Source organism: Octopus sinensis, linkage group LG22 (assembly GCF_006345805.1).
Source record: "Octopus sinensis linkage group LG22, ASM634580v1, whole genome shotgun sequence".
NCBI lineage: Eukaryota > Metazoa > Mollusca > Cephalopoda > Octopoda > Octopodidae > Octopus > Octopus sinensis.
Genome location: NC_043018.1, coordinates 24398141 through 24458140, shown reverse-complemented (window position 1 = coordinate 24458140; position 60000 = coordinate 24398141). Strand labels below are relative to the sequence as shown.

At 39.2% G+C, this 60000-nt stretch overlaps 2 protein-coding genes and 1 long non-coding RNA gene across 3 annotated transcripts in view; 2 read left to right on the top strand and 1 right to left on the bottom strand.

Annotated features, from left to right (window-relative positions):
- Window positions 1-9206, top strand: part of LOC115223275 (band 7 protein AGAP004871-like) — a 111014-nt gene extending 101808 nt beyond the window's left edge. Inside the window, exons 4-8 of the mRNA XM_036512141.1 lie at window positions 300-382; window positions 545-748; window positions 4096-4151; window positions 6021-6099; window positions 8568-9206. Of these exons, the coding sequence (XP_036368034.1) occupies window positions 300-382; window positions 545-748; window positions 4096-4151; window positions 6021-6099; window positions 8568-8753 (608 nt within the window). The 3' untranslated portion in view covers window positions 8754-9206. The remainder of the gene's footprint in view (window positions 1-299; window positions 383-544; window positions 749-4095; window positions 4152-6020; window positions 6100-8567) is intronic.
- A 1107-nt stretch (window positions 9207-10313) lies between these two features.
- Window positions 10314-32414, top strand: LOC118767490. Its single transcript, XR_005003410.1, has 3 exons — window positions 10314-10791; window positions 16761-16762; window positions 32365-32414. It is a non-coding gene; the product is annotated as an uncharacterized LOC118767490 (long non-coding RNA).
- LOC115223259 (protein O-mannosyl-transferase 1-like) lies at window positions 19097-58380 on the bottom strand. Its single transcript, XM_036512139.1, has 20 exons — window positions 57833-58380; window positions 53587-53732; window positions 51273-51376; window positions 49394-49444; window positions 47277-47423; window positions 46992-47100; window positions 45972-46037; window positions 45733-45826; window positions 44992-45147; window positions 42104-42336; window positions 40324-40416; window positions 37437-37533; window positions 36114-36206; window positions 35432-35546; window positions 34175-34275; window positions 32581-32697; window positions 31306-31432; window positions 29349-29526; window positions 21925-22469; window positions 19097-21437 (listed from the first exon to the last, which is right to left on the bottom strand). Exons 1-19 carry the CDS (start codon window positions 57923-57925, stop codon window positions 22286-22288), a joined length of 2304 nt encoding a protein of 767 aa, XP_036368032.1. The 5' UTR covers window positions 57926-58380; the 3' UTR covers window positions 19097-21437; window positions 21925-22285.
- Window positions 58381-60000: the final 1620 nt, after the last annotated feature.

The window sequence follows — 60000 nt, the reverse complement described above, 5'->3', positions numbered from 1 at the left end:
CCCAGACCGGGCGTTGTGAGTGTTTATTGAGTGAAACCACCTGAGGCTCCTGCAGGGGGTGGTTGCGATCCCAGTTGTATTCTTTTGTCATTAGGAAGGGCATCCAGCTGTAGAAACCAAGCCAAAACAGATTATGGAGCCTGGTGTGGTCCCTGACCCTGCCAAGCTGTCCAACCCATACCCACATGGAAAACAGACATTAAATGTTATTCATGATGATGTTGATTAAACGATGTATATATTGTCTTTTCTCCTCTCTCTCTGTGCTTTGATATCTTCCAATTTTTGTTTCCTTCTAGGAATCTTCTTTGTGTTACCTTGTGTTGAGAGTTACACCAAAGTTGACCTGCGTACGTTGTCATTTGATGTGCCACCCCAAGAGGTGAGTTTGTATAAAGTACCACACCTTCATGTGTGTGTGTCTGTGTTGTGTGTGCATTTATATTCAATTTCCTTTAACTAATCAATATATATATATAATGTGTAACATGTATGTAATAATACATATAAGTATGTATTACAATGTGTATTTTATATGTTGTAGGTGTTGAGTCGTGATAGTGTGACAGTGTCCGTCGATGCAGTTGTCTACTATCGGGTCTCAAATCCCACTATATCTGTCGCTAATGTCGAGAATGCTCACCACTCTACCCGACTTCTCGCCCAGACAACCCTGCGAAATATGCTGGGCACTAAAAATCTATCAGAAATCCTAACAGACAGAGAGGCAGTAAGTCAAGGAATGCAGGTCAGTTATGTTTTGTTTTTTGGAGCATTCTTTTTATGTGAGGTAGAATTTCAAGAAATGACCTTTAACAAACTTTCTATTTTGAAAAATAACTCCTTACAAACACCCTACTGTTTTTAAAATCTCAATCAGCAATTTCCCTATCCTTTCTATAATCTCTCTCAGCAATCTCCTTACCCTCTTCAAAGGTTTTGGTGCTCCAGCATGATCACAGTCAAATGACTGAAACAAGTAATAGAACCTCCGTTACCTTAAAATCTCCCTGAACAGCTTCTCATCTTTAACCCTTTGGCATTCAGATTATTCTGTCAAATGTAATCCTTATTCACATTGTTTTGAGTTAATCATGGATTATCTCATAGCTTTGAGACTTCAATGATGTGGTTGCTTATTTTTAAAATTGTATTGTAGGGTAGGTGTAAAGGGCCAGATCTGGTCAGTTTGAACATAAAATGGGTAGAATGTTTGGGCTGCATATGGTTACTTTAACCTTTTACAATTCATATTATTCTGTCAAATGTAATGTTTATTTATTCACATTGTTTTAAATTAATCAGGCATTATCTCATAACTCTGAGAATTTAATGGAAGGCAGATTGTATGATGCCTGTGTATGTACAGCTATGCTACATGGCAGTGAAACATGGGCCTTGACTACAGAGGACTTGCGAAGACTTGAAAGGAATGAAGCTGGGTGCTCTGCTGGATGCAAGACAGGGTGTAAATGATTTAAGAGGAAAACTAGGGATAAGAGGCATCAGACGTTGTGTGCAAGAGAGAAGACTTCACTGGTTTGGTCATGTGATGCATATGGATGAGAACAGCTGCATAAAGAAGTACTGAGCTCTAATTGTGGAGGAAACCTGTGGGATGAAAGGATGAGAAAGAATCTTCAGATACCTGGCCTCAATGATGAAATGATAAGGTGACCAGGAGTTGTGGCGACTTTCTGTACTTGACAAGACGAGTCAAGATAAGTAAAATCACTGTCATCCCTTCATACTGCCTTGTCCTTTACGGTGCTGATGCAACATAAAAGGCACTCATGCCGGTGGCACATAAAAAGCACCCAGTAAAGTGGTTGGTATTAGGAAGGTCATCGAGCTGTAGAAACAATGCCACAACAGACAACTGGAATCTGGCCAGCTCCTGTCAAACCATTCAACTCATGCCAGCATGGAAAACGGATATCAAATGATGATGATGATGATTGTTTATTTTTTGAATGACACTGTAGGATAGGTGTGAAAGGCCAGATCTGTTTGAACGTAAAATGGGGTAGAATATTCAGAGCTGATATGGTTGGTTTAAATGTTGAAGGGCTAAATGGTGGAAAGACCTGATCTTGCAGCACCCAGCATTTTTTTCATGGAACCCACTTTGAAAAACACCATCTCCTCTTCAAGTTACTCCAGTGCACTCAGCTTTTAGTTAAGTGGACAGGAGTAACACAAAGAGGAGACAATGTGCTGCTCAACTCAGGAATCAAACAAACGACTTTATTATCTTGAGAGCAACTTTAGCACACCGGGCGTAATGCTTAGCAGTATTTCATCTGCCATTACATTCTGAGTTCAAATTCCACCGAGGTCGACTTTGCCTTTCATCCTTTCGGGGTCAATTAAATAAGTACCAGTTATGCACTGGGGTCGATATAATCAACTTAAGCCATTTGTCTGTCCTTGTTTGTCCCTTCTGTGTTTAGCCCTTTGTGGATAGTAAAGAAATAGGTATTTCGTCTGCCGCTATGTTCTGAGTTCAAATTCTGCCAAGATCGACTTTGCCTTTCATCTTTTCAGGGTCAATAAAATAAGTACCAGTTATACACTGGGGTCGATGTAATCGACTATCCCCTCCCTCAAATTTTCAGGCCTTGTGCCTACAGTAGAAAGGATTATCTTCAGAACAACATCCTAACCAGTACGCCACACACCTCAGCATATGCGTGTGTGTGTGTGTGTGTGTGTGTGTGTGTGTGTGTATGTACTTGTGTGCTTGTCCATGTCTTTGTGTGGACACCAATGATGATGTTTACCAAGCATAAATTTTGCCATGTCTATGCATTTGACAGCACTGCATATCTTGTCAAATTTACATATCTGTGCTTTTGACAGCTTGTCATTACTGAAACGATTTTTTGACAGCTTGTTATTAACGAGACAAACAATATCTATTTTATGCAAACTGCTGTGCAAGCATGAAAACTTTAATCTGATAAAACCTCACATTGAGTGAAATAAGCATATGAATACATTCCATTTGTGCTATTTTCTTCAGCACAATAACTGCATGTATATGCGTGTGTGTGTGTGTGTGGTGTGTGTGTGTGTGTATGTACTTGTGTGCTTGTCCATGTCTTTGTGTGGACACCAATGATGATGTTTACCAAGCATAAATTTTGCCATGTCTATGCATTTGACAGCACTGCATATCTTGTCAAATTTACATATCTGTGCTTTTGACAGCTTGTCATTACTGAAACGATTTTTTGACAGCTTGTTATTAACGAGACAAACAATATCTATTTTATGCAAACTGCTGTGCAAGCATGAAAACTTTAAATCTGATAAAACCTCACATTGAGTGAAATAAGCATATGAATACATTCCATTTGTGCTATTTTCTTCAGCACAATAACTGCATGTATATGCGTGTGTGTGTGTGTGTGGTGTGTGTGTGTGTGTGTGTGTGTAATACATGTTTTATGTATATGCGAATGTTTTATATACTGGCTTGGCTGTGTGGTAAGTAGCATGCTTCCCAACCACATGGTTCTGGGTTCAGTCCCACTGAGTGGCACCTTGGGAAAATGTTTTCTACTATAGATAAATACACACACACGTGTGTGTGTGTGTCTTTGTGTCTGTTTGTCACCCCTCTACTGCTTGACAACCAGTGTTGGTGTGTTTACATCCCTGTAACTTAGCAGTTCAGCAAAAAAGACCAATAGAATAAGTATTAGGCTTTAAAAAAATAAGTCCTAGGATTGATTTGTTCAGCTAAAAAAAAAGAAAAAAAAACTTCAAGAAGGTGCTCCAGCATGGCCATAGTCAAATGACTGAAACAAGTAAAGAATGAATGGTAAAGATATTCTTTTCTACTCTGGGCACAAGGCCCGAAATGTTGGGGGAGGGGACCAGTTAATTTGATCAACTCCAGTATGCAGCTGGTACTTAATTTATCAACCCCGAAAGGATGAAAGGCAAAGTTGACCTTGGCAGAATTTGAACTCAGAATGTAATGGCAGATGAAATACCGTTAAGCATTTCACCTGGTGTGCTAATGTTTCTGCCAGCTCGTCGCCTTCTAAGGGTAACTATATTAAATATTGTTTTTCTCTCTTTCAGTCAGCTCTAGATGATGCAACAGAGAACTGGGGAATCCACGTGGAGAGAGTTGCTATGTAAGTGTTTATCGATTGCATCTCTTGTGTTAATTATGTCCTTGGGTTTCCTATTTGCTTCCCCTTAGAAAGCATGAAAAATGACTAATACTTCCTTCAAACTTTGCTTTTGTTATGATATTTATTCAAACCCTAAACAACCCCTCTCAACACATGGCTATGATGTTCCCTGACTACACTCACTCATGTTCAGAGATGCACATATTTTCAGCCACCAAGAGACATGCTCAAGGGGTTAAGGTTGAGCAACTGACAAGCAAATCTGTGGTATTCAGCAGAATATTTGCTGATATTTCTGTTTCAGTAACTCAGAGCTGAATCTTTCTGAAATGTAATGGAAAATAGGTTGGCTTCAAAACATTGATGTCCAGGTCACAAAAGCAAAGGTTGAAGGGAATAGTAGTCACTTCCTTTGATTTCTAGATAGAAACAAACAGGAGATAACACCTACTGGCCAAAGACAATAAGCAAATCTGTGGCATTGAGCAGAATATTTGCTATAATGATATTTCTGCTTCAGCAACTCGGAGCTGAATCTGTCTGAAATGTAATGGAAAATAAATCGGCTTCAAAACATTGATGTTCAGGTCACAAAAGCAAAGGTTGAAGGGAATAGTAGTCACTTCCTTTGATTTCTAGATAGAAACAAACAGGAGACAACCCTTACTAGACAAAGAACAAAAGGAAAAAACATTTTGTTCCACAGTATTATCAGTCTGATAATATAATGAATTTCCTTCACATAATGTGTGTGTGTTTAGGACACATGCATGTAAATATATTATTATTCTTAATCTAAGCCAAGAAAACTAATTATCTTCTATGTTAAGTTGATAAACTCAGATATCTGTTATATATAATTTTATAATTTTTTCCATGTATTTTTGTATACTTGTTGTCTTCTCTTGATACTATAAACATGTCTCATGGTCCCAACCATTTGTTATTGTCCTGTTATTCCTAAAGGAAGTTTTCTTTAAATCTATTGGCATACTGAAGCCAGTCACTCTATTGTTAAACATGCCGAAATCATAGAACTTTAGACAACAGATGGTAAAGGTGTGTTTTGAAACAGCAAAAACACTGGTAGGATTGGGATGTCCTTAACCCTTAGCCCAAACATTTCCATAAATCTGTCCTAAACGTCCATGCTTGTTTCAGACTAGTTATCCCTTGTTTCATACATTCTGAGTAATATAAAGCTTTCCTAAATCCCAAATTACTCTGGTGGTTGGAAAAAATTGGGAACATGTGTCATATATGATGTATGGATGCCAGGGAAATATATCCTGGGTAACACATGTGATAGATTGGACAAGCATGTGTGTGTAATTTAAATTGGGTGTGAAGTGAAACAATTGTTAGCAATGTTAATTAATTAATTAATTAATTAATTTATATCCATTGATTCTCCCCATTTTCAAACTTTATTATAATATTCGATGTTTTATAAAATATTTATTGAAGAAATATCTCTTCAAAATACAATATATTAAACCAGAATATCTTGGATGAAGCTATCCTTATAAGAGGTTTAAATATCCTCATAGTGAATATATCCGTTCTTTCAACATGTGACCTCGTGAGCACCGCCAGCAATTTTTTTCCTCTGTCTTCCCTTCTCGGGATCTTTCCTTCTCCTTTGTTTCCGACGAAGAGCTCCGCTCGAAACGTTAAACCCTCCTTCTTCCCTGAGCGTCCAATAATACTTTATTTGTTCCACGTCCTCGCGTTGCTGTGTTTTTTTGTGTTTTCTTGTTTGGATTAACTTTATATATATATATATTATATATATATATATATATATATACATACACACACACACACATACATTTTCATCGTCTCTCTCTCTCTCCTCTCTCTCCACAGAAAAGATGTCAGATTACCAGTCCAGTTACAAAGAGCAATGGCTGCAGAGGCTGAAGCATCTAGAGAAGCAAAAGCTAAGGTCAGTGACTAACTATTATTTCCTAGTTCTGTGTGTGACTGTGTCTCTATGATTCTGTCTGTATGTGTGTGTGTGTGTGTGTCAATATGTTCACAGGTATGCAACTATTATGGGTACCTGTGAAGATATGTATGCATGTGTATAAATCAGGATTTTTTTTGCATTTTGCATTAATGCAGGTATGTAAGTAATTTATTTGTTAATAAATATAATAATATAAATTACTTACATGTTTTTAAGTTACGAAACAATCTGTTGTGATATTAGAAATTTCTTATTGTTAAATAAAATCTCATAAAATATTTCTCTGTCATTTATGACTAGCGGACGTTAAATGATGATGATGATATATTGCGTGTGTGTGTGTTTGTGCTGATGCGTGTGTATGCAAGTATGTCATGTTCATATTTGTGTGTGCATGTGGGTATGCAAATCTCTGCATATATCAGTGTGTATATATGTACACATCATTGTATGTGTATGCATGTATATATGAGTGTGTCTATATCTGCTTATGTATGTATATGTGTGTGTGTATTTATGTATATATGTGTGTACATTTATGTGAAATGTGCATATGTATGTTTATATGTGTATATATATGTGTATATATATATATATATATATACGTGTGTGTGTGTATGTTGTCTCCTCGTCTTGACATCACAATTTTACTATTGTTATGGAGTCATGTCCACTTGCTTTACTGCTCCAGTTTGGCCTGCGCAAAAACCAAGTTCAATCCCTCTTTTCTGTTGGGTACCACTATGAGGTTGCACAACATATTAGAGATAGCAGTCAAATCATAAATCTTTACCATTTTAAAGACGGACATATTGGATGATATAATCCAACGTACACTATTCCTGAAATAAAGGCAGGATGGTCATGCCTGGAACACCTTTAGTCATATCTACTGGATGAAGCCTAACCTGGGGCTAATCAATAACTTCACAGTCAAATAGTTAATAGTAAGGAGAGGCTGGTATCCAACTATAGAACTAAATTCCTTTAGTCCCTCCTAGATGATTGCTTAATTAGTGAGATGTGGGGGCATTCATCCAGCTGTGAAAATGATTAAAATAATTACTGATCAATAATTACTTTTGCTCAAAGTTGATGTCAAAAAATCAATTCATTCTTCAATATCTTTATATCTGTTGCTACATCTCTCTTTATATGTCTCGCCTTCTCTCTCTATGTCTCTCCCTCCCTTTATTCATCTCTCCTCTTTCTACACCTCTACCTCCCTTTGTACATCTCTTTACATCTCTCTCTCTCTCTCTTTACACATATTTCTCTTTCTACATATCTCTCATTCTTTCTACATATCTCTCATTCTTTCTACATCTCTTTCACTTTTTCAACGTTTCTCTCACTCTTTCTACATCTCTCTCTCTCTCTCTTTTATTTCTATGTGTGTCTCTCTCCTTTGCTCTCTTTCATTTCTGGTTCTCTCCTTTTTCTTTTTTCCACTCTTAGTATTTCTCCCCCACCCCTTACATTTTGTCATACAATAACAGAATAATAATAATAATAATAATAATAATAATAATAATGCAGATAGATTTTCTCTTCAATTTCTTTCCATAGTTAAGATTGTATACTTCTTGACATAAAGTGAAAAATAGAAGAAAACAACTCACAAGACAGAAGAGCTAACAAGGGTACATAACAAGGACTAAAGCTTTCAGGGATGTTGTCTTCAAGGACAACATATTCTGTTCAGTGCTTTGTGAACTTTTATACCAACTAAAAAATCAAATATATCCAAGAAAAAAAGCACCATTCGAGTGTTAGGCCTCATTGAGGCAGTGAAAAGTGACCAACACCTTTGGCAATGCACCATCCTTGTAAGGCAGTGAACTGGCAGAATTGTTAGCACGCTGGGCAAAGTGCTTAGCAGTATTTCGTCTGTCTTTACGTTCTGAGTTCAAATTCCACTGAGGTCGACTTTGCCTTTCATCCTTTCAGGGTTGATAAATTAAGTACTAGTTGCATACTGGGGTTGATCTAATTAACAGCCCCACCTCCCCCAAAATTTCAGGCCTTGTGCCTACAGTAGAAAAGAATACACCGTGGTTGTGTAGACCTCTCAAGCCGAGTGAAACCGTAGTCGTGGCTGATGTTGGTGTCGGGTCAATGGCACCCATGCCAGTGGTATGTAAAAACTACCCAACCACACTCTCGGAGTGATTGGCATTAGGAGGGGCTTCCAGCCGTAGAAACCTTGCCAAATCAGATTGGAATCTGGTGCAGCTCCCTGGCTTACCAGTTTTCAGTCAAACCATTCAACCCATGCCAGCATGGAAAGCAGACATTAAAGGATGATGATATATATATAAAATAGATGTCTGTTTGTGTGTGTATGGTCATTATGCATTTCCACAGTTTTCAACTGATTTCACTCAGACTTTATATATATATATATATATATATTTTTTTTTTTTCCTTTTCATTCTTTCCAGGTAATTGCTGCTGAAGGCGAACATCAAGCTTCTCGTGCCCTTAAGGAAGCAGCTGACGTCATCAATGAGTCCCCGTCAGCTTTGCAGCTCCGTTATCTCCAGACGCTAAGTACAATCTCGGCCGAGAAGAATTCCACAATCGTATTCCCCTTACCGATTGACATGTTACAACAGTTTTTACGGTAACAACACCAAACACAAACACAAAAACACACTAAAAAAAAAAAACACCAACTTTCTCTTAAATACCCCAACCAAACTCACCCCCACTCCACAAAAGTAGATAAAAATCAAAGCCCTCCACCCTGGCCACTCCCCAATACTGCTTGGAGGAATTCCTGCTCCCTTCACTGCTTCATCCTCCTCTAACAGCAACAACAACAAAATTTAGCCGGGGGGGGGGGCCTCTATGTAGTTGTTGATCCTGCAAGAAATAGTAGTCAAATTCTCCCTCAAATCACACCCTACTGTCCTAGATGAAGAAAGGATATACATTTGATAACGTAGTCATATATATGTGTATATATATAAGACGGGGTGGCCATGGATGGAACACATTTCATCATAAATTTACTCAGCAACAATACAACAAAAGGAAGTGAAAACCCCCTACCCCACTGTCACCCCCCCACCCTCTGGACAATGAGATTCGAGATGATTAACTTAAAATCATGTTTGTTATTGTTTTTATTTCTGAATAATTTATTCAAATAAATTATTGTTTCGGTAGTCTTATGATGACAATACAGCCTGTTAGAAATAGCAGCCAAACGTCCCTCTAATCACACCCTGCTTCAGTGATTCTCAAACAATGTGCCACGAGATGTGACAAGGTGTTCTACGTGATGTAGCTAGATGCATCACAAGAGGAAGCTAGATGCACTGATATAGCTAAGTGCATTGCAAGGTGCAGCTGGACACACCAATACATGCAGCTAGCTGTGCTATGAGATGTAGCTAGTTATTCTCCGAGATGCATGTAGATGCACTGTAAGATGCAGCTAGTCAGGCTGCACAATGTGAGATGTGACTAGGCCTGTGGCAAGAGATGGCAAAGCATGCAGCAAGATGCAGCTAGGCCTGTTGCGAGACATGGTTATGCATACTGTGAGCTGTAGGCAGGCACATCGCAAGATGCAACAAGGCATGCTATAAGATGCAACTAGGCATGCTGCAAAATGTAAGATGCAGCTAGGCTTGCTACAAGACATAGCAAGGCCATGCTGCGAGAAGATGCAAGGTACAATGCATAATATGGCTTGGCCTGTTGCAAGATGTGGCTAAGCATTTTGCAAGATGCAGCTTGGCTTGCTGCAAGATATGGCTACAACCAAAGAAGGATGTTGCTGGACACAGTGCAAGGTGCAGCCAGGTACGCTGCGAGATATAGCAAGTGTAGAGATGAGGTTAGGTGCAATGCAAGATATAGATTGGTGTATCATCACAAAAATAAAATTATATTTTAGAAATGTTCAAAATATAAATTGAAGTTTCAAGCATTGTTTATTGACTAAAGAATTACGGAGTTCATCAATTATCTATAACAGTGGTTTTCAACCAGGGTTCCGCCAGTACAGTCCAGGGGTTCCGCAAGAAGTTACAAAGCTGCTAAAATCGGCAGTAATTTTTAATTCTCCTGTGCAGATATGTGTGCATAAGACTATTAAATTATTGCACAGGGGTTCCTCGAGCCAGTGGAATGTTTCCTTGGGGTTCCGCTCCAGCAAAAAGATTGAAAAGCACTGATCTATAACTTAGAGAATGTAGATTTATTTATTGGCTAAAATATATATAAGGGACATAATTTAGTTTAATGCACAGCAAAATATTTTATTTATTCTAAAGTATTTCTCAAGTAAAATTGTTTGGGAATTTCTGTTTTCACATTGAGATATTTATGAATGTATATTTGCATGTGTCTCTGTGTGTGTATATATATATATAACATGGGATAGTCATGGCTGGAATACCTTTAATCATAGGTTTGTTCAATCAGGGCTGACCTGGGGGTAAATACCTTCCTACATTATTTGACACCAATACGTAGGTGTGTGTATATGTGAGCATGAGTGTGTATTTATATGTATGTATGTATGTTTGTGGAAGGCACCTGATTTAATGATGACAGTATTTGGCACACGATCGTGAAGCCATGGATCCTATTCCGGTGATACATTGTATCCTTAAGCAAGACATTTCATTTTTCTTTGCTCCAGTTTACTCAGTTCAAAAGGGCCAGTTTTTATCACATTCTGTGTCACACTGAATCTCCCTGAGAATTACGTTAAGAGTATGCATGTTTGTGGAATACTCAGCCACTTAGATGTTAGTTTCCCGAGCAGGCTGTTCTGGTGATCGTATCAACTGGAACCTTTGCCATCATACCTGACAGAGAGCCAGGTATATATATATATCTGTGTGTGTGTATATATCTAGAAATATGCCTGTTTATAATAAACATTGTTAACAAATAATTAACCCTTTAAGTTTGGGAGTTGTTAATTAAGCAATTTATGACCCTGTATGAACACTTGCAGACATAATTGAGCAGGAATATTTAATTAACCAGTAGCTGCAAATTAATGAAGCTGGGTCTTGATTAATTTTGCATTTACATTTTTGTTGAAGCTGTAACTTATCATTGTTGCTCATATTGTTATTATTATTATTGTTATTATTGTTGTTATTATTATTATTAAGGGTGTTGGATCGGTAGAATTGCTAAAGCGTCAGCCTCGAGGGTTTTTGTTCTGCTTCTTTATGTTTTGAGCTCAAATCCCACCAAGGTTGACTTTGCCTTTAATCCCTTGCAGCAGGGAGGAGGGGGTGGGGTTTTGATATAATTAAGTACCGGTCAAGTACTAGGGTTAATGTACTCAACTATCCTTCTAAAAACTGCTGGCCTTGTTTAACGAGAAACAATTATCATTATTAGAACAGTGGAAGGCAGTGAGCTGGCAGAATCGTTAGCACGCCGGGCGAAATGCTTAGTGGTATTTCGTCTGCCATTACGTTCTGAGTTCAAATTCCGCCGTGGTCGACTTTGCCTTTCATCCTTTCGGGGTCGATAAATTAAGTACCAGTTATGCACTGGGGTCGATGTAATCGACTTAATGTCCTTGTTTGTCCCCTCTGTGTTTAGCCCCTTGTGGGCAATAAAGAAATAAGAATCGTTAGCATATCAGGCAAACGGCTTAGCAGCATTTTGTCCATCTTTACATTCTGAGCTCAAATGCTGCTGAGGTTGACTTTGCCTTTCATCCTTTGGGGGTCAATAAAATAAGTACTATCCCCCTCCCAACAAATTTCAGGCCTTATACCTTTAGGAGAAAGAATTATTATTATTATTATTATTATTAAGGCAGCAAGCTGGTAGAATCGTTAGCACACAGGACAAAATGCTTAGTGGCATTTCGTCTGTCTTTACGTTCTGAGTTCAAATTCCGCTGAGGTCGACTTTGCCTTTCATCCGTTCAGGGTTGATAAATTAAGTACCCGTTGGGTACTGGGGTTCAATGTAATCGATTAGTCCCCTCCCCACAAATTTCAGGTCTTGTGCCCTACAGTAGAAAGGATTGTTTTTATTAAAGTCGTGAACTGACAGAAATCTTAGCCTACAGAACAAAGTGCTTAGCAAGATTTCTTCCAGCTTAACATTCCAAGTTCAACTTCCACCGAGGTTGACTTTGCCTTTCGTCTCAGCGTGGTCAATTAAATAAGGTGCCGGACAAGTAATTGACTGACCCTTCCCCTCAAAATTGGTGGCCTTTTGTCAAAAATTAGAAAGAGTTATTATTATCATTATTATTATCGTTACAGCTGTTGTTTTGTTATAAACTCATTATTATGCATATAACGATTGTGGTGGAGGGTTAGTGTGGCACATGTGGCAGGTTAGTGTGGCACATGTTGCGCTGTGTCCTTCAGCTCGTTTTGACCTCCACTTGGAACCTCTTCACTGATCCGCTTGTGGAAAGGGATATGCATTACAACATCTCCCCCTCATTCCCACCCACCCCCACTCCCAAATAGTAAAATTTAAAAAAAAACAAAAACAAAAAATAAACCTCAGGTTTCACACCTACAAAGAAGAAAAAAAATAATTACAGGTGTGGGGGAGGTGCAATTAATATAATTGTTGTTGATGTTATTGTTGAAACTTTTTTCTTTTTTTCTTTTTTTTTCACCTTTATTTATTTATTTATTAATTTCGATATTTCCAAAAAAAAAATATATTCATTTCATGGCTTCATTTAAAGCCATGAATTAAAACTGAAGAAAAGAAAACAATTAAATCATAGAAGATTCCTTTTAGCCATTTAACGTCGCACAAAGTCTAAAAAAAAAGGAAAAACTAAGTTGTTATGCTCCTTTCCATGCAATGGAAGCTGCCTCGGCTGGAAACCATGTCACAGGGGTCTCAGAGGTGTACTGAGTATACAGTATTATTAAGAAATAAAACGGGGTGTAACCATAACAACCTTTCGTGTATTCTTAAATGGTTAAAGTAACTCTTCCATGATAGAATTGTTTATTTATTTTATATATTTAGTAAAAAAAAAAATTATAAATCATAAAACCATAACTTATTGACATCATATCGTTTTTGGCATCTTCTCCTAGTTTTGTAATCTCATACTAAATTCAGGGGTTTTTGTATGTGTGTGTGTACACGTGCAGCAGACAGAAAGGGCCTTTTTAAAAGTTTATTTACCCTAGTGATAGATAAAGATCCTAGTTGATATTTCATGTTGGAACCTAGGAACACATTTTATTATGTCCGTTATTGAGAAGGTGAGAATCTGGCAGAATTGTTAACGCATTGGATGAAATGCTTAATAGTATTCCGCCCATTGCTACATTCTGAGTTCAAATTCCACCGAGGTCGACTTTGCCTTTCATCCTTTCGGGTTAATAAATTAAATACCAGTGAAACACTGGGGTTGATATAATTGACTAGTCCCCTCCCCACAAATTTCAGGCCTTGTGCCTTAAGTAGAAAGGATTATTATTATTATAATTATTCAAGGCGGCAAGCTGGCAGAGTCATTAGCACGCCGGGCAAAATACTTTCGTCCATCACTACGTTCTAAGTTCAAATTCCGCCAAGCTCGACTTTGCCTTTTATCCTTTTGAGGTCAATAACTTAAGTACCAGTGAATCTCTGGGGTTGATGTAATCAACTAGTCTCTTCCCCTCAAATTTCAGGCCTTGTGCCTATTGTAGAAAGGATTATTATTGGTGAGCTGGTAGAATGATTAAAGCATTAGAAAAAAGCACTTTGCAATATTTTGTTTTGATGCTTTATGTTCTTAGTTCAAACCCCACCAAGATCAACTTTGCCCTTCATCCTTTCAAGGTTGATAAAATGAAGTAGCAATTAACTCCTGAGGTCAATTATACTGACTATTCTCCAAACTTGTTGGCCATGTACCAAAATTTGAAACAATTATTATGAAGACAGAAGAACCATTAGCACATCGGACAAAATGTTGACTCCTTAGGTTCCAAGTTCAAATTTCACTAAGCTGACTTTGCCTTTTATCTTTTCAGGGTTGATAAAATAACTTTAATTTTTTTTTTTTTTTTTTTTGATAAAATACCTTGTGTGGTGTTTGTCTTACCCAAGTTGCACAGATAATCCCTTGCCACTTTTGCCATCATAAATATAGTAAGGTTTGGTCTGGCTGAAGTCAATAACACTATTCTTCACCAAATACAATATATATATATATTATATATATATATATATACACACACACATACATACATACGTATATACACACACCCTTTCAATAACGTAAGTCCGACTAAACATTTCCCCACTCATTAGACTGCGGCCATGCTACAGCACCACCTTGAGGTATTTTAGTTGAACACATTGACTCTTGTTGTTATTTTCTTTTAAAGCCTGGTACTTGTTCTATCAGTTACATTTGCTGAACTACTAAGTTACAGGGACATAAACACACCACTGTGTTGTCAAGCAGTGGTGGAGGACCAAGACACACACACACGACAACCTTCTTTAATCCTTTTGATATCAACCCGGCTGAAACTACCCCTGGCTCTGTAGTACAAATGTCTTGTTCCTGTAAGTTCTGAATTAAAATCTTCCACTAAACTTTAGTCATAATTTACGTTCCTAACACTCAGTTAATGACATTTTACTAAATTCTTTGTTATATTATTTAACACTTTTGATAACAACCCGGTTGAAACCACTTTTGGTTCTGTAGTACGTCTTGTCAAAAGTTCTGAATTAAAATCTTCTACTAAACCTTAGTCATAATTTATGTTCCTAACACTAGCTTAATGGTAACTAAGTTATTTTACTAAATTCTTTGTTATATTTAAAGGTGTGTGTAGAAAATGAAAAAAAACTAACAATGCAGGAAGTTTTATAAAAAAGAAATCTATATTTCAGGCATAAAGGCCAATCTTCAGAAAGAAACAGTTCAAGAAATGTGTAGTTAAATTGATGTAACCAGACATTTCTTGGACTGCTTCCTTCTGAGAATGGGCATTTGGACCTAAAACAAAGGTTTTTGTAAAACTTTCTACATTGTTAGAAGCTTTTTTTCATTTTCCTTTTCTACTTCGGTACCACAATGCTCTTTTATATATATGTATATATATATGTGTGTGTGTGTACTTACATATTTTAATAGTAAAGTACAAAACTGAATCTCATACACAGAATGTGGAACAATTAAAGTTAGTGTTTTTAACGTAAGTTTGTAGTGTATGGGGTGGGGAAAGTGTGTATAGGTGTGGCTGTGTGGTTAAGAAACCAGCTTTGCAATCATATGGGTTGTTTCGTTGTGCAGCACCCTGAGCAAATGTCTTCTATTATAATAACCCCTCCAGGCCCCATTCAATGCCATGTTGGTGAATTTGGTAGATGGAAACTGTGTAGAAACCCATAGATATGTGTGGGGAGGTGTCCCCTCCACCACTTGATGACTGGTGTTGGTTTGTTTACACCCCTCCCCCATATCTTAATAGTTCAGCAATAGAGACTGACAGAATAAGTATCAGACTTAGAAAAAACAGAAAGAAATAACTCCTGGTATTGATTTGTTTCACTAAAACCCCTTTAAGGCAGTGCTCCAGCATGGCTGCAGTCCAGTGACTGAAACCAGTAAAAGAGATTATTTTTATATACATATATATGTTAAAATGCACAATATTTGTCACATTAGGTCAAGCAGGATTAAGATTATATACATAATCGTTAGTAACAAACTGAAAGAAGGAGTACTCAATACTGGTTAAATTGTTAATTCTCTGCTACCATAGGTTTCTTGCAGATCAAAATCCATCATATTGTTTTTTTCTTCAACCGTATTTCAAAACACAAATGGTGAGATTCAATGGCAGAGTAGTTATTTGTATTTCAAATTATGGTTGAAAAAAAAAAAAGCTATTTAGGTTTTTTTAATCAATATTGAATCTATGGTAAGGCGGCAAGCTGGCAGAAACATTAGCACGCCAGGCGAAATGCTTAGCGGTATTTCATCTGCCACTATGTTCTGAGTTTAAATTCCACCGACGTCGACTTTGCCTTTCATCCTTTCAGGGTTGATTAAATAAGTACCAGTTACGCACTGGGGTCGATATAACCGACTTAATCCGTTTGTCTGTCCTCTCTGTGTTTAGCTCCTTGTGGGTAGTAAAGAAATAGGTATTTCATCTACCACTACATTCTGAGGTCGACTTTGCCTTTCATCCTTTCAGGGTCAATAAATTAAGTACAAATTGCACACTGGGGTCAATCTAATCAATGGCCCCCTCCTCAAAAATTTCGGGCCTTGTGCCTAGAGTAGAAAAGAATATTAAATCTATGGTAACAGAGAAATTACAAAAAGAGAAAAAATATATATATAATATATTTATATATATATATATAAAAATATAATTTCTCATGCTGTATCCTATCTTATGCAGATTAACTAGGGGAAGAATAACTAACACAAAAACACATCCTCTCAAGTAAATCTCCCCCCTTAATGCAAGTTTTACATAGATATATATATATATATATAAGAAATAATTAAGATTCAGTTGTATAAGGTATATAGTTGATGCACCAGGGCAGTCCAGTGTTATCTGCAAGGCTCAGAGTAAGGTGAATAAAGATCAAATAAGTAACAAAGATGTCCCAGTATTAGTACAATGCAGCGGTTTCAGGCGTCTCCATTTAATCAAACAATGCAAGCATTACATCAATTTGAAATACAGCGCCATCTTCAGTGCCACATTAGTAACAGCATGGAATTCTTTCCTTTTCTCGCTCCGATGAAATACTTGCTAAAAATTATAATAGTATATCCTGACTGTTAAAATGTAATGCATTAATACCTTGATAGCCTTGTTACCTATTTGCTATATATATACACACAAAGTGAGAATAATTTACCAAAACTATGGCATTATTAGCTAACTACTCCATGTGTAACAGCAATGATTACAAAATGATATAACACAGTGGTTTTCAACCAGGGTTCCAAGGAACCTTAGGGTTCCGCCAGTACAGTCCATGGGTTCTGCAAGAAGTTACAAAGCTGCAAAAATTGGCAGTAATTTTTAATTCTCCTGTGCAGATATTTGTGCATAAGACTATTAAATTATTGCACAGGGGTTCCTCGAGCCAGTGGAATGTTTCCTTGGGGTTCCGCTCCAGCAAAAAGTTTGAAAAGCACTGCTATAACATAACAGCTATAATTTAGTTATACTAAGTGAATGTTTTTAGTAGTAATTACCGTATAATTTAACTCTTAAATCCTGCCAAGGCTAAGTTTACCTCTGGTTGATTAAATAAAGTACCAGCCATATATTGGGGGGGGGGGTTAGGATGTAATCGACTAACTTCCCCCACCTCAAATTTGCTCGCCTCATGCGTAAATTTGTAACCATTCTGATTTAAGTGTTATAAACGCCTTTTTTTTTCTTCTAAAGGCACAAGCCCTAAAATTTTGTGAGGAGAGGGTTGAGTCGATTATATCGACACCCCACCACAACCATTGCTCAACTGGCACTTATTTTATCGACCCCCCACCCCCACTGAAAGGAGGAGAGGTCGTCCGTTCAGGGTGGATAAAATAAGTACCAGTTATGCACTGGGGTTGATGTAATCAACTTACACATTAGCCTAAGACTGCTGACCTTGTCCCAAAATTTGAAACCATTAAACTATATAAATACAACATACATAACACAATATCAATATATACATATATATACAATATAAAACTCCTAAATATTACAATATACATATAATAATAACTCTTATAAATACTATTTACAACATACACATAACAACAATATGATGTCAATATTATAATAACTCAATGTCAATATGAAACTCTTATAAATATTACTATAACAATATGGTGTTAATATTGTAACAACTCATAAATACTATTAATAACATGCATATAACAAATATAAAAAAATATCATTTGTTCCAGTTTTTTAATAGAATTTATTATAAATAAAGCTTTAAAATATGTTTCTGTTAAGTTTGACTTCATGGAGTTTTTTCTTTTCTTTTTTTTTAAGTTTCTTCTGATAATGTTTATTTTTTAAAAATTCATTTTTTAATGTTTCAGCAGTAAATGTCTTGATGTTTGTTAAACATAACAGCCAATGTACAGAGCTCACAGGAGAGAGACATTTGAATGTTTGTTAAACATACAGATATTATGGAACTAGCAACAAATAACCTGTATGCTTATATAGCATAACAGCCATTTTAAGACATCTGTATGTATGTATGTATATATATATATATATATATATATCTACACGACAGCCAGTCTCTTGAGTTAAGAGTAGAAGACTGCCTGTTTATTAAACATAAAGATGTTAGAGTTAACAGAGAGGTCTGTATGTTTATAAAACATAACAGCTATTATAGAGAGCTTATTATATAGATCTTTGTATGGACATGACAGTAAGTATCTTGAGCTAAGAGTAGAGGCCTGTCTGTTTATCAAACAAAGATGTTACATAGTTAACAGCAGAGGTCTGTATGTTAAATAACATAGATATTATGGATCTAGCAGCAGCTATCTCTTTCTATTTTTCTTTCTACTTGTTTCAGTCATTTTGACTGCGGCCATGCTGGAGCACCGCCTTTAATCGAGGAACTCGACCCCGGGACTTATTCTATCGGTCTCTTTTGCCGAACCGCTAAGTGATGGGGACATAAACACACCAGCATCGGTTGTCAAGCAATGCTAGGGGGACAAACACAGACACACAAACATACACGCACATACATATATATACATATATACGACGGGCTTCTTTCAGTTTCCGTCTACCAAATCCACTCACAAAGCCTTGGTCGGCCCGAGGCTATAGTAGAAGACACTTGCCCAAGGTGCCACGCAGTGGGACTGAACCCGGAACCATGTGGTTGGTAAACAAGCTACTTACCACACAGCCACTCCTGCGCCTACATATCTGTATGTTTATAAAACATAACAGCCATTATAGAGAACTTATATAGATATTTTTTCTTCCATTCATATTATTTTGAATCAATCATCTTATAGCTTTGAGATTTCAATGATGTGATTGTTTAGTTTTTAGAATGACATCGAAAGATTGAGGTGAGAGGCTGGATCTGGCCGGTTTCAACATAAAACGAGTTTAATAATTTGGCCAGATATGACCATTCTGAATGCTAGAGGGTTAAACATAACAGCCATTGTTATATAGAGATAACAGCAGACATCAGGATGCATGTATGGTTGGCAGTATGTTGAGATAACAGCACGCGATATCTGTATGTTTATGTAATATTCGTTGTGTAGAGGTACCACCACCACCTTGGGCAAGTTTAGCAGTCTACAGTGTTACAATCATTGAGACCCAGCTGTAAAAACCATGCCAAAACTGACCTCACCTGTGCAGGTGCTACGTAAAAAGCACTCAGCCCACTCTGCAGGGTGGTCGGTGTTAGGAAGGGCATCCAGCCATAATAAAAAACTATACCAAACACAGAGAAGCATGGTGCAGGCTTCTGCTTGGCCCGCTGGAAGGAGAATGTTAAACGATAATGATGGTTATGAGTTCAAACCTGACTGCTACAGTCAATGTTGTGTAACGTGCGTTCGTGTGTGTGAGACATTGACCAAGGAAAGAGAAGACACTGATCTTGCTGGAGAACAAAAGTAGGTACCTGAGCCATGAACAACAGAAAGTTGGATGTAAAATAATTAAAGAGGGTGGGTAGGAGCAGTTACCATTTAGCCCAAACTTGTGATCAAAAGGTATTCCAAATATGACCAACCAGCTATTTTTGCATATCAAGGACAAAATTATCAAGTGTGTCCCATTCCCTGCTTAAGATTGTATGGTGAGAGGTTTGAGAGAGATTTGACTACTCTTTCTAACAGGTCAAGCAACCACGTAGGTGCTTGCTTCTCCACTGACTGATGGAGGTGGAGGCAGTGGTGATGGTTCCATGGGGTAGTTGAGGGGGTGGGAGAAGTCTCTAGTATGATGTATTATATGTAATGATGTTGACTTTAAAATGTCGGCAGGTATAAAAAAGGCAATTTATTGCATTTTATACAACAAAAATATATGTGACAGTGATAGAGAATGAACTCTTGTCAGCATGTCTCCGTGTTATAGGCAAGTGTCTCGCCAGAATGTAAACAACTGTGCTTCCATAGTATGTAAATGACTAGATTGTAAAAATGAGAGAATGATTGGTTACATGATGTCGATATTAGGCCACCATACACTTTTGTCGCTATTAGGCCACCATACACTTTTATGTCGCTATTAGGCCACCATACACTTTTATGTCGCCATTAGGCCACCATACACTTTTATGTCACCATTAGGCCATCATACACATTTGTGTCACCATTAGGCCATCATACACATTTGTGTCACCATTAGGCCATCGTACACAGACACCGTTCAACTCGCCTCCAAGACACTAGATTATAACGACAGTCAAGTTGTTCTTGGTGCTTCTGATGAACTAGGATAAGAGTTGAGTTTCCACCCTATAAATTAATTTTAGTTAATCTCTAAGGATTCAAGATTTGGCTAATCTTTGTCGATTAAGCCTTACTCCACCACAAGTTCCTTGAATTGAAACTGTTGAGATCTGCTGGATGTAGGGAGACTATATCGTCCTTCGTAAATAGTTTTATAATACGACAGCAAGGTTTTAAAGAGAAAAGTAAAACCTCAACAAGTCAAACATGACTTTCAGCAATGCTGTCAATCCTACCAACAAATAAAATGTTTAAAAATGACTAAAGAAAATTTTAAATGCTTTAGTCAATCAAAAGAAATCATTAAAAACACAAATTAAACTAGATTTATATGATTGTAATTAATCAGGTGATTAACCTCGTCTTTGGAAATGGAAAATATTTTAATTTGGGATAAATCCTTAAAAATGTTTTAGCCCGAAGGCCGCGGCCATGCTGGGGCACCGCCACTGGATGTTTAATAAATTTAAATATTTTAATAAATTTTAAAAAAGCATCATGCAATTAGTACTTTGAATAATTAAATCATATTCATAATTCTTCTTAGGCAATTAAAATTTGAGATTTGTTTTTACTCGAAAGAAATGGAATTATTAATTTCAAAGTAACAAACTATAACAGTCACTCGTTACTGTGGAGAGAAATATTTTATGTTAATTTTAACTTAATTTATGTTAATGAAATAACAAATATGTTAATGAGTTAAAATAGATATATCTTTAACTGGGGATTTACATTATGGTCAAACAGCACATATATTATGCATTTAATGTAGTAGAATTCCTAGACAAACTAGAGCCAGGAAGTGTTGCAAGAAGCTCAGTTGGTCAAACAGTCTTTGCTCATGTAGTGGACACAGTTTTGTTTAAAACCTAGAGCCTTTTAGCTACAGGCACTACAACATTTTCCAGCCATGAGCACAATAGGCCTTTCCACTCCTACTAGCGAGCCACACATGGGCACATGTAGAGAAGTAAACAAACATGTACTCATCTGTGGAGTATAATGTAGTAATATACACTCCATAACATGGTGAGACTGTTTTATCATGTTTAAAGGGAACACTTACACCCCAAACACAGAACATTATGATTTTATGAATTCCACAGGCAAAAAATAGAAAGATAAATACTTCCAGTAGCATCAAATGGATTTTTGGGAGCTGCATTTAGCTCCAGTCACATGGTGTATCTTTTGTTGTTTCAGTGATTTGGTACCTATTCTCACCAGCTAGGTGGACATAGGCTATAGAATTAATAACAAAATACTACAATCGATTAAAACTGGAGACCTATGAACTGGAAGTCAAACATCTTAATCCATTCAACCAACCTTCAGCTTATTGTTTTTAGAGTCAGAATATTTTCCAATATTTTCCTTACCTTACAATTTCTAAAACAAAGTAAACATTATTTTCTGAAGATGAGATTCTGTTAGACTAGATCGAAAAGACATGGAAACCAGAAAATTAGTACACTAAAATATCAACTGACAATCTTGTGGTTGTTACTTTGTTCATATTAAAAACTCGTTGCATGGAGATTAAAGTTTTAAGTGACCAGAACATCAAGACATCATCAACTTATCTTCTCATTATTACCTATGGAAACACAGGTGATGTAACAATTGTGAGGTGGGGAGAAAAGTGATGAAGATGAAGTGGGGGATATCTGAAGAAAATAAATGTTTTTATCTTAATTTAACACGCACCAGAAAATCCCAACTGTCTTTCCACGACATCTGTTGAATGTCTGCGGCTGTTAGGGGAATATTACCATAGGAGAATGCAGAGAAATAAAGAAAAACACCCAGGGCTATAAGTACCAAGAGGACGATAAGATATTTCACAAAACTGCTCAGGTAAGGAACAAACCTGGAAGAAGAAAAAACAAATAAATAAATAAAGCAAAAAATGTAATTTAAACATTTCAATCAAAAAGGCCATCATGGAAATAATATTCAATTGATGGAAATAGGAAAAAAATTCTTTCATTCTAATTTACACTTTACAAGCTGGTCAGCCATTGTGGAACTGGTTTTTGAGTCTTCCTTCAGACCAGGGGTTCTCAACCATATTTATCTATGGACCCCTTTTTATTACTATTCTATTCTGCTGGACTCCCATAGCCATTCGATGTTTAAAAACTAGTTTTATAGGAACTTTCAAAATTCCTATTATTTTTCACACTTATGTAGGTTGAACTATATAAAATGTCAGAGAAAGAAACCCAGCTGTTTCTTGCAATACATACCAATATGAGATACATCTAAAGCAAAATATTTTTCAGGGGCCCTTAAAATACTATTATGGACCCCAATTAAGAACCATTGTTTTAGGCCATTCACAAGTAAATTGTAGCCCTTGAATTTTTTTTAGTAGTGTAGCCTGTTTGATGATGAGCAATGTCTCATGTGACCTGTTTCTCATAAAAGGTAGCCAATATACACTTTAGGCCACTCTACCTAATTTATTTGTGAAGACCGGTTGAGGCAAGTGAAAATCAAATCAAATCAAAATAGACAAAATAGATGAACATCAATGGAATTTGTATCCTGTGGCACACAAGAAATCCATCAGTGCCGTAGTCAGTGCGGTGGGCACATGACAAACACCATCCGATTGTGGCCGTTCGCCAGCCTCATCTAGCACCTGTGTTGGTGGCACATAAAAACAACATCCGAGCGTGGCCGTCTGCCAGCCTCGTCTGGCACCTGTGTCGGTGGCACATAAAAACACCATCCGAGCGTGGCCGTCTGCCAGCCTCGTCTGGCACCTGTGTCGGTGGCACATAAAAAACACCATCCGAGCGTGGCCGTCTGCCAGCCTCGTCTGGCACCTGTGTCGGTGGCACATAAAAAACACCATCCGAGCGTGGCCGTTTGCCAGCCTCGTCTGGCACCTGTGTCGGTGGCACATAAAATCACCCACTACACTCTCGGAGTGGTTGGCGTTAGGAAGGGCATCCAGCTGTAGAAACACTGCCAGATCTGACTGGACTGGTGCAGCTTTCGGGCTCCCCAGACCCCAGTTGAACCGTCCAACCCATGCTAGCATGGAAAGCGGACGTTAAATGATGATGATTTGAGAAAGGCATAAAAGACACATTGACCTCATATCTCCCTTCGACTTTACATATCAGATCTTATTTGTCTAAATGTAAAAACAACATAGATATTAGCTATGGAAGCATTATCAATACCAAAAGGTAATCTTCTTATGTTACTAAAAATGGCTGCATTGCTAGAGTACTGAACACAACGGTATTCACCTCGAGAGATCCTTTTATAAAGACATACAGTGCTAAAAACACAGACATATATCATAACAGATGAGAATCATCTGGTACAGGCACCAGAACTTTCAGATCCCATAATCTCAGCATGCACTTCCTCAGTGGCAGGCATCCAGCCTCACATACCAACCAAATCACACTGCCAACGATATATAGAATAACAGTGGTTTTTCAATTACTGATAGTCAGCAGGTTTATTAAAAATAATAAATATTGGAGATGGAAGCAATCTGTTTCCGATACCAGTGCCTGAAAAGCCACTGTTGTTCTATATAGTGTTGCCACAGTTATTCTACATATCACTAGCAGTAAGATTTGGCTGGTATATGAAGCTACCACTGAAGAAGTGCAGTACACCGAAATTATGTGATCCTGCAGTTCTGGTACCCATATCAGATGATTCTTGTCTACTATGGTGTATCTCTATGCTTTTAGCACCATACATCTTTATGAGAGGGCCTCTTCAGGTTGATACTGCAGTATTCAGTGCCCAAAAAATACATTTAGTAAAATGTAAACGTTGCCTTTTGGTACAAAATATATTTAACAAATCTCTTCATACTGTCCATCTTCCTTCATACGGATTTTTAAAAAATTGATATTGCTTAGTCAGAGAAAGCCAGCATCCTTGACTCTTTAAAAAGTCTCCAAGACTAGAAAAAGAGATAAGAGGGAAGAAGAAAGCACACAACAGCACAGCAATGAATCGAGAACACCTCAGAGCAAAGAAATGGCTTGAATGCTTATAACAGGAAAGACTTTCTGCTAAATACCAACCAATGAACCATAAAACAAATAGATAACTCCTATATCTTTATATATATATATATATATATATATATATATATAGGAAGGGCATCCAGCTGTAGAAACACTGCCAGATCAGACTGGGCCTGGTGCAACCTCCTGGCTTCCAAGACCCCGGTCAAACCGTCCAACCCATGCTAACATGGGAAGTGGACGTTAAACGATGATATATATATATATACGCACACGACAAGCTCTTTCAGCTTCCATCTACCAAATCTACTCAAAAGGCTCAGATCAATCTGAAGCTATAGCAAAAGACATTTGCCCAAAGTGCCACGCAGTGGGACTGTAGCCAGAACCATGTAGTTGTGGGTTACGCAATCTGCTAAAAACAGTAGCTGAATGCCTTTCAGACCGCACGCTACTGTCTTGAATAAGGAATGGACAATGTAGTCTTACATAGGCCCCTAAAAGACACGATGGTTTATACCTATTTCTTTACTACCCACAAGGGGCTAAACACAGAGGAGGCAAACAAGGACTGACAGATGGATTAAGTCGATTATATCGACCCCCCAGTGCGTAACTGGTACTTAATTTATCGACCCCGAAAGGATGAAAGGCAAAGTCGACCTCGGCGGAATTTGAACTCACAACGTAACGCAGACGAAATACCGCTAAGCATTTCGCCCGGCATGCTAACGTTTCTGCCAGCTCGCCGCCTTACAAGTCCAGAGAAGCTGAGCTGAACTGCGATCATGGCAGTATTGTCAGAGTTATCCCCCTTTATTTGTCTGGAGTTGTCTTTTTATTTGCCTTTCTTAAAACTATGGTTAACGTGATATGAAAAGACACTATATTACAGTGATGCTTCGATTGCCGAGTTAATTCGTTCCCGGTGTCCGCTCGTAAAGTGAGCAATAATTTCCTATAGTAGCAATGTTATAAATCGTAATTCGTTCCCAGAAAAATATTGTAATAATAAATACTCGTATAAATAAATGGCAATAAAACAACAGTAGACTGTAAAGAATATTTCATGTAAAATAAAAAGAATCATTTATAACAAAAATTATTGTTGTTGTTGTTTTCTGAATCACTTTTACTCGCACTAGACTTGTAGACGCGATCGCCGATTCACAAGCATTCGTAGACGGACTTGTAGGTTTCTTTTTAAAAAACAGATCTAATATAACAATATGTTTCAAAACACGACTTCACATAAAAAATCTTGCACAACAAATATACAAAGATCTAGAGTTGTTTACTTAGAAGAAACTTTTTTTTTGCTCTCTTTCCTGAGACATATCGGTAGCACCAAAGCTGTGGCCTCTCAATCCAGAGAAGTCTGTTTCAACCTGGCGAGATTTCTTGATTCTCCGAGCAAAGCACCCTGAAGAGAAAGGTTATTCTAGAGATCCTTCGCAGAAAACCTATTTCGGCAGCTTGTATTCGCGATCGTACCTTTTCGATCACCAAACACCCTACTTTGTAACAGAAACCGTTCCGTCATAATTTCAAATGTCGTATACGTTATTTCTATTACAACTGAGAACAATATAAATTACCTCAAATCGCTAATTTTGAAAGAAAGAAAGAAAATGAAATCGTAAAAGTATTCTAATATGACGCCATTTGGGAATTCCAGAAGAAAATACGACCGTCTATTGTGACGTCATGACAGCCTTTCGGCTCAATTCTTGGCTCACTTCATTCGACTTCATGGAAAGGTGATGGACGCAGGTAAGTTTCAATGTCTTATATTTCACCGCATTTCATAAAATTTATTTAAAGAAAAAAAAAAAAAACAGATCCCGTCTCAATCACACATAAAAATAAACTGTCTTTCGAAAAAAAAAATGTGCTTCCAGTCACATCTGTACATGCAGATATAGGCGAGGAGGAGGAGAGAGGGAGAAAGGAGTCCACCCTCGTCGCTAACTGTAGATGCGGATAGAGGCGAGGTTGATAGAGAATGATGGAAGGAGAGAAAGGGGAGGGAAAGGAGCTCACCGTTGTTGCTAATTGTAGATGCAGATAGAGGAGAGAGGCTGATAGAGAAAAAGTGAGAAAGAGAGAAGAGGGGAAAGCAGCTCAATCTCGATTCTAAATGTGAAACTAAACACACAAAAAAATTTTAAATATAAAAATAAATAAAAATTTTTTAAATAATAGATCTATCATTTCAAAGAATAAATGTGATGATTTATTACAAAACAACCATCCTCCCTCCTCAAGCCAACCCCACCCCCAATCTGTCTCCTCAACGTTTTATTTGGTCGACCTCGCTTTCGCAGTTCATTCCCTTTAAACTCAAACACTCTCCTCAAAACATGTCCATATCACTACACCTCATTCGCCCTTGCCGGCTGTTCCACAGATTCCTCCAACCCCATCGTCCCCCATCAAGTCCTCAACCCTCCTTTCATCAAATACTTTCACACCAAACACTGCTCTCTTGGTCTGTCTCAAAACTGCCGTTTCGCTTTCCCTCAGACACCATGTCTCACTCCCATACAGCATTGCAGATCTCATGCAACTCCGATAAACCCTTCCTTTCATCTTCAAGGAGCTGCTTCACATCCACCACTTACATCCACCACTCTCTCCCCTGTTTATATAAAAGTCGGGGGTGGTGTGTGTGTGTGTGTGTGTGTGTAAACTCGCATAACTTATGAAGTTCACAAACTAATTTTCTCCAAACTGGGAACATTGCTTATGTTCCTGAGTGACGTGAAAAAGGGAGATAACTCTTTGCGAAGTAACTTTCAGAAATTGATTGTCTCCCTTACATTCGAATATGACTAATCCGCTGAATGTTCATTATCGTCTGGCCGCTGAAATTCTCTGAAACCCAAGTCCCACTCTCTTGTTGGCGTGACCTTGTCGTGGTAAGAGAGCTTACGCCTTTGGTTCCCAACAACTAACGGCAAACTAACAACGCCTAAACGCATCATATGGCCATCGAAATCCCCCCAACACCTAAGTCCCTCTCTCTCTTGTTGGCATTGCCATGTCATGGCAAGAGAGCTTGCACCCATGGTTCCAAAAAATTAGGGCAAACAAACAATGCCTAAACTCTGATCATAGGGGTTTCAATTATTCCTTTTAAATTTTCCTGAAGTTCACTAGGGGTTTTCAAGGTTGAGTAGGTCCTGCCAGACTACTTTGATAGATATACACACATACTCACATAGATATTATACATATATTAATTAATATTCATACACATACACAATTACACATACACTTATATAATTTATGTATAATTCGTCCCCGGAGTTTGCTCATAAAGCGAAAACTTGTAAAGCAGAGCAATAATTTCCCATAGTCGTGACACTTCGTCGGTTACAACGACGAGAGTTCCAGTTAATCCGATCAACAGAACAGTCTGCTCATGAAATTAATGTGCAAGTGGCTGAGCACTCCACAGACACGTGTACTCTTAAAGTAGTTCTCGGGAAGATTCAGCATGACACAGTGTGTGACAAGGCTGGCCCCTTTGAAATACAGGCACAAGAAAAATGGGAAGAAAGTTGTGGTGAAAGAGTAGAGCTATATCTAACTGAAATATTCTACCTGTTTTATGTTCAAACTGACCAGATCTGGCCTATCATACCGACCCTACAATATCATTCTAAAAATTAAGTTACCTCTTCAAAATCTCAAAGCTACAAGATGATGCATGATTAATACAACGCAATGAGAATAAATAAGCATTACTTCTGACATAATACTGTGAATGCTAAAGGGTTACAGGTACAGATGTCTATGGAATACTCAGCCACTTATATGTTAAGTCACTTGGCTGAACAACTAAATCCTCATCAAATAACTGAGATTCACCACCACAAAGTCAGAAACGGCCAAGAGTTCTTAAACAACATCAATCATCACACTTTCCACTCTTCCCTTTTCCCCTCACAACATGGGCAGTTTTATGTGACGCCAAACTGGCACTTTTACATGGTGTCATACAAGTGCTTTTATGTGATGTGACACAGGTGCTTTTAAATCGCGTGGCATAGGTGCTTTTATGTGGTTCCACACAGGTGCTTTTATGTGATGTGACACAGGTGCTTTTACATGGCACAGCACATGTGCTTTTATGTGGTTCCACACAAGTGTTTTTATTTGATGTGGCACAGGTGTTTTTACATAGTGCGGCACAGGTGCTTTTATGTGAGGTGGCACAAATGCTTTCACATGGCGCTGCACAAATGCTTTTATATGGTGTAGTACATGCTTTTGTGTGACGTCACACAGGTGCTTTTATATGATGTGGAACAGGTGCTTTTATGTGACGTGGCACAGGTGCTTTTATGTAGCACAACACAGATACTTTCACATGCCACTTCATGGGCAGTTTTACATGGCGTCACACAAGTGCTTTTACGTGGCGTGGCACAGGTGCCTTTACACAGTTCCACATTAAATAGATTATGCTTCTACAATATACAAAATATTTTAACAATTTTTTTCTACACTATTCCTAATATTATTTAATTATAAAAACATAATGGGACCTTTTTTAATCATTGAATGGGTTTGGGGGTCCAGTAGATAAAAATAGGAACCAAAAGGGTCCAAAGACAAAAAATGGTTGAGAAACCCTTGAAGGTATTGCTCCAGCATGGCAGCTGTTCAATGAGAGAAACAAGTAAAAGATAAAAGGCATACACAAAGTTGGAAAAGAGAATTGGTTTTACCTGGCAGATATGAGAATGAAGTGGTCGAAGAGAGCAGCACAGGTGATCACCTGAAAGAGGAAGGCCGGCAGGTAATGGTGTAGGAAGAGGGTGCGATCAGTTACAAAGTGAGGCAGGTAATGAAATAAGAAGCCTCCAATCAGAAGTTGACCCGTGAATGTAAACTGGTCCCACTCGACTGAAATGGAAAAGAAATACAGACATTGTAGAGTGGATTGGTAGAATTGGTAGAGCATCAAAGAAATGGTTTTAATGTTATTCGTTTGTGTCACTCTGTATCGAAATCCTGCCCTCCATGGAAATGAATTTCTAGATTGACCGGTGGGATTGCTACACCCTTCACGATAAGTGGCTTTGAACAACTACAGTGAAGTGAAAAAAATGTGTACATTTATATAAAAATGCTTCGAGAGTTGCATTCCTTGTATTCGGTACAATGCGTTTATTTATTTTGGTAGTTTTGACTTTAAGAGTCCCTCCTAGCATTATATATCATGATCATCATCAACGTCCACTTTTCCATGGTGAAAGTGTATGTATATATGACTAATAGTTTCATACTTTCATGATACTTTAAATAGGAATATTTATAAAATACGCCATGTATCTCTGAGCATGAAATTATTAGTAGCTATTTTGATATATTAATTAAATTGATGTGGAGGCGCAATGGCTCAGTGGTTAGGGCAGTGGACTCATGGTTGTAGGATCGCGATTTCGATTCCGAGACTGGGCGTTGTGTTTATTGAGCAAAAACACCTAAAGCTCCACGAGGCTCTGGCAGGGGGTGGTGGCGATCCCTGCTGTACTCTTTCGCCACAACTTTCTCTCACTCTTTCTTCTGTTGGCCTGCTCGCTTAGGATGGTGTCATTTGAAGACTAAAACAATGCGAAGTGAATTGTGACCAGCGATGTGAAGCAACATCTGATAGCCTGTTTGGTCACGGTGATCACAGTGATTAAATTGATATTTATCCACAGTAGCCCAGGATCCACATTTAAATGAGAATAAATATTACTGCTCTGTATTAATACGGCCCCTGTTGCTAATAAATATTTTTTAATAACCCTACTGACTAATCATGACACCAGCACCTGTTCTGACACTCTTATTCTATATATTACTGGCAGGGAGATGAGTTGGTGCTGTCTCTAGCAGCTGAGCAGCCATCATTGATGAGACCAAAGACGGTCAGAACCGAGTGATTTGGTGGTCTCAGCACTGGAGGAGATGGGCATTTATCTCCCCTGCTAGCGATGTAAACAAGAATGCACTTTGCACCAAAAGCCAATATGAGAGTCTCTCTCATGGGATCTACCGCAGTATAGTTTGTTCTAACAGAACATCAACTTTCAAGTGGAGATAAATATTACCTCTCAGTTTTAATACTGCCCCTGTCACTACTATATATTTTTTTAACAAGCTCACTGGCTAATCATGATGCCAGTGCCTATTCTGACACTTTTATTCTATATATCAATGGCAGAGAGATGGTTTGCTGCTATCTCTAGCAGATGAGCATCCATCATTAACAAGACTAAAGAAGGTTGAAACCAAGCGATTTGGTGATCTCAGTGCTGGAGGTGATATAAACATGAATGCATTTTGCACCAAAAGCCAATAGAGAGTTTTTCTCATGGTATCTACCGCAGTAAAGTTTGTATTAACAGAACAACCATGTTTAAGTAGGGATAAATATTACCAGCCTAACCCATGCTAGCATGGAGAACGGACGTTAAACGAACGAACGAACGAATGGATGAGCAATAGTTCAGTTAACATCCGCTAAATACAAGGAAATACTTAAGGGCTCAGAGGAAGTGACAGAAGTTGTACAATTGATAAGGTTACAGAACACAGCATACATAGAACTACACATCATAACAATGCACAGTACAAACATAACACACACACACACACGTCTTTCTCCTGGAATTCAATACATTTTATACTGACCTTCATTTAAATCAAATAAAGAACGTCGTCTTCGGAGCATGTAAAATATCCACAGGGTCAAATAGCCAAACAGGGAAGCGGTGCAGAGATACCAGATGAAAATATTCCCCAGGAGATGAATCTGAGCCTTAAAAAATAAATTAATCACATTTACTATTTCACATATAATGATTTTTCTTTAATCAATTTACATAAAAATTTATATATATATATATTATACAGACAAGAAAGTAATATTCTGAGTGCAGTATAGCCATGAAGACAGTAGAAAAAGTGGGTATTTTATTTTACCCTTATAAGACAGAAAAAAGTTGTCAGCAGACAGCCATGGGATTTGAAACAACACCTCTCAGATATATAAGGGTAAAACACCCATTTTTTCTGCTGCTTCATGGTTATAGTGCATTTGAAATATTATTTTCTTGTCTGTATGACAAAACAAAAAAAAAGTTTGTTTACAATATATATATATATATTGGGGGGAAAATGAAGAAATGGGTGTAATTAATTTGTATGTTACAAAAAGATGACAGTTTTTTTTTAAATATAACAGAACAAATAAATTGAATAACAGGTTGAAAGCTCGAAACATAAATTAAAATAAAATAAGGAACCTACATATATGTTTCAGTCTTACCATCTGGTTGATGGGAATTTCAAAGCATTTGGTTTAATGCTGAGAAAGTTACTATATTCTAAACTATACGGTGGTAGGACTTCTTCAGGTTAATATAGAGCTCATGGAAGTTAGGTAATCATTTCTTCTTTTGAAGGAGGTGTAGAGTATTAGTGGGTTATTGATAATTTCAATAATCCCAAACATATACCAACGACTTTTGCATTATATGATAGGGATTAAACCAGTGGAATTTTGGTTTATATGATCCCTAATAGGGATATGACTTCCTTGAATTAACTGTATGTATATGTGTGTGTGTGAGTATGTGTATATATATACATGTGTGTGTGTGTATATGATTGGCACATGATCATAAGGTGGTGAGGAACATTGTGTCCAAGAGCAAGTCGCTTGATTTGACATTGCTCCGGTCCACTCAGTGGTAGAAATGAGTTGTATCTGTAATTCAAAGGACCAGCCTTGTCAGATTCTGTGTCACACTGAATCTCCCTGAGAACTACATTAAGGGCATGCATGTCTGTGGAGTACTCAGCCACATGCTCGTTAATTTTATGAAATAGCTGTTCCATTGAATGGATCAACTGGAACCCTCATCATGTGTGTGTGTGCATGTATAACAATCCAAGAGAACTTACATTGGTATTAGGACTGATCCAGTAAGCAACATTCTTGTCCATAAGTGGCCATTCCAAAGGACCAGAGCTGTATTTATGTTCCAAATCTACATCATGGTTTGAGGAAATCATTTTAACCTAAAAAAGAAATAACATCACCAAAACAAATGAGATGTTTATTTACATTATTTACATTTGACAGATATTTGTCCTCATCTTGTTTGTTGTTAACACAACATTTCGGCTGATATACCCTCCAGCCTTCTTCAGGTGTCTTGGGGAAATTTTCGAACCTGGGTTCTCATTCCTAAGGTATTTTTCGATGTTGTTATTATTATTATTGTTACTGTTCAGGTCACTGCTTGAAATCAAACTCAGAATCTTGGAGTTAGTAGCCCGCACTCTTAACCACTACGTCATATACTCATGGGCAATTATGGAGTGAATTTTAGAGCTTATAAATCTAATATTTTTCTATCCTTCCTTAATACCGGTTCCTATGTGCTTCTCATATCTGCACTCGATCTGCTTAGGAGGTTGTTGACCTGAATAACAATAATAATAACATTGAAAAATACCTTAGGAATGAGAACCCAGGTTCAGCCATGTCCCTGCTGCATTCTTGGGATTTTCTTTTATTTGTGAAATTACATTTCACCTGAAGATTAGTGTTTTTTAATGGAGTAATTTTCTCATTCTTCTATCAAAAAGATGTGTAAGAAACAGCTGTAATGAGCTGACAATTATCCATCATCTGTTGTTGCTCATTTGATTATGTGTGTGTGTATCACAACTCATTTCTACAGCTGAGTCAACTGGAGCAATGTGAAATAAAGTGTCTTGCTCAAGAACACAACACATAGACCGGTCTCACCTCATGATTGGGAGCCTGACACTCTAACCACAGAGCCATACGCCTTCACAAAATTCACAGAGCAGGTTGTACTGTTCATCCTTTCAATTGTTAAATACAAAATGTGGCTTGCGAGACCCCCATTCAGGTGATTTTCCTGAGTTACCATCTCACCCTTGTATGCCAATCCAAAACAAGACCACCCATTTTACAGCTGAGTGGACAGACTGGACTAACATGAGATGAAGCATTTTGCTCAAGAACACAATGCATGGTTGGTCTGGGAATTGAAACCATGATCTCATGATTGGGATGGTAACACCCTAACCACTAGGCTACACTCTTTCACACAAACTAACAAATCATCACCATCATTTAACATCCGCTTTCCATGCTAGCATGGGTTGGACGATTTGACTGAGGTCTGGCAAACCAGACTCCAATCTGATCTGGCAGAGTTTCTACAGCTGGATGCCCTTCCTAAACACAAAAACATTCCAGTCTTCACCTTCCCATTTTTATTTTCAGACAGTGTATTTAAAACTGTATTATCTCTGTCTTCTCTTTAAAAGAGTAGGGTGTGACCTGAAGGATGTTTAGCTTCTATTTCTAGCAGCTTCAACAACTGCATAGAGAACCCCTCATCTCCTGAAGCTGTAGTGATTGTTCCCTATAATTAATGATACAACCAATGAGATCTACCTAGGACTAACTTACTGCAACTAAACTCAAGGTTATAAACCCTTAATTAATAGTTCTCACCTGTAACTCCCAAAATTTGGCCCACAAAGACAACTGAGTCGGTTCCGACGGAATCATTTCAGCTTCACTCAACTCTCGGGTCTGTCCTTCTTTACCAGAAGCTGAAACCAGAAAATTAAAATCATCTCATTAAGTACATTTCACTTAATTGAATTAATCCATCATCATCATTTAACATCTGTTCTCCATGTTGGCATGGGTTGGCATGGTTGGCTGGTTTGACTGGAGCTGGTAAGCTGGAGGGCTGCACCAGACCCTCAGTAATTCAATGTTATAACATATATCAAGAAAAGGGGAGCATGGGCTTATTCAATATTCTTTTTTTTTCTTTGTTTACTGGACTGTGGCCATGCTGGGGCACATTCTTTAGTGTTTGAGGGGATGGAGAAAGAAAAAAATAGTACCTGAGTAGTGTGAAGGAGAGCAGAGATACAAAGTGTCGTGGAAGGATTCCAACCACTTGCTCAAGTGACTAAAAGTGGACTGACACATTGCTATGAAGAACTGTCGAGTTGATATGAGCAATGGAAGGCAGGCAGTTCACTGTGAGCCGTTGGCAGAGAGCGTTTAACCACATGTAACAGTAATTGTATTGCATCATATGACTACTTTCTTTCCTGCTTCGTTAAATTATTTATCCAACAACAGGATATAAAACAAAGTGATAATGGTAATGGGGTGGGTTTAATTCATGAAGCCAACGATGGGATAGGTTGTGCTGTTTGCTATGCTTGCATTGGTTGGAGGGTCTTTTCAGAATTCAAGGTAGCTAGGGAAGGGATTGTAAAAAGCACCATCGGATCATGGCCATTGCCAGCCTCGCCTGGCCCCCGTGCCGGTGGCACGTAAAAAGCACCATCCGACTGTGGCCGTTTGCCAGCCCCATCTGGCACGTAAAAAGCACCCACTACACTCACGGAGTGGTTGGCATTAGGAAGGGCATCCAGCCGTAGGAACACTGCTAGATCAGACTGGAGTCTGGTGCAGCCTCCTGGCTTCCCAGACCCCAGGTGAACCATCCAACCCATGCTAGCATGGAAAGCGGACGCTAAATGAATATGATGATGATGATAAAGTGAAAAGAAGTGTTAGAGGCATAGTAAGGAAGAGGTAGAGTGCTAGAATGGTGGGAAGGTTGAGTAGGAGGAGATGGAGTGCTACCACAACATTAGATATGGGGAACTAAAGAGGAGCAAAAGGAAAAGGTAAGATGGCATCTTATGCAATGGAAAAGGAACACAGTTAATGACTACAAACCTTTGGTGTAGCGGTGTTCCTCCACATTCCAAATAGTGGGGTCCTGTTCTGCGATTCGATCTGTGACCACTTCCAGCTGATGGAACCCCCATTCTGGTAACTGCTTGCCAGACACCTGAAGATATACAGTGTAAAGTTGTAGTGACATACAGACAGACAGGCACACAAGACAGACATAGCAGCAGACAGACAGACGGACAGGGCAGCAGACAGACAGACGGACAGGGCAGCAGACAGACAGACGGACAGGGCAGCAGACAGACAGACGGACAAGGCAGCAGACAGACAGGTGGACAGGGCAGCAGACGTACAGACGGACAGGGCAGCAGACGTACAGACGGACAGGGCAGCAGACGGACAAACAGATGGACAGGGCAGCAGACAGACAGACGGACAGGGCAGCAGACGGACAAATAGATGGACAGGGCAGCAAACGTACAGACGGACAGGGCAGCAGACGTACAGATGGACAGACCAAGCAGCAGACAGAGTAGACAGGGCAACTGACAGACAGACAACAAAGCAGACACATAGGACAACAGACAGACAAGGTAGACAGATGGACATGGCAGACAGAGAAAAAACAGAGAGCAAAAATATAGATAGAAATATAGACAACAGATAAATAGAGAGAAAGAGACTCAATATGTTGAGAAGGACAAACATAAGAACTGTTGCTTACCTTGAGTGCTTGACTTGTATTGACATGGTGTAACCTCACTAAACTGTTGATGGTTTGCCAATTGTCTTGGTCAGAATCACGGTTCACAAGTTCCTAATAATAATAATACCAATAATGGTTTCAAATTTTAGTACAAGACCAGAAACTTCAGGGAAGGATAATAAGTCAATTACATCAGCTCCAGTGTTCAGCTGGTACTTATTTTATAAGGACACAGAAAGGATGAAGGGCAAAGTCGACCTCAGCAGAATTCGAACTCAGAACATACAGACGAACAAAATGTTGCGAAGCATTTTGCCCAGCATGCTAACAAGTCTGCTAGCTCACAGCTTTATAAAATAATATTAATAAGGATTCCTCTTATGTGCATCAGATGAAGGGGACAATTTAAAACTTGTTAGGAACTTTACATAAAAGACGAGATGAAAACAGGAAGAGGATGGGGAAATGAAACAGAAGTATACAAAATACAGAGGGTCCCTAAAATACCTTTATAATTTGAAAAATTCAGAAAAAAATGAAAAATAAAGGATAACCAAATAGAGTTTATGGGAAATATAGGTACAGGTATGGCTATACGGTAAGAACTTTGTTTCCCAACCACATGGTTCCAAGTTCAGTCCCACAGCATGGCACCATGGGTAAGTATCTTCTATTATAGCTTGAAGCCAATCAGAGCCTTGAGAGTGGATTTGGGCAGAAACTGAAAGAAGCCTTTTGTGTGTGTGTGCATGCGCATCAGTGTGCATGTGTATATATGTATGTATGTATGCATGTATGTGTGTGCACGTTTGTATTAAATAGGAAATATATGTAGAAAGTAGTCAGACCCCAATATCCACAGTTTATATATAAACAGGTAGAGTTGTATGCAGGCTGTTATGTAGACATATATATATATATAATATATATATATATATATATATATATATATATACACACACACACACACACACACACACACACACATATGTGTGTGTGTCTTGGTGTCTCTGTCTTCCCCACCAGTGTTGGTGTGTTTATGTCCCATAACTGGTTCAGCAGAAGAGACCAATATAATAAGTGCCAGGTTTTAGAAAAAAGGATAAGTACTGGGGTCGATTCATTCAACAAAAATTCTTCAAGGCAGTGCCCCAGTATGGCCACAGTCTAACGACTGAAACAAGTAGAAGATAAAAGATAAACAAATAAAGTTTTATTAAAAAGATCAGAAACTGGCAGATGGGCTCCATTGGTTGGGAGAGGGTTAGGGTCAGAGGGAGAGAAAGGAAAGATGAAGGGAGAGAGAGAACAAGAGAAAAAGCTCAAAGAAAATAGACTTACGACTCTCCAGAGATTTTGTGATGGCATCGATACATTGTAGTCAATGTAGCAAGAGACTTCTTGGTTCTGTGGACTCATGGGTGCTGCTACATCATGGCTAGTCAACGACAGTAAGTGAATGGAATTAAGAAAACAGAAAACGATAGGGTCATTATTGGCCTCGTTTCTTAAAATGTCTTATTAATTTAGTAAAATAATTAAGTAAAATACAGGTGCAGGAGTGGCTGTGTGGTAAGTAGCTTGCTTACGGACCACATGGTTCTGGGTTCAGTCCCACTGCGTGGCACCTTGGGCAAGTGTCTTCTACTATAGCCTCGGGCTGACCAAAGCCTTGTGAGTGGATTTGGTAGATGGAAACTGAAAGAAGCCTGTCGTATATATGTATATATATATGTTTGTATGTGTGTGTGTTTGTTCCCCCAACATCGCTTGACAACCAATGCAGGTGTGTTTACGTCCCCGTAACTTAGTGGTTTGACAAAAGAGACCAATAGAATAAGTACTAGGCTTACAAAGAATAAGTCCTGGAGTTTATTTGCTAGTATGGTCACAGTCAAATGACTGAAACAAGTAAAAGAGTAAAGAGTACATACATACATATGCAAGCACACATACGCATGCAACAAGATCTCAGGCAGACAAACGTGGCCTTTGTAATGGACTAAGAGAAAAGTCATCGAAAAGGTTGTTGCAAATAGCAACGAAAGAGCTTTGATAGAAACAAACAGAAATCAAACAAACGATTTACTGTTTAACCACATTAAACAATCAATCAATTAGTTGGATATTAACCAAACTGACTAATAGCAAAAGAGTGGAATTGAACCAGTGTGTGTGTTAATATTGGAATAATAACAAAATTAATAAAATAACTTTGTCACTATTAAGCCTGTGCTTGGAACAATAAGTGAACATGTCTTGACAGAAAATTTCAATTTAACCCTTTAGCATTCAGGTTATTGTCAAATGTAATACTCTTACTCTTTTACTTGTTTCAGTCATTTGACTGCAGCCATGCTGGAGCACCGCCTTTAATCGAGCAACTCAACCCTAGGACTTATTTTTTGTAAGACCAGTACTTATTCTATCGGTCTCTTTTGCCGAACCGCTAAGTGACGGGGACATAAACACACCAGCATCAGTTGTCAAGCAATGCTAGGGGGACAAACACAAACATACACGCACACACACATATACATATATACGACGGGCTTCTTTCAGTTTCCGTCTACCAAATCCACTCACAAGGCTTTGGTCGGCCCGAGGCTATAGAAGACACTTGCCCAAGGTGCCACGCAGTGGGACTGAACCCGGTCCCATGTGGTTGGTAAACAAGCTACTTACCACACAGCCACTCCTGCGCCTGCTTATTTATTCAAATTCTTTTAAATTCATTATGCATTAACCCTTTCGATACCAACCAGGCTGAAACCGGCTCTGGCTCTGAGTACAAATGTCTTGATGGCATAAGTTTTGAACTAAAATCTTCCAAACTTTAGTCACAATTTATGTCCCTAACACTAGCTGAATGATAACTTAGTTATTTTCCTAAATTCTTTGTTATATTTAAAGTAATTGAAAAAAAACACAGAGCATCTCAAAATAAATACAGTAATGAAAGGGTTAATCTGATAGCTTTAAAATGTCAATGATGTGATTGTTTCTGTTAAGAATGACATTGTAGCACAAATGTGAGAGGTCTGATATGGCTGGGTTGGACATAAAAATGGAGAATATTTGGTCTGGCTATGACTGGTTTAAATACTAAAGGTTAAATCATTTTAAAATGGAAATTTTGTTTCATAGACCAAGGGTAGTATCAGGCGTGTTGGTATCGATAAAGTTGAAAATATAACACAATGGATAATATTGTCTAAGCTATGCAATACCTAAACAAATAAGATAGAGAGGAAGTGGTCATAACTGGAATATCTTTGATCACTGGTCAGTTGGATCAGGGATGATTCAGGGCTGGAGAATGCTACCTTTGGTAGACTGGTGTGTTAACCAGATGGAGAGTGATCCCTCATCTGTGTTATATCATGAGACCAGAGCCAAGCAAAGATCCATTTAAAAAGGGGCTATTTGGGGGCTTATTAGGTATTTATATTTTCATATTTAGACCATGCTTATTTTATGCTTAGTTGCATTATTTAAGAGTTCAGCAGAAAAGGATCTTTTTTATTTATCTGCTTTCTTTGTAGTCTCCAATACTTTTGGACATAATTCCTGCCATAAACTGCCCTCACTCATCCTTTCTACCACAAACTGCCCTCATTCACCCTTTCTACCACAAACTGCCCTCACTCATCCTTTCTACCACAAACTGCCCTCACTCTTCCTTTCTACCACAAACTGCCCTCATTCACCCTTTCTACCACAAACTGCCCTCATTCACCCTTTCTACCACAAACTGCCCTCATTCACCCTTTCTACCACAAACTGCCCTCACTCATCCTTTCTACCACAAACTGCCCTCACTCTTCCTTTCTACCACAAACTGCCCTCATTCACCCTTTCTACCACACACTGCCCTCACTCATCCTTTCTACCACAAACTGCCCTCACTCATCCTTTCTACCACACACTGCCCTCACTCATCCTTTCTACCACACACTGCCCTCACTCATCCTTTCTACCACAAACTGCCCTCACTCATAATTCCTGCCACAAACTACATTCATTCATATTCAGGCTCATTCAGTTTCTTCCACCACCACCACAACCACCACACTCATACAACTGTTTCTACCATGACTCCCACCCCTTCTCTCATACAACCTCCATCTACCACACACACAAACAAATAACCAAAAAAAAACATAAGAGAACTAAAGAAATAAAAAAAGGAATCAGAAGAGGCAAATTAGTTGCCAAGGCAACAAACCTGTTTAATGCTCTGCCTGTTAATCCATGTACCAACTGGATTAAGTCTCCATGTTTCACTGGTTGTGGAGGGTCATTTACCATTAATGTGTTGCTGGAAGAGAATAAGAGAGAGAGAGATTATATTGGTTTCAAATTTTGCCACAAGGTCAGCAATTTCGAGGAAGGGGTAGATCAATTACATTGACCCCAGCGTTTCACTGGTACTTATTTTATCGACTCCAAAAGGATGAAAGGCAAAGTCAGCTCCAGCAGAATTTGAACTCAGAACGTAAAGACAGATGAAATGCTGCTAAGCTTTTCACCCAGCATGCTAACAATTCTGCCAGCTCACCATCTTAAAGAGAGGGATAATACTGAGCAACAATACACGTCCATGCATGCGTGTGTGTGTGTGTGTTTGAGACATCTGGGAAATGTAAGCACAAGACTACTGTGCCTGGTGAAGCTGCACCAACAGAAGTTCCACCTCCGATGAACAGAACAAGATTGCAGAGGCACAGACCAGATCCACCTTGCCTTCATTTCCAACAGACCATGAGTGCTCAATGTACTGGAGTAGAGCCTTCCGAGCATGCATCAGACTGATTGGCCACGGCCAGACACACCATGCCCAGTCTGCTCCTATGAGATGATGTCCTTGGTCATTGTCAACAATGACAGATGAATTAACAAGACACACACACACAGACATCTCAAAAGTAAATAGACACCCCGCCTCCTATCATTTTATCAGTGCAGACTCTTCCTGGTGCTTCAAACTTGTTAACGTATTTTTCATTTCAGGTTACTGTATATTAATCGTTTATAGGAACTGGCCATGTTGCAAACATCAGAAGCAAGAGTTGTCTGATTTTCAAAGAGGGTGTATTTTATATCTTATTTTGGTCAGGTCTATGAGAGAGCTAGAGGTTCAAAATGGGTAATTAGTAGACCTGAGAGAAAGAGAGAGAAACAGAGAGGCACAATGAGAGAGAGAGTGAGAGAGATGGAAAGTGAAAGAGGAGCAGTAAGAGAAAGAGAGACAGAGAAAAACAAAGGGAAAGAAAGAGCAAGGAGTGAGTGAGAGAGAGGAAAGGCTGCAGAGAATGAAAGGTAAGTCATCATCACCATCATTATTCAACGTCTGTTTTCTATGCTGGCATGGGTTGGACAGTTTGACAGGATCGGGCAAGCCGCAAGGCTGTGTTGAGCTCCAGTGTAAACTTTAGGATGGTTTCTGCATCTGAATGCCCTTCCTAATGTCAACCACTTTGCAGTGCATACTGGGTGCATTTCACATGCACCAGTGCTAGTGACATCACCAAGTAACTTGGAAGACAAGAAACGAATATGATAAACCCATCCCCTCAGCTAAAGTGTAGGGAAGTATTTGAGGTGAGGAGGTGGCTCTATGCCAGGTGTTGAGAGACTAAAAATACAGTAGAAGGAAAAGCACAGGTATCTAGTTATAAGGAGGGAGCTGAGTGAAAGACAAACAGACAGACAGAAAAGAAAGTAAGGCGGCGAGCTTGCAGAAACGTTAGCACGCTGGGCGAAATGCGTAGCCGTATTTCGTCTGCCGTTACGTTCTGAGTTCAAATTCCGCTGAGGTCGACTTTGCCTTTCATCCTTTCGGGGTCGATAAATTAAGTACCAGTTATGCACTGGAGTCAATATAATCGACTTAATCCATTTGTCTGTCCTTGTTTGTCCCCTCTGTGTGTAGCCCCTTGTGGGTAGTAATAAAATAAGAAAAGAAAGTAGGGTTTACTTAGAACAAGAGTTGACCTTTGACCTACCTGTTTGGATGTTTGATAATCCACCAGTTGTAGAGATCTTTAAAGATGTAACAGGTCACTTGTTGTTGGTGGCTGCTGCCTCGGCCATCGACATATCGGATCGGGTAGACGTGTGGGTGGGAATGTAACCAGCAAGGTCGACCAGGCGATGGGTTGTTGTTGTAGCGTAACGTGATTTGTGACCCGTAAGCTACATTTAGTGGCTGGCCTTTGGTCAGTGCTGCCAAGCCACCCTTTAAACAAAGAACAGAAGAAATGAAAGCAATATACATTATTTTTGATGCAATAAAAAGATGTACAAGCATATTATAATCACATAGTCAAGAAGAAAAGATTTTAGTAGATTAAAGCATATGGTAGTTTATGGGGGACCCAAGGTGATTTTTGGGGATATTTTTCAAAAAGGAAATGCTTTTTAAATGCCATCAAAGAATATAAGAAATAAAAACAATATACCAAATTTGTGATGGCATGAAAGTCATCCCGGCACATAAGATGCACTCCAATTTCAGAAAGAATAGTTTTAGTGTATTAACCCTTTAGAATTTAAACAGACCTTATCCAACCCAAATAGTTGGCCTGTTTTATGTTCAAACTGGCCAGATCTGGCCTCTCACACCTTCCCTACAATGTCATTCAAAAATCAAACAATCATATTTCCAGAATCTCAAAGCTATGAGATAATGCGTAATTCATTTGAACAATGTGAATAAATAAGCATTACAGTTGATTGATTAATCTGAAAGCTAAAGGGTTAAAGCATGCAGTGGCGTATGGAAGGTCCAACTTTACATAAAGGACTCGGTGTGATTATTTTCTTTTTTTTTAACAATTTTTTTCAGGAAAAAGTGTATCATTTTTGCCATCAAATATAGTAACTGGGGAAGCAGACAAAATGCTTGGTGATATTTAGTTCTTGTTAACCACTAACTTTATCTCTTTAAGTAACACAGGTTGTGGTCACTGACATTAGGGTGGCTTGTTAGTAAACACAGCAGGATCTTGAAGAGGAACATAACCCCTTCACTGTAGAAATCAGATATGTCCACTCAGACAGAAAGCAGTTATATATATCAATCTATCTTTTGCTGAGAAAGTCAGGTTTGAAAACATTTTTCATTGAGACATATCAAGCTTTCTGAGGCAATGTGACTTGCAGAAAATTCCAATTTTTTGAAGATATTTAACATCATTACTAAAAGAATAACCATGAAATTTAATTTTGCAGTTTAAGGGTCAAAGACACACAGACATTCTGGTTTTGTTTTACCTCTTTCAGTCACTGGACTTCGGGTATATGCTGGGGTATACGTTGAAGGGCTTTAGTTAATCAAACTGACCTGCAGAAAATACCAATTCTAATTTAACTGGAATAACTATGAAATTTTATTTCACAGTTAAAGGGTTAAGAGGTGCTATTAACCACTAAACTTGATCCCTCTGAGTAACCAAAATGAAAGTCAGTGGCTACAAAATGGCCTAACCGATTAATGGAGAACAAGGTCTCAATATGTACCTTATTAAGGCAGGACCCCTATCATCTTTGGTGGGTGGCATTCACTGGAACACACTTCTTCCAACTCTCTAATACAACAGTAATACTATACAAGGGAGATTGCAAGAGGCAACAGGACATGACTATCATCATCACCATCACTGCCACATCACCAGAGACTTGATACTCTGCATTCCTTTGTGTGCACATCTTGGCAACAACAGTTCAATCCCCAGTCCAGATTGATCTGATGCTGTAGTTAAGGGTTTCAGAAGCATGGAATGAAACTGGGAGTTTTCTGTTTCACACCAGAAATTAAAGATGACTCTTCAAGTGAGAGGTGCCAATTGTTTCAGCCAACCAACTTCTCAACAGAATTCATCAATATTCATATCAGCAAGACAACCTTTACATGGTCATTAACCTTCTAGAAATAGCAGTCAAATTACCTTCAAATCATATACTATCACCATGTTGGCATACTATGTTAAAAATAAAAGGATGATATATTTGATAATTTAGTCCTAGATACATTAGGAAATAGACTTGATGGTCACAATTGGAATGTCTTCCATGAAAGATCTACTCCATCAGAGCTGAGGTAGGGTTGATCATCCACAACAAGAAGACTTGTCCTCCACAGCAGAAGTGTTGAGGCCACTCCCTGCTGATGAAGAGCATCGGCCTGCAAGAGCCCGGTGGTGGTGCCATGTAAAAAGCACTTGTGCCGGTGCCACTTACAAGTGCTTGTGCTGGTGTCACATTAAAAGCACCCATCATACACTGTAAAGCGGTTGTCATTAAGAAGGGCATCTAGCCACAGAAACCAAGCGAAACCAGACTGAAAGCTGGTGCAGCTCTCTGGCTTTCCAGCTCTGGTCAACCCATCCAACCTATGCCAACATGAAAATTGGATGTTTGAGGAGGATGATGATAATGATGATGAAAGATTTAAGTAGGCACAGGAGTAGCTGTGTGGTAAGTAGCTTGCTAACCAACCACATGGTTCCGGGTTCGGTCCCACTGCGTGGCATCTTGGGCAAGTGTCTTCTGCTATAGCCTCAGGCCGACCAAAGCCTTGTGAGTGGATTTGGTAGATGGAAACTGAAATAAGCCTGTCGTATATATATATATATATATATATGTATGTGTGTGTATATGTTTGTGTGTCTGTGTTTGTCCCTCTAGCATTGCTTGACAACCGATGCTGGTGTGTTTACATCCCTGTCTCTTAGCGGTTCGGCAAAAAAGACCGATAGAATAAGTACTGGGCTTATAAAGAATAAGTCCCGGGGTCGATTTGCTCGACAAAAGGCAGTGCTCCAGCATGGCCACAGTCAAATGACTGAAACAAGTAAAAGAGTAAAAGAGAGAGAGAGTATGTCTTACTTACCTCAAGGCTAGCCTGAAACGCACTGGTCATGACATTATCGTGGGGTCCAGCTTTGGTGAGAATGCTCAGATGTATGAAGAATATTCCAATGTAGAGGAATGCAGGAATTATAAACAGACACATGAAGCGTGCACAGAAATGTTGAACTAGGCACAACTGTTGGTTGGAGAGCAAAGATGGAAAGAAAATATTACTTTCAGAAGAGCAGAGACACACTGACACACATTTGCACACACACAAAGATTATGATTATTATTTAGTCTAGGTAAGGTTTCTTTTCTGGGTCATATATGTAGACAATGTGGAGGCGCAATGGCCCAGTGGTTAGGGCAGTGGACTCGTGGTTGGAGGATCGTGGCTTCAATTCCCAGACCGGGCGTTGTGTGTATTTATTGAATGAAAACACCTAAAAGCTCCATGAGGCTCCAGCAGAGGGTGATGGCAACCCCTGTTGTACTATTTCGCCACAACTTTCTCTCACTCTCTCTTCCTGTTTCTTGGTTAATGCTGCGATGGACTGGATTTGGTTGTCCCAAGGCTATAACCCAAGCTGCCACACAGAGGGACTGAACTCAGAACAATGCCGTTAGGAAGCAAGCTTCTTATGACACAGCCATGCCTGTTCATATCTAATTTCTTTATAGCTAACATTTCCACGATTACAGCCACCAAACCTCTTACACGCACGTAATATACCACACACCCACACACACAAAACCTTCAAAAAATAGAAGAACTCACGTCAGATTTGAGAATATCTGCTAACATTGACCAATAGTCTTTGAAAATTGACAGCAACACAAGGATGAATGTCATCAAACCAATATATTTGATGCTGCAAATCAAAGATAATTAATGGATTAGAACACTGAATCAAAGACGCATGGGGGTGGAAGGAAGAGGAGTGAGAAAGAAATGGAAAGGAAGGGAGAGGAAGAGAAAAACTGGGGGGAGAGAAAGAATATATGAAGAGAACATACCTGAATGCACACGTCAATGAAAGCCCAGTTATAGTCAACCATAACCACCACTGAAGATTAAATTCCCTGGAGGAAAAAAAAAGAAAATCAAAAGAAATCATGGTCAGTTCTTCGATAGAGTTACCAGAACAGTTATTGTTCCATCATAGACTAAGACTGAACATCAACCCTTTTGACGCCAAACTGCCTGAGACCATCCTTGGCTCTGTGATAAAAGTTTCCTGCTTCAAAGAATCTAAATGAAAACCACCCTTCATTTGCACCGTTTGACTAGGGACTGGAAAGCCAGGAGGTTGCACTGGGCTCCAATCTGATCTGGCAAGGTTTCTGAAACCGGATGCCCTTCCTAATGCCAACCACTTCAAGAATGTAGTGATTGCATTTTTTGTGTGCCGGTGGCACGGGCGACAGTCAGGCAACTTTGGCATGGACCATGTTCAAATGGTGCTTTTTATATGCCACCAGTATGGGAACCAGTCTGGCAACACTGGCATCAACCAAGCTCAAATGGTGCTGTGTCATCGGCAAAGATGCCAGTCAGTCGGTACTGGCATCAGCCATGACGATTTCACTTGACTCAACAGGTCTTCTCAAGCACAGCATATTGCCCAACGATTAAGAGACTGATTTCTTCAGTCAATGCACAGTGATTACTTACAAGCTTTAGGCTAATAAATATTTCGTTTTTGGATTTGGTTTGCAAGATTCTTTTATATGAGTTCGTGTGTTGAAACATATACTGTTGTGTCTGGGGAGAGTCATTCTCTTTTAGTACCTTATTATTTAACACACACACAGGTAAAATTTCCACTTATTTCTTATTTTTATTTTCCTAAAATTTTCGTTGCGTCTTGCAACCTTTTCAATAGTCTTGACTCTATAAGAAATAAGTGGAAATTTTACCGGTGAGTGTGTTAAATAATAAGGCACTAAAAGAGAATGACTCTCCCCAGACACAACTAATAAATGTGGTTATTATTTACAGAAAACGAAAGGTTAATTATGTTGGTAGAAACTTACTGTTCAGGCATGTGGTGGAACTTTAGAAAACAGAGCAGGGCCAATGCTATGAAGAAGAGAAGCATGCCTTCCATGAGGATGAAGCGAGACTGCACAAGGATGGCATTGTCTGAAAGATAAAGGAGTCATGTAAGAAGGGGAGGGTTTGTGTGATCATGAGTGTGATGGTCAGAAGATATTGTGAAGATGGCCAAAATACAATGCAAATTAAAACAAAAAAAAAAATGGCTTGGGAAATGTAAAAGAAGACAGTAGAAAGAACTGGTAAAAAGATAGAAGACTTACCAAATAACACAAAGCTTGCAGCTAAAAGTGCTGCCCATCGAGAGAGATGAAGTTCCACAACTATTTGGTAAACGAGCGGAACCAGAAGACTTCCTAATATGGCTGGTAGTAATCGCAACTGGCTGACTGGAACTGTCGATGGGTATTCTGGACAGAAGGAACAACAATAAATCATTATAGGTAATGGTGGTGGTAGTGGTGGGTAACCTCAACAGCCCCACTGAGGTTTTGCAGAGATGAGTGGCAGGTGGAGGAGGATATGACAGGCAGAAAGAGAGGGAACAGCCAAAGAGGGTATGGGGGAAGAGATACTGGGTGATGGACAGGGGTGGTGATGGGGTGGAAACCAGTAGAGTGGAGAGGGGGTAACAAACTGGGAGGGACGAGGGGGGGGTGCAGGCAGAAGGGGGAGCAATAAGCTCCACTTGTCACACACACACTCCAGTAATAATAAAACTGCCTCAATAAACTCCATCTGACCCTTACAAGCATGGAAAAGTGGATGCTAAATGATGATGAGGAGGAGGGGGGAGCAGGAGGAGGAGGATGGAGGAGATGGGTGGAGGATGGAGGAGGATGGAGGAGGACTGTCATCTAGAATCTAGAGAATACAAAGTGAGATTTGTCTCCGTCATTGTTGTTTGCTGAGAAGAGAAACTTTGATATAGATTAACTTTTTAGCATTCAGAGTCTCCTGACAGTTTGCTAGAAAAGACATGTGAAGCTAAGTAAAAGCATGTGGATGCCCTTGCAACTCTCTCCAGCTGAGTGTCCCTAGTCTTGCAGGGTCGTAGGTGCTGGTGATGGAACCAAGTCTAATTCAGGTGCAAACAAAGTAATAAATTTGTTTTGTTTGATTTCTTAAAGATTTTTTTTTCTTTTTGCACTCCTGTAGGCACAGGAGTGGCTGTGTGGTAAGTAGCTTTGCTTACCAGCCACATGGTTCCGGGTTCAGTCCCACTGCGTAGCACCTTGGCAAGTGTCTTCTACTATAGCCTCGGGCCGACCAAAGCCTTGTGAGTGGATTTGGCAGACGGAAACTGAAAGAAGCCCATCGTGTGTGTGTGTGTGTGTTTGTCCCCCCAACATTGCTTGACAGCCGATGCTAGTGTGTTTACGTTTCTGTAACTTAGCAGTTCGACAAAAGAGACTGATAGAATAGGTACTAGGCTTCCAAATAATAAGTCCTGGGGTCAGTTTGCTCCAGCATGGCCGCAGTCAAATGACTGAAACAAGTAAAAGAATAAAAGAAAAGGAATCATAAAAGAATATTTATTATATAGACACAGAGATGGTTGTGTACTAAGAAGTTTGATTCTTAACCACTTGATTCCAGGTTCAGTCCCACCTCATGGCATCTTGGGTGTCTTCGACTACAGCCTTGGGCCAACCAAAACCTTGTTAGTGGATTTGGTAGAGGGAAACTGAAGGAAGCATGTCAGGCATGGCTGTGTGGTAAGAAGATTGCTTCCCAACCACATGGTTCCAGGTTCGGTCTCACTGCGTGGCACCTTCGGTAAGTGTTTTCTACTATAGCCTCGGGCCGACCAAAGTCTTGAGTGGATTTGGTAGACGGAAACTGAAAGAAGCCCATCATATATATACATATATATGTATGTATGTATATGTATATAACTATACGTGCATGTCTTTCTGTCTGTGTGTTACCCCATCACCACTTGACAACTAGTGTTAGTGTGTTTCCATCCCCTGTAACTTAGTGGGTCAGCAAAAGAGACCAATAGAATAAGTATTGGGCTTAAAAAAGTAAGTCGTGGGGGTTGATTTGTTCAACTAAAAGCCTTCAAGGCTCCAGCATGACCACAGTCAAATGGCTAAAAGAATAAAAGAATATGTATACATGTGTGTGTGTGTGTGTATGTCTTAGGATGTCCCTCAAAACCACTTGACAACTGGTGTTGGTGTGTTTATGTCCCTGTAACTTAGCAGTTCAGCAAAGAGACTGAACAAGTACCAGGCTTAAAGAAGAATTAGTAAGTACTGGGGTTGATTCATTTGACTAAAGATTCTTCAAGAAAGTGCCCCAGCATGGCCACACTCTAATGATAGAAACAAGTAAAAGATTATATTGTTAGTAATGAGAGAAAAATATTTACCAGTTCCAATCCGATCAAAACTTAGGTTTCCCTGAAATCCTGTATAGTGACCTGGAAATAGAATTTAAAAATAAAAACAAAAATCATTGAAGTATTCTACATTAGAAAGAACTACAATGGGGTGCTTAAAAGTTCCTGGCTTTGGGTAAAAGAAAATACAGGCAGATCAGTTAATTATGATTTTATTCACCATATTCCCCTCTCAGATTCACACACTTATTGCAGTGGTCCTTCAGTTTTTCTAAGCCCTGCAAAAGAACTCAGAAGGTTGGGTCTCCATCTAAACTTTTCATAATACCCCTAAAAACAAGGAACTTTCCAGCACCCTCTTGTGTGTGTGTGTTGTGTATGTGTAATCGTTTGTTGAATATCTGCTTTCCATGTTGGCATGGATTGGACAGTTTGACATTGAGCTGTCCAGGCTCCAACTGTCTGTTGTGGCATGGTTCTATGGCCGGATGCCCTTCCTAACGCCAACAACTTAACAGAGTATGCCGGGTGCCTTTTACATGCCACCAGATTGGGTGTATTTATGGAGCACCGGCACAGGTGTGTTAACATAGCACCAGCACAGGTGCTTTTTAAGTGGCACTGGCACCTGAAAGGTCAAGCCCATATATGTGGAAGACAGCAATTTTACTCAGCTTGACATGTCTTAAGTACAGCAAATCACTACATCCTCCCAGTTCCAGTATCATTTCCCCATTGAGGCCCAGTATCCGCAGATCCTTTCTTACCACTTCGTCCCACATCTTCCTGGGTCTATACCTTCCACAGGTATCCTCCACAATTAGAGATTGGCACTTCTTTATGCAGCTATCCTCATCCATATGCTTTTCTTTTTTTTTCTATCAAGGCATCATCCAGTCAGGACGATTGCCTGGGCCAGCCTGACAACCTCTCTCCATCCCTTCCGATCATCCATTAGTGTTTTTAGGTCTTTAACTTGGCATCCAAAATCTTCTGCAAGCTGTTGCATATACATCTTCCATGGTCTTCCAGCCACTATGGTACCATGATTTGGTGTCCACAGTAACACATTACTCACAAGTTCTTCTTTACTTCTCCATCAGTGGCCAACAAACCTCAATCTCCACTTTCAGTGTCCATCTACCAAATCCACTCACAAAGCTTTGGTTGATCCAGGCCTAAAGTAGAGGACACTTGTCCACGGTGTCACACAGTGGTACTGAAAGCAAGACCACAAGACTGGGAAGCAAGCTTCTTCACCACACAGCCACACTGACTAACTTAATTTAGTGTTGTTTCAATAATGTGCAACAAGACTTCACAGTCTTAAAATACAGTGAGATCACAGGATGATGGCATTCTGGGTTCTCCGTCCAAGGAAAAACAGACAGGAGTGTCATGACTGGATTGCCTTGCATTGGGATCAACAGTGTAAACAATACTTTTCATAAATGCAAAGGGCATTCAAGATATTTGGCATGACTGTTTAGGCACCGGCATGGCTGTGTAGTAAGAAGTTTGCTTCCCAACCACATGATTCTAGGTTCAGTCCCACTGCATGACACCTTGAACAGATGTCTTCAACTATAAGCCTCAGGCCAACCAAAGCTTTTTGAGTGGATTTGGCAGATGGAAACTAAAAGACGCCTATCATGTGTATATGTTTATCTGTGTTTCTTCCCCACCATTGCTTGACAACCAGCGTTGGTTTGTTTACATCCCTGAAACTTAGCAGTTTGGCAAAAGAGGCCAACAGAATACATACCAGGCTTTAAAAAATAAGTATCGAGGTATTTTTTAGCAATTTCTTCATGGCAGGGACACCAGCATGCTCTCCCCCACCCCACCCAGTCTAAAGACTGGAACAAGTAAAAGAGAAAAAAGAATAAAAGAAAATATTTGTATTTACCTGCCAGTGTTAACAACAGCTTCCCCAGGGGAGGATGGATGTCGAAGAAAAATATATTTTGGAGATACAATGAAACGAATTTAGCGAAATGAAGCTCATCGAACCTGAAGAGAAAATTAAGAGAGACTTCAATTAAAAGCTTAATTACAAGTGCATGAAATACTGATCTCAAGGCCAGCAATTTTGGGGAAGGGGTTAAGTCAATTACATCAACCCCAGTACTTGACTGCTACTTCTTTTTATTAACCCTGAGAGCTTTGAAAAAATAACTTAAAATCGAACAACACTCTTCAAAACTTGCACTAAGAATAAGCACAAGGTAAAATTACTACCTGCTTTTATAGCAAGTTGATGCAGGTAGTTTATCCAGCCCCCTCCGACTTTTAGTTCATGCAACTGAAAAAAACTGCATTATTTATGGGATGACCCAATATATATATCTTTTTGTCTTGCAAGTTACTTGGTGACCCTATCAGTGCAAGTACCACTTAAAAGCACGCGGTCCATACTGTAAAGTGGTTGGTGTTTGGAAGAGCATCCAGCTGTAAAAATCCTGTCAAAACAGTTGCAGAAGTCTGGTGCAGGCTTCTGCCAGGCTAGCTCTTGTGAAACCATTCCACCCATGCTAGAATGGAAGGCGGACATTAAGCAATGATGAAGATGATGATATATGGTGGTGGCTGCCCCCTTGTTATCGAGTATGGCCATTGCACGAAGCTTAATCAATGTTGTTATCGTGCAATGTCTGTGCAAGAAGACTTTTTTTAAAGTGAGGAAAAGCTGTACACTGAGTCAATCCCACTCACTAAGCAACAGCAGCCATAATCCAAAAAGAAAAACAAGTCAACATCATCGGTAACCACTGAGCCGCAGATTTTATGTCGGAGTTATCCAAGTTACCTTCTCCTGGAAGGATGCCCTAACAAAGGCAAGGAGTCCTTCACGCCCAATGGTTTAACCGTGTGATCGGGTATTCAGTCCAATTATTTCTATGTCCCCGCGCATGATACAGCCTTAAGACATTTATTGGATGGCAGTTGACTCTCAAGAGTTCCTTCGCCCTTTGACGGGTTTTGTTTTTCATCCCGCAGGGTGTCCAATAAACACCCTCCTCACCAAGCAAGCTTGGTGGGGTTGCCAGTTTAGTCGCCGACAACCCGATCATGCAACAGGTTGTACTGGGTTATATGTTACCAGTAGCACTCGAAAGTGACCTAACATAAGATGATGATATATAGATATATATATATATATATACACACACTGTATATATATATATATATATATATATTATATATACATACACACACACACACACTGTATGTGTGTATGTATATATATATATATATATATATATATATATATATATTATATATACATACACACACACACATACATACATACATACAACCACGTTACAGTGTGTGCTGGGTCTTTTTGACATGCCACAGCTCAAGCACTTTTATGTGGAACTAGAAAGAGTACTGTTTATGTGGAACCAGCACACGACTCTTGCTTGTGAAGAGGATTGGCCTGCTAGAGACATGTGCCAGTGCCACGTTAAAAGCATCCCAGCATACACTGTAAAGTGGTTGGTGTTAGGAAGGGCATCCAGCTGTAGAGACCAAATCAGATTGAAACTGGATGCAGCTCTCCAGCTTCCAAGCTCTGACCAAACCATCAAACCGTCCAACCCATGCCAGCATGGAAAATGGACCTTAAAGGATGATGGTGATGATACATATACGCACATAGGCGCAGGAGTGGCTGTGTGGTAAGTAGCTTGCTAACCAACCACATGGTTCCGGGTTCAGTCCCACTGCATGGCATCTTGGGCAAGTGTCTTCTGCTATAGCCCCTGGCCGACCAATGCCTGTGAGTGGATTTAGTAGACGGAAACTGAAAGAAGCCTGTTGTGTATGTATATATATATATATATATATATTATATATATATATATATATATGCGTGTGTGTGTTTGTGTCTGTGTTTGTCCCCTAGCATTGTTTGACAACCGATGCTGGTGTGTTTACGTCCCTGTCACTTAGCGGTTCAGCAAAAGAGACCGATAGAATAAGTACTGGGCTTACAAAGAATAAGTCCCGGGGTCGATTTGCTCGACTAAAGGCGGTGCTCCAGCATGGCCGCAGTCAAATGACTGAAACAAGTAAAAGAGTACATACACTCATGTTTTGGGTTCTATTTTCTTGTTTGTATCACCAAACCTACCTGTCAATCTAAATATTCCTTTACCCACTGGGAGAGAGGAAAAGATGCAAGAGAGAGAGAGACATGAATTTCACAAGGTACTCACACAACAGCACGAGGAAGTCCAATCTGCCATGTTCTTGTAGCCCAAGCACCAATGAATAAGAAAATCTGGACCAAATCTAGTTCCAACTTGACAGAGAATGGTTTCTGTTCTTTCTTTGTAGACTTTCCCTCAGGAGCTCCATCACCCTAAATGAGCAGGTAAAAAAAAAAAAAAAGGAAAACTCAGACTTCCTTCCATGCTGGTGATCAATTAAAATGTGTATTGATCAGTTTTAAATATCTACATAACAAACAGCTGGTTGGTTGGTCCATTTCTCCAGAGCTACTTTATATTGTATAGTGAGAGAGGGAGAAAGAGTAAAAGAGACAGTGAGAGTTAAAATAAGAGGTGCAGGATGAGTACACATACCAGTCTTGGTGGCAGGAGGAGAGGGAGGAGAGGGAGAAAATGGCAGCTTTTATGAGAGGAGTTATACAAATGACAAAGCAATAAATATTTTTCTTTGGAAACTTAGCTTTTATTTTGTATAAGCACTAAATTACTTTTTCTCTCTTAGCTTTTATTTTGTATAAGCACTAAATTACTTTTTCGCTCTTAGCTTTTATTTTGTATAAGCACTAAATTACTTTTTCTCTTTCGTAGAGGCACAGGGGTCGAAGTTTGCAGGGAAGGGAGCAAGTTTATTATATTGACCCCAGTGCTCAGCTGGTATTTATTTTATCAATCCTGAAAGGATGAAAGGCAAAGCTGAACTCAGGGCATTAAACCTTGAAGAACTACCACAAGGCATTTTGTCCAGCTCACCAAATTATAATTATTGTAAAATATATATATATTAGCAACAAAACAATGATGATGATAAGACAGTATTAATATCAAAGAGTAATATTTATCCCTACTTAAACGTGGATGTTCTGTTAAAACAGACCATACTACGATAATTACCACAAGAGAAACCTTCATATTGGCTTTTGGTGCAAAATGCACACTTGTTTATATTGCTAGTGGGGAGATAAGTCCTGTCACCTCCAGCACTGAGACTACATGATTTCAACCTTCCTTGGTCTTGTCAATGGTGGACACTTGACTGCTAGAGACAGCAGTGATTCATCTCCCTGCCAACAATATATAGATTAACAGTGCCAGAACAGGCGCTAGAGTGGCAATTAGCTAGTGAGCTTGTTAAAAAAATATATTTGTTAGCAACAAAGGCAGTATTAATACTGAGAGATAATTATTTCTTTACTGCCCACAAGGGGCTATTTCTGTCTACCAAATCCACTCACAAGGTTTTGGTCAGTCTGAGGCTATAGTAGAAGACACTTGCTCAAGGTTCCACACAGTGGGACCCTCTGTACTTGGTTTTTGTTGACTTGGAGAAAGCCTTTGACAAGGTCCCCCAATCCATTATCTGGTGAGCGATACAGAAACTAGGGATAGATGAGTGGTTGGTAAGAGATGCATAGGACCTGTACAAGGATGCTGTCAGTAAGGTGAGGATTGTCAACGCATACAGTGTAGAGTTCCACATAGAAGTAGGGGTTCACCAAGGATCAGTCCTCAGCCACCTCTGTCGTCTTTGGAATGGTTTCTATGGCTGGATGCCCTTCACTCATGCCAACCACTTTACAATGTCTACTGGGTAACTTTTTGTGCTACCAACACAGGTGAGGTCACCAGGTAACTTGCATGACAAGGAAATACTGTAGAAAGAAAAAGATTAAAAAATGCAAAAGGAAAACTTCCTTTGACTTAAAGGGATATAGGGATATTGAGAGGTGATTGTATGGCCAGGTGTTGAGGGGCTAAAAAGTGCAACAGGCAACAGCCCAGGTGTGCTGCTGTAGAAGTGATACATAGCTACCTTGCATTCTATAGGGACGGATGGTAGTAAGTGGCAGTGTTAAACCAGAGTAGTGCTTTAGGACTACCATTCACACTAGAGATACCCAAACGGTTCAGATATTGTCAAACAAGGTGGAATGTCAGGCCTAACACTTAGACTTCAGTAGGAACACACTAAGAGGAATGATTTAATTATGTAAATGACAGCTGTTCCCAGTACAACTTGTGTCTATTATACGAGTGAAAAGAAACAGTTCTGACAGCTATAGCCTAGCAACTGATTCTGGATTTACAACAAAAGTGTCTAAGTGTACCTGAGAAAGTGTTTTTTTTTTTAACAATGAAACTCAGAACCTTATTAATTATGCAAGTTAATAAATGAGGTTATTCCCATGATAAAACCTTGATGGTTATACTCATAACTTATTAAAAAAACAGGATTTTTTCCGTTTTGTTGTTGTTTTTGTTTACCTTGCATATAACCATCTCTTTTCTTTTTTTACAGGTATAGTGTACCTAAGACTACAGTATCCAATGCGTCCATTTCTTTTAAGGTAGGATGTTATTTGAGGAAAATTTAACTACTATTTCTAGTAGGCCATGTAATTGCTTAGACATTCAATCATTGACTCTTGTACACTATAAAATAAAGAGCCATTGCCCATTGTTTTCTCAGAGGCTCCTAGACTAGGAAATAGAAATAGCTGAGTAAGGTTCATAAGGATAATTTTTTTGCAGATCCTGCTGACCATTTTTACCATCTCTTAAACAAGAAACTGCTCTGCACACTTCTCTCATATTTTAACCCCTTATCAATCCAGTAGACTTTAACTTGTGTGTATTTATGTGTATATCATCAACATCATCTAACATCCATGTTCCATGCTGGCACAGGTTGGACAGTTCAACAGGATCCGATCTATCCAAGGACTGCATCAAACCCCAGAGTCTGCTTTGGCATGGTTTTTATAGCTGGATGCCTTTCTTAATGCTAACCACTTTACAAAGATTAGGCAGGGTTTTTTTTTTTTTGTGTGCTACCTGCACAGCCACCACAAGTCTCAGAGACCCTGAAAAGCTTCATAGGCATGTTGAAGTCTTGTGCTGGCTTTCTTTTAGAAAAGACTGCCAGCAGAATTCTGGTTTACACCCCACAACCCATTGTAACAGTTTTATTTTTTGGAATTCTCAAAAAATTTTTGAGAATTTATGTTCTATACATAGGAATTCATAAGATTATGAAAAAAAAAAAAATTTTTTTAATTTTTTTACACCCAGCACCCCATATTCTAAAATTTCCACTTTTTCCAATTAAATGTGTTTATAGTGAAAAAAAAAAATATTGAAAAATATCAATACATGTCAGAGTGACAAAAGACGAGGAAGAAATCAGGTGGTCGTGAGATGTGCTAAAAATAACAACTAAATCGCCCTTAAATCACATACAAAAAATTTTCTGGGAAATTTTGCATAATAATATGAATTCCTGTGTGTAGAACACAAATTCGCAAAAATTCTCTGAAAATTCCGTTGACATCCCAAATCATTTGTCCCCCCCCCCCCCAAAGTGACACTTTGAAAAACGTCAGCATCTTCTTTTAATAAGGCCAAACTTAATTTTTGCGGCATTCTTACGAAAGAATGCCAATTTTACTTGTATACGAAGTACCAGTTTTTTTCAAGGGAACACTTCAACTGACTATACACCAGCTCCTACAAATGTATGGTTACCTTTATACCATTTGCGATCGTGGGTGAGATTCCTAGTTAATTCGCGAAACGAGAGAACTCCTACGAAGTCGTTCGACCTACAAGAAACAGCAGCCAAATTTCCTGCAAAACACATCCAGCCATATTTTTTGAAAACTTTATGTGTTCGTCCGATTTGCTAGAAATAGAAGCCAAATATCTGCTTCAAAACACACCCATATCCAACCATGTTAGAAAAAAAATGTCTACGTGCTCGTGGTGTCTGCAAAAAATAGTAGCCAAATCTCCCTCAAAACCCATCCAACCATGTTGAAAAGAGAATTTCAGGTCTTCGTAGTAATTGTTAGAAATAGCAGCCAAATCTGCTGCAAAACCCACCCAGCCGTGTTAAAAAGAGAACTATGTGTCCATGGTATTGCAAGAAATAGTAGCCAAATCTCCCTCAAAATACAACTAGTCATATTAAAAAGAGACCACCTATGTACTTGTGATACATGCAACAGATAGCGGCCAAATCTCCTCCTTTGAGCCGCATACTACCGTCTTACAAAGAGAGCTACGTGCTCGCTTGACCTGCATGAAATAGCAGCCAAGCCGCTGGATGATGTAACCGTAAATACATTGTGTGTGGAGGGGGGCAGTTAGAGAGGTCAGGACTTGGAAAACGTTGGTCAACCGTTTACTCAGTGAGGGTTGCCTCGGAGCAAAATAACATTAATAGTTACATTACCTGGTCACGTTCTTTGGGTAAGGCACAAGACTTGGCTTTTATGTTTTGTAACTGTTCGTATCGTTCTGTATTTCCCTCCACAGTCGCAGACATGGTTCATGGAGAAGTGAAATAAATATATATATATAAATAAAGCTATTAAATAAAAGAAATTTCGAAAAGAACGAGATAACTTTGACTAGTTCTACCTCCTCCTCATGTTGGTTTGTTTTGAAAACCGCCTCATTCGTTCATTTTTCGGGGCTTTTTTTTTACAATTAAACAAGAAAAACAACAAAAAAATAGCTCAATTGATAAACAACTACGAATAATGTGGTTATATGATGAAGTTTAAGAATTATGGGAAACTTCTGAACTCTGTATAACAAGTGTGCGTGTTGCTGCTATGCGGTCGCAATGAATTAAACTAATGGCTGGGAAACAAGAAACACTTCAGCTGGTTTCTAACGACTACATTAAAAGACAGACAACTATTTTATAGCCGCAGCTTTCGTATCCGAAAAACTCAACATTTTCGAAATTCTTTTCTTGTACTTTTTCTGTTCCTTGCAACAACAACTACTCTCTCTCTCTCTCTCTCTCTCTCTCTCCTCTCTCTCTCTCTCTCTCTCTCTCTTTTTCACTTTCTCTTGCTACGTTGCTATGTTGATGTCATTCTATAGGGTGACATCCTTTTCTTTTCTAGGCACAAGGCCCGAAATTTTGGGGAAGGGTGCCAGTCGATTAGATCGACCTCAGTACACAACTGGTACTTAATTTATCGACCCCGAAAGGATGACAGGCAAAGTCGACCTCGCCGGAATTTGAACTCAGAACGTAGCGGCAGACGAAATACCTATTTCTTTACTACCCACAAGGGGCTAAACACAGAGAGGACAAACAAGGACAGACAAACGGATTAAGTCGATTATATCGACTCCAGTGCGAAACTGGTACTTATTTAATCGACCCCGAAAGGATGAAAGGCAAAGTCGACCTCGGCGGAATTTGAACTCAGAACGTAACGGCAGACGAAATATCTATTTCTTTACTACCCACAAGGGGCTAAACACAGAGAGGACAAACAAGGACAGACAAACGGATTAAGTCGATTACATCGACCCAGTGCGTAACTGGTACTTAATTTATCGACCCCGAAAGATGAAAGGCAAAGTCGACCTCGGCGGAATTTGAACTCAGAACGTAATGGCAGACGAAATACGGCTACGCATATCGCCCGGCGTGCTAACGTTTCTGCCAGGCAAAAAGTGATACAGAATGTCATTTAGCGGAATACGAGAACCGGTTCCTTGTCTCAGTAGTGTGTGTGGAAAGAAAGATGAATGGAGGAGGGATGGGGGAAATGATGTGGTCAATCGGTGTACTATGAATAGCAGCCGACGAGGGCGTTCGCAAGAGGTCACCCGATGTGATTACTCGATATGCTAGAAATAGCAGCCAACGAAGATGGATGAATGTGAGGGGCTTCTTTCAGTTTCCGTCAACCAAATCCACTCGCAAGATTTTGGTCAAGCCGGGACTATAGAAGAGACTTGCCCAAGGTGCCATGTAGTGAGACTGAACCCGAGACCATATGGGTGAGAAGCAAACTTCTTATCACACAGCCACTCCTGCGCCTGTAGTTGTGTAACAAAATAAATGTCCGCGAGATACGGTGCACCAAACAGTACAGCCATCTTTGGTCTTGGGCGTACGTTTAAGACACTCTGTCTGTTGTCCTTTTTAGCGACAGTACTCTCTGGTACTGGACGCAAACACGCGCGCGCACACACACACGTACAGAAATATACCCATAACAGGCGCAGGCGTGGTTGTGCGGTAAGAAGCTGGTTGAGGGTTCAATCCCACAGCGTGGCACCTTGGGCAGGTGTTTTCTACTACAGCTTCGGGATGACCAAAGCCTTAAGAGGGGATTTGGTAGACGGAAACTGAAAAGAAGCCCGATGTATGTGTGTGTGTATTTCTCCCTTGATAAGTGGTGTTCATTTGTTTAAGTCCTCCATGACCTAGCGGTTCGGCAAAAAGAGAGACTGATACAATAAGTACCCGGCCTCAAAAAATATGTACTGGGGTTGAGTCATTCTTCAAGGCTGTGCCCCAGCATGACCGCAGTCTAATAACTGAAACAGATAAAAGGTAAGAGAAAAAGATACACATAGAGAATGAGA

Bases quoted from the DNA above. Each gene is read 5' to 3' on its own strand.
- LOC115223259 (XM_036512139.1), bottom strand. From the start codon at position 57,925: ATGTCTGCGACTGTGGAGGGAAATACAGAACGATACGAACAGTTACAA. The intron at 45,827-45,971 runs GTATGTTCTCTT...TTTGATTTGCAG, and splicing joins TCATTGACGTGTGCATTCAG to CATCAAATATATTGGTTTGA. The intron at 34,276-35,431 runs GTTTGTAGTCAT...TTCTGGTTTCAG, and splicing joins GGAACACCGCTACACCAAAG to CTTCTGGTAAAGAAGGACAG.